This window comes from Protopterus annectens, chromosome 5.part0 (assembly GCF_019279795.1).
Source record: "Protopterus annectens isolate FY-2018-M chromosome 5.part0, PAN1.0, whole genome shotgun sequence".
In the NCBI taxonomy this organism is placed as follows: domain Eukaryota; kingdom Metazoa; phylum Chordata; order Ceratodontiformes; family Protopteridae; genus Protopterus; species Protopterus annectens.
In genome coordinates this window covers 742,888,195-742,960,283 of record NC_056735.1, presented here as the reverse complement: position 1 = coordinate 742,960,283, position 72,089 = coordinate 742,888,195, and positions in this window count along the sequence as shown.

Sequence of the window (72,089 nt, the reverse complement as noted above, 5' to 3'; positions counted from 1 at the left end):
TGAAGATTCAAAGGGAACGTAAAAAAAAGAAAAAAAAACTCTAAAAACTATTTTATGCAGGGGAGCTTCACCTCCCTGTACCGCCCCCACACACCCCAACTTTAATTTACCAGTAAAAACAAAATCCTCCAACGCTGTGGTGAACTGCCTTGAAAAGAAGAAAGACAAAAAGCAAAATCAGTGAGTTCACCTAAGCTGGCATCCTTGAATTCAATGAAAATAGGATCCACAAATAAATGGTATTCCAAAATCTCGATCTCCGTTTAATAAAAGCAAACAAACAAAAAAACAAAAATAACAAGGCCAGATAAAAGTCCCTTAATGTCCATACGATAAGCGCTTTTGATAAAAATCTTCTTCAGATCGTAATGAAAATGGGACTAACATTCATTTTAAATGGATTGACTCCAAATAGCCATCCAATCCACATACACAAGAAAATCACTTTCAACCAATCCATTAAAGCACTGTTTCACCTTATTTGCATATACAGAGCCAAACGCTTCCGTTTCTCGCCTTTTCGGATGCAATTCCATAATATGCAAGTCAAGCTACACTCACATCCAATCAAAAGTGTGAAAATTAAAATAACAAACTTGAATGGATAGCAAGCAAACAGATGGTAATGAATTGTCATATCTGTTTGCATCCAAGTATCTTAAAAGTTCTGCCCTTCATATAAACTTCTCAAAGGGATTAAAAACCTTTAATGAACCATCCATTCCACATATACAAGGGAGATACTTTGAACCAAATCATTGAAGCACTGTTCCACCTCATTTGCATATACGGAATCAGACGCTTCCGTTTCCCACCTTTTCAGAAACAATTTCATAGTATGCAAATCGAGCAACATTCGCATCCAATCAGATCCGAGAATTAAAATAACAAACTTGAATGGATGGCAGACAGACAGGATATGATGAACTATCATGTCTGTTTACATCCAAATGTCAAGAAAGCTTTTCCCTTTATAAAGACTTCTCAAAAGGGATTATATTTTTTAGTGAAGCAGGCATGGTTAATCAACAAATCTTGAAAAACAGTTAATCCATAGGCTTTAGAAAATACCGTAAACTGTTCGTCATTCCGTTTTTTCACCTAGTGCAAGCCTTTGTTACTTTCATAATTCCGTAAACACCATTTCAATAAAAAACAGAAAATAGTGCTGGGCATTGACCATAACCACATAAACATCCTTGATAGTATGCAGAGTATCTATAAATAACTATATGCAGGCAAAGTTTCTGAAATAGATAACAACTGTCGTTGCAGTAATTATAGGTAAGAGAGCTGCTATGATGTTAATACCACAGTTGTGTGAAAATAGAAGGGCGTAATAAAAGACTTTCCTTTAGTATTAACTTGATAATATCTGTATTCTTCATTTAATATCAAAATTGCCCAGCTGATCTTAAGACTGGTCCACAAATGAAGAAAACAAATGTTAAGCGACTACCATCAATGTCCTTCAACGTAAACCTGCTTATGTTTACCTATATTTAGGCAAAGAATCATCAAGAAGAGGAGGAGAAAGGGAACTGGAGTGTGGTCACACAATGGAACGACTTTTCTTCCCTTAATAATTTTATTGTATGATAACAGTAACTCAGTTTCCATTCAGGGTAATGCAGGATTTACCCACAGATGGCTTTATTGATTATTCATGCTTTAACCTCATGATCAAACCATACCAAATGTAGATAAATCTCACCCAACGATGAGTTATTGCTAAATTACTGTCAGAAAAAAGTTAAATTGATCCTACTTGTATTGTGACTAAGCTGGTTATAAATTGTGCGTGTACTTAATATCACTGCTTTGCATTTATTTTAGATCTATACTCTGCATGCATGTGTGTGTTTGTGTGTGTGTGTGTGTGTGTGTGTGTGTGTGTGTGTGTGTGTGTGTGTGTGTGTGTGTGTGTGTGTGTGTGTGTGTGTGTGTGTGTGTGTGTGTGTGTGTGTGTGTGTGTGTGTGTGTGTGTGTGTGTGTGTGTGTGTGTGTGTGTGTGTGTGTGTGTGTGTGTGTGTTCTACTAGCTGTTATATGTACCATTAATTGACCTCAAAAACACCACCTGTCATCATGAGTCCTGGCCTACTTTAAACTCACCATTAGCTAGATTGTTAGCACTTGATTTTCTGAAGCATTGCAGGAAATGAATCTTATTTACTGTCAACCCTCTCCTTTCAACATGTACTGATTCCACCTTCAAGGGGTGCAGATATTTATCTAAATTATAGGCTTGTATATTAATTCACCAACCGTCAATAAAGAGCACTATTACATTAACACAACACCATGACATCAGTCTTATATATACTAAGGAGTGAAGACACCCTTACCTAAGCTTCTTGGACCACCTGGACTTAAGGTCCAATAAGCTTGCAACACACCCCAGAAATGACTTAATCATTGATGAATCAATTGCAAGACACACAGATACAGTCCTCAGCAGGATGTCAAAAGATAGGATGACAGCTGCCTGTCTGATGCAAGGATTAGAGATGACACTAGATTCATTAGGTGCTTTCACTGCTCCCGATGTGAGCATGACCTTGTGGTTGCCTATTAAGGGCATAAAAGATCTTAGACATTAGGGATGTGTAGAGGAACTTTGCCTCTAATAATGCATTCAAATAAAAGCAAAGTCCAGGCATTGAACAGGATTCTGTCTTCATCAAGAAAGATATCTAAGCTCAAGGATAACACAATTGGCTTTGATAACTGGCTAGTAAATTGGTGTCATTCTGGTGGATCCAGATTATATCTGCATGATATGAAATTGATAACAGACCCCCCCCCCTCTTCTCCTATTTTGGCAGGGATGGCCTGCACCTCTCTCACCTCAGTTTTTGCATAGTATCTAAAATGGTTGCTACCAGAATAGTGCCTGTTTCAGGCAGAATTCATGTGATGGACATCCCAACATAGTAAATTCAAATCCAGGTAATATTGAGGTAGCACAGCTTGTGGCTTCCCTTACCCTTAAGGATATCAGCCTTTGTGTAATTCCAGAAATTACACAAACATGGTTCCAGATTGTAGTGACACCACTTTCTCTATTCCAGATTGCAATTCCTATCATGCATTTTGACCAGTTGGCGACTACGGGGAAACATTCAGTATCCATTTTTATTCATCATCACATTGTCTCTAACTAGATTCTGCATGATAAAAATCTGAAATTGGTTAAAGTCCTATCTTTACCCAATAAAAAAAATATTTACTACATTGTAACTCTGTATGATCCCTTCAGAGCATGCAGAATAGTTAAACTGGATAAAAAAAGTTAAACACCAAACAAAAGGCCCTTCTTATGAGTGACTTCAGCTATGCAAAGGAAATGGAAAATGTTGACTGCCAAATGAACAAATATATCTAGAGATTTCTGTACTTAATAAATAACAGAGTACTTGATCAACACCCCCCAGACCATCAGAGGTCTTAAACTTCTAGCTTTTGCCCTAAAAATTATTTCCTTAATTGCACCATCCCCACTTGTTATCTTGTTCATATTCAAATCTGACTATCATGCTGTGTCCTTCTCCTTGAAAATCTGCTTTGGTGGTCCATAATATCTACCTATCACTGTTTATCACAAGTAGTATAGATCTCCAGAACCTGTGTACCTGAGGTTGCTACCAACTCCTCCGAATTTTACTTCCTCTTGGAGAGTTGTATTAAAGCATCTATATCTGTCCAGTGATGGCAGTTTAAAAACTATACCCATATAGCAGAAAATCCACATCAACAAACTCCATATGAAAAATCTCCTGTTCATGAATAGAAGATGCCCACTTCATTAATACAAAAGGGATTTAAACCAAGTAAGTAAATCCCTCAAACTTACCATTAGGAAATGCAAGGCTAACAATGAACTTAAAGTTGCAACTAATTCAACTGGCAACCACAAGGCCATCTTCACCTATATTGGGAAACTTAGAAGTAACCATCAATTTTGTAATTTTCTGAACTCTAATGATAACTCCTTCTTTGACCCCAAGGACATTGCTAATATTTTTATGGACACATTCTTTTCCAACTGCAGACAAACCTCCCTCTCCTCTGACCCCACATTCTAGCTCATGTTTCCATCCCAAGACTAATTCTGCACAAAATAAATTTGGCACTTTCTGAAACTGAAAATAAAATACCTATTCCAAGGGTCCTGATTTCTGAATGTATGCTGAAAAGTGCTAGGACCCTCATAGAAAAATCCCTTCATCAGCTCAACCCGAGTCTTTCCTCTGGCTACAGCCCCAAGATATAGAGAGTAGCTGCTTGGTGCCCTTTCTGCAGACCCTATGAATTACAGGCCTATACCACTAGAATTATTTGAAAGAATATGAGGAGATTACAACTGAACTAATAAGAATGATATAAGTGGTCATGTATTCCTGTATATATACCAGTTCAACTTTGTAAAAATGATTCAGGCTTCCTCAGCCTCTTGCAATCCTTTGAAAGGATTGCTGAGACCATTGATAAGGGACATACAATCCATCTTTTTTATCTAAACTTATCAAAGCCTTTCATGCTATTCATCATGCTGGGATTATATTGACAAATTCTCCCAGCTCCACATTAATCAGTATGCAGACCATTGGAAAAGTAATTAGTTATCTGTTAAAGCCCATACTATTAAGTTCAAGGATATTTGTTCTAGAACAAAAAAAAACTACCACTAGTGTACAGCAAGCTTCTCCCTGGCTTCCCTCCTTTTTGATATATACTTCTCTGACATGAAAGCTGATAACAGTGGATTATGGCTGACCAGATTTGCTGATGATTACAAACCAGGTACAGTTATGAAGCCCCATTCTCATACTCACACTCTCTAGCAAAGGCTATGGCATCACATACTTGCTGCATTAATAATAGGCTTACTCGCAATGCCAAGAAATGCAACATTTTTTTTTTGGTAAAACTAGCATCACTACCATTCACCATATAGATAACATTCTAATTAAATCTGACACAGTCATCAAGGTACCTGTGTTGATAACAAACTCTGCTTTAACTGCCATGTGTCTGTGGTGGTTAGAAAATTATTTTTCCTTTTATGGCTTATCTGTCATGTTATCTCATCAACATTGAAATAATTTATAATTCATCTTTATTTCTCCCTTGTTAGGTCCACCATTGGATATCATAATCTTCTCAGCATAAGTCAGTAAACATCTTAACCAACTCAACTGACTGTGGTGTTCCCTCAGCAAAAAGCTTTCAAGTCTCAGACCCAATAGCTAATCTGATAGACTAAAAGGCTCATCAATCCACGCAGCAGTATGGGGCGATCTCGGTTTAGCCTTCCATCTAAGAATAAACCAGCACTCTTTGAACTCCTTCATTTAAATTGAACCATTGTTAAAACAAGCATTCACTCTAGATACCTAAACCTATACTGACACATAAAAATGCTGCATGGTACAACAGTTAACTAACCCAATTCTAGAATAGGTTGTCATGACAAATTAAGCAGAGTACTTCCCTGACAGCCTCTAAAGGCAGTTTGGATAGCTGTAGGGCTGACTGCAAATTTTCAACTGGGATATGCTGGCAAAATCTACTAAGCGGGGGTGGGGGGCTATTAGTCTCTGATCAGTATTGGATGATGTGGCAGAGCTTCTCAGTTGTCTTCTTGACCATAAGCTTAGTAGGAAACCTAGAAACGTATTTTAGATGTCTTATTTTATTCATAATGTAAGATGTCCTTGTCAATACATGTACACTTGCTATACCAGGTGTTTCGGAGGTCTATATGAACTGATATAGTGCAACATTTATGCATTTTATTTTTATTTTTAATCATTGAATTCTAAAATATATTTATTTTTAGCTTTTTATCTAATATAAGGGAGTTAGAAATAATGTTAATTGTAATGGATTTCAGTACAGTAAAACCTAATCCTTAAAAATAATAGTGAATACAGAAGGCCAATTGACATGAAATTGCATTATGAAAACAGTTTGAGTATGATGCTGAATGAAATGGAGCATTGTTAAAAACTATTTGATTTGTGCTGCTCTGTGAAAACAAAAGCAATGTATCCATTTACATTTCAACATACTGGAAACACCCAGATTTCCAGATATATATATATATTTTTGTTTCCCCTTCTGCCATTGTTCTGGCCCCAGTGCCCATGTCCAAGGCAGCTCTACCAGCCAACCTCTATAACCACCTGGACTTACTCCTGTGTGTGCTGGGGCTCCTAAGGGTGTCCTAGGGGCTCAGCCATATCTGCATCTATCCTTTGTTTTTTTCAGGAATGCCATAACCACTCCCCCTCCCTCACAGTGACATGGTTACATTCGAGGATGGGCATGCAATAGGGATGTTTAGGCATATCTCCCTGCCTTCACAGAAGCTCTGCCAAATCCATCCCTGCCTCCTCTTTGGACCATGCCTTCTCTCAATGATGTGTCCATCCTCCACCAGAAATCATCAGAGGAGACAAATATGTCACTCCTCTCCCACCAGGATAGGCACACTCATAGTTCCATGTTGCTCCATCAGTTGCCTGAGCTGCTAATCAAACCCTGGGTCATAGTCAGGGCATTATCTCTCTACATCACCAGAGTGGCCAGATTAACAGATAATTGACCAGAAGATTAAAATTGAACATCCTGTGTATAAACTATCTTTTCTGGTACTAGTAATGAATGGAGACTAGTCTACCATCAGACTCTTTTAAAGACATATTGCCTAGCTGCACTTATCTGATGGTGAAGGACCTTGAATAAACAGGTAAGGGAATAGGTAAGTGCACTTATATATTATAGATAGAAAGTCACAGTCTCTCAACTGAATACATTCAAAAACTTAGAGCACAGTTCTTCATAGGCAATACTATATCTGTTGTAGCACCATTGACTTAGTTGCATCATGAGTTGTTATTCTTTGTAACTTGTTGAATATTCTAGACACACAGTGACATCAAATGTTCTAAGTTCCTCTTCATTTCCTCTTGGGCATATAGCCTCCATACCCACCAGTTTTGTAACAGCTCACTTTTGTAACCCTGGTGACTAAGCAGACAAAACATTCTTGCTGAATAGACACAATCACAGACTAAGAAGTGTAGACCTGTGGTACAATGTTAGACTGGTCAAGGATCCATCATCCATATAGGTCCATGAGTCAAGCTCACTATCTCATTTGCCAGTCCTTCTGGCATAGAGATTATAGCTATGACAATGACTCAGGTTTCTATAGCTCAAATTGTGGAGACCATAAGGCTACCTCTAGATGCATAAAGTTTGTTCCTTGAGTCAGCATTAAAGGCATGCATTGCAAGGTGTCACGGGGAGTGTGGATTTGCCATTGCATTAACATGCATTGCACTTTGGCATGCAGTAACATAATTTGAATTAGAAGCAAAATGTAAAACAACCTTATTGACTATGGTTGGCAGTCTGCTGGTGTTTGATTCTGGCCTCCTACTATTCTGGCTGTATGTGAGGCTCCGTTGAAAGGCTAGTCCCCCTAGGAAGGAAGGACTACTATCCTAGGCTTTCACTATGCTTTACAGTAGAATGTATAGGACAATGAATGAGACAACAAAGAATGAGGAAATACATAGTCAGGCTGTTAAGATTCCCATTTCCTATATCACTGGAAATGTAGCAGGGTAAAAGCAATAGTTACAGTCATCCTATCATTCTATTATGCTCAGCATTCACGCTTACACACTTACAAAGTCACCACCCAACCCAAAAGGATGATGACCAATGACTTTCCATCACTCCCATTCTAGCCTGCCACTCCAGCAATCAGGTCTTAATTTTGAACCCCGATCACTGGAGGATCAAAGAGACTCTCTACAACAGTTGACCTGTTCAGTAGCCTTGCAGTTTTTTGCTTATATCACATTACCCATAGTACTAAGTATTCCAGGAAAACAAAATTAGTGCAGTAATCTGTGGCAAGTCCTATTTTTACAATACTGAGCAGAGCAGCAGGAAAGTACTGAAGTGATACAGTTAAGATATACTGTAAGAATTATACAAGTCACTTTTTCTCAATCCACTTACTATATACTGTCTGAGCCACACCACTTGCAACAGATTAAAGTATTAAAAAGGTACACACGTATGAATCACTAAACAGCATATTAAACAGCTTACTAACTGTAGCATGACCTCAGGAGTATACAGGAAGCATGCACTATTGCCCTGGGTGTGGGCATACAGCCTCCATACCCATGAATATGCTTTACACTGAACACTCTACTAAGTGTAGTCCTTTGTCTAATGTCCCAAACTCCTTTCTCACTGCTCTCTTGGGGTTTCAGTGTTTCTGGCGCTCACTTGTACACACTAAATGTACTTTGAATAATCTCTTACATACATACGCACACACACACACACACACACACACACACACACACACACACACACACACACACGCACAGTTACACTGGGTTAATTGATCTTACCAGAGCCTTTCGCATGGTTGAGCACTCTATGTTAATTACACACCTAACAGACATTGGTATTCATCCTGAAGCCACTCTATAGTTCAAGGACTTCCTGGCCAACACATCCTTTAATGTAAAGATAGGCACACCCTTTTCTGACTCCACCTACACATATTTAGATGTTTCTCAAAGTTCTGTTCTAGTTCTAATACTATTCTCAATTTTTACAATAAACTTTGTCTGCCCAACCCTGCCCTCAACTCCTATTATATGCTGATCACATGGTTATCTGTAGAGCCAATCCCTTCCATAAAACCATTCAAACACAACTTCAAGATGATATTCTGGTTCTAAACAGGGTGCTTGTCAACAAAAGACTTCTTCTAAATGCTAAGAAACCCCCTCTGGTACAAAGAAGACCATCTACTTCCCCTTCTTCTCTTGACATCTTTAATATCAATAACTATCTTAGTGAAACTATAACCTCTTTTAGGTATCTTGGAATTTAGCTAAGACAGTCTTTCAACTATCAGGAACATATTTAAAAACTGAGATACAAAAACAATTACCTGTTATTCTTGGTCAAGGTAGTCTCACATTGCCTAGGGGCTCCTGCCTAGTTGCCCATCTCAAAAATGGCCTGCCTTTATTTTCCACCAATTCAAACAAAAATACAACTGTCATGCAAACACTATCAAATAAAATTTGCCATTTCCTTACAAATCCCCATTGGAATGAACACTACTGCCTCACTTTAGCCAAAATAATATGGCTCACTGTACAAGTCAGAGCCAGCCTTCAGCCCGGTTCCCTACTTTTCAAACTATTGCATCAAGACACCCTATCTCCTCTTGCAATGAAACTATTGCAGCCAGTTCAAACTACAACATCAGAAGCCTATCTGCTGGCAGGACTTCAATCCAAGCTCCTGCCACAAAACTGTATTGTGCAGACTATAGCTTCGCTGTTCCTGTCCCTAAACTGTGGCACTCTCTTCCATGCAATCTCACCTACCATGCAAGCTACTCCAAGTTTTGGGCAGAATTAAAGCAGTTCCTGATTGGTCAACACAAAGGGAAATTCAAGGAAATTGGTGACATTGCTTAAATATAAATTTTCTCTAGGAGTTAACACTTCTTTCTTTCTGATTACACCCTACTCTATACTGTTTTGTTAAATCTATACCTTCCTATTTATGTACTTATCAGTTCACAGACACAGTTTGTCTTCAGGAGCACAGTGTTAGACATCAGTAACACCATCAGGTAAAACCCTGTGCAATGTGCAACTATCAATCTTCCTATATAGTTCAATTTCTTTGTCTGTTTTACCATTCCTCTGCATTTCATTAATATCTATACATATCTGTCCTGTTAAGCTCCTGTTTTAATGTATTGTTTATTGCTTTTTGATGTTACAATATATTTTATATTATGCTTCTATTGATAGCTGTTGCTTGTTGCTTTTCATTGTTATCATGTGGCAATAACCTAGGCTAAGTTTGCAAATGGTCCTTCTGTGATCAGTGCTCTACCCCAGTAAATGAAATGTAAAAAGTAAAATAAAAATAGAGCTGGATGTCAACAGCTATTCACAATTTAGTAATAAATGCCCTCATCAATTAATAAGTATGGAAAGAGATGATCAGCCATAAGCATTGGAAAGCTGAATAAATAAAAATATTCTACTTGAAAATCAATGAGCTGGGCAGTACGTTTAATAGTTAAATATTCAGAAAAATATAAACTTGCATAGAGAAAATAGAACATAATCACTTTGAGCAAACAATCCCCAAGAAATAAAACATATATCTACAGATAAAACTAATCCTAGCTATTTCTTATTTAAAGGAATTACTGAGCCCATGCTAGACTGGTTGAATTTCCAGAAGACATCACAAGCAGAGAATTAAGTGCAGAAACAAACTGTACACCATAAGCTCCAGGGAACTCTCCCTATCTGACTGTACATTCAGCTAAATGGCTTGCTTATGTCTCTTTCACAAATTCCATAGATGCAGTTTAGTAGTTTTACATTCATTTTCTAATGATTTTGTTATCCTACTATGTCCTGAGAAATTCACAAATTGCTTTTCTACAGCTTTTCGCTTCCTAGCCTATGTATCTTGTAATCACAAGGCAGAACAATTACAATTGTTGTTTCACATGTATGCTATACATTTCATATCGTATGATTTATTGATTTATTGATTGTATTTCCTGAGCAGATCGTAGTTAGACACCTCAAATACATTTTGTACATTGTATAGAAAAAAAAGTCACTAGTCGTCACATTCTCTCATGCCATTGAATGGCACAGATTGCAGCATACCTTTTGACTGTCTAGATTTTGGCAGAATGTCACTGATTTTGCCTCATATTTTTACATTTCTCTCATAAAATTATTGATTGTCTGGTAAATCACTACGGATTACAGTAGGTCAGTAAAGCCAAGCATTAGTTTTGTGCTTCTCAATGTTGAGAAATGCATGTTAATGCAAAACTTATTCCAGTAACCTTTTCTAAGTGATTTAGCGTAATTTTCAAAAACTGTCCTTGAATTTTGGTCTTTACCCCCCCCCCATTATATTTGCATTTATTCAGAATTATTGAGCAAATACATTGAGTAGTGTACATATGTGTTGTAGATTTTATCGCATATTTTGTTTGCCTGTTACAGTTTTTATATGAATTATATGCTGCTCACAGATCTGAAAGAACAGTTTGAAAACTGTTTGCCATATTCCAACTAAAATTTAAATTTTAAACCCAGTATCTCATGCAACTTTTATTACCCACGTGTAAAATGTGCCTCACTCTTTTTAACTCAGCCTAAAGACTACCACATACAAAGAAAAATAAATTGTCATCTACTTTTTCTGCTAAAGATTTTCCTTGATTTATCATCACAAAAGCTTTGACTTTTCATAAATAAAATCTAATAATTATCACATCATGTAGGTGGAAGAAGTACCTTCATATCAGAATTCTGTAACATTAACAAAACTAAGTGATTCTAGCTGCAGAGAGAATAAAAAAGTTAAACTTAGGTACTGTTTATAATCAGTTGTTCTAGGTGGTTGACAGTTTCACATGACCAGCTTCATATTACACTGATTTAAAAAATGGAAAACAAGTGTGGCATGGAACTAAAATTCTGATTCTTAATAAAGGCTCTAGATATATTACTTTTAAAAAAAATGTTTAACAGCATATTAAAAAGTTGCGCAACATGGTTACAAATAAAAATCAAAAGATGTCATTGCAAAAGACAAAATGACATTCATGCCAGAAATAGTCAAAATAATAGAAAAATAGAAAATGTACTGTCACTGCAACAATGGATAGATACTACCTTAGTGAGTGTTTTTTCACCATGGTACATGCTATGTCAAAATGAAAGTGACTTGAAGAGGTAAAAAGACTGAATCTAAAATGAAAATCATGTGAAATTAGTAGTTATCTTTAGGTCATTTGGGAGTGTAACAAATCAGAATATAGTAATATCTGCTTAGGGTGATGCAAGTGGCATTTGTATTCCAGGAAATATAAACATATAATCCTTCGTTTGGACAGGATGTGAAACCAAGGTCCCATTTACCTGAACTGGTGGATGCTCAGGAGGGTGTAAAAGATCCAATGGGTCATATCAAAAAGAGCAGGGGTTATGTATATATACATAATAAATTATCAAATCCCTTCCATTCTATTTAAATGTATACAATATTTACAGAATTTATATTCACAATATTTACAATATTTTATATTTTCTACATCTTTCATTCTATCCGCAGCCTTTTCTCCATAACCATCTTTTTATTTCAACCAACACATTTTCATCACTCCTATTTTTATTATACAGCAATTTGTCAAATCTTCTTTTCCATAGCACCCATACTATTACAATTAATGCCCTTTTCCATCCATCAACTTCACTTTTTTCATATTTCTCATAGAATATTGTATCTATGTTTATGTTTCAAAAACCTTTCTATTTATACTCATTTTGACATTTCTTCATTTTGGTCATTATATTTTCCATCCTTCATAGTTTTATATTACATACTTTTTACAGGCAGCTTATATAATAATAATCTCCACAAAAAATCTACAGCTTCATAAAATTCTTCAAATCTTTCCCTACTATTTCTTTTATAATTTCATCCATATGATCCATCCATGGATGTGTTAAATAATATTTATCCATTATAACTTACCCAGTGAATACCTCAAAATTGCAGCGGAATCTATAGCCTTCCCAGTATCAATCCTTATAAATAGATCCATTCTCGAAAACAAGGTCTGTCAACTGTGGAAAATTTCCCATGTAATCTCACATAAAGGGTGACCTTCCACAGAACTGACAAACTATCGGCCAATTGCTATTCTTTCACCTCTTTCTAAGCTACTCAAAAGGTGTATTCATCTCCAGGTCATGAAATTCTCACTGACAAATAACCTTCTCCAAAACACTCAGCATGGGTTTTGCCCATCACATAGTACCACTACAGCTCTCTTATCCGTCACTAATACCATAAACCATCACAGGAATAACAACTTTGTATCTGCCATCTTTCTAGACTTATAAAAAAACAAAAGTAAGCACAGTGTAAAATATAACTAAAAAAAAAAGTCCAAAACATACACTGTGAAGCAGGAGGAAACACTTTCAGTCAGCCAAACTCTTCAGTCCAAGCTGTTTTTATTCTTCCAACATACAAAGACATAGATTGAGTGCTTTCATCCCTAAACTGGGGACTTCATCAGAATCTAACTGCACTCCATAGTACAACCTTTAAATATTGTTAAAAATGAGTGATGTCATCACCCTTCACAATCCTTTAAAGATACAACTACTTAATGCTCAAATTAAATGCACTACAAACACCTTTTAACACAAAAACATCTTTCTAGACTTATCAAAATCTTTTGATATGGTCTCCCATTCCAAACTAATAGATGTACCAACTGAACTATCCTTCTCACCATCTGCCAAAGCATGGTTTCATAACTATTTATCTCGCCGTCAACAATCTGTTCTATGGCAAGGTGACCTATCTCCATGCCTTCCTTTATCCATTGGTGTCCCTCAAGGATCTAACTTGAGCCCTCTAATTTTCTCCCTCTTTACTAATAATCTGCACACAGCTACTCCACATGGTTCTATAATGCAGTATGCAGATGATTCAACACTTATCTGTCCTGCCACATCTCTATCAACCCTTCATTCTCAAACACAGGAATCTTTCACTTCTGTTGAAACATGGTTAGCCAATGCCCATCTAATCCTGAACCCAAACAAAACTAAATTATTACTCTTCCAACCTAACAAGACATCTATCACATGCCAAACATTTAACATAATAGCCAAAGGCAATACTGTGATCTCCCCAACAACCCATACAAAGCTTCTTGGAGTGGAAATAGACAATACCCTAAAATTTGACTTGCATGTCTCCCTAACTATAAAAAAGTGTATAAGAAATGTGGAAGTCTGTATAGGCACAAAAGGTTACTGACCACAATGGCCAAAATTACATTTGCACAAACCCATCTCCTCTCCACTCTACTATATGCCTCTCCAATTTTAACTAATCTAAGGAAAACTGACTTATCTAAGCTAGAAGCATGTTATAATAAAATTGCTAAGTTTTCATCAGACTGTCCATAAAGAACACATAATTGTACAGCTTTAGGGATTCCAGACTGGCTTCAGCTTCCCAACATTATTCTTTACCACCAACTCTCTCTAACTCACAAAATTATAACACAACCAACTAGATCCCCTGCACTACAAAATCTCATCCTTCCTTACAGTTCCAGCAGACCACTTTGTTCTAACAACAAGAACTTACTCACCATCTCCAAGGCCAACAACATTGCAGGAGAATCTTTATTTTCCCCCTATATATCTTGTATATGGAACTCCCTTCCTAACTCCATTCTCTCTATCTCATTCACCAACCACTTTAAGCCATCACTTAAACCTTATCTAAAAAATAAGTGTCCATGTTCCTGTACTAACCCCTCATGAGTGCTCTGATACATCATAGTATACTCAAAACATAGCCAACATCTCCCCTGGTGTTTAATCCTTTGTTCCTACCGACCTCTCTTAACCTTATATCTTGACATAAGTCATACCTACAAGTAGTACTAGCTATGTTCAAAGCATAAGTTTTGTTGTCAAGATGTAACAAATTTGTATGTTCTTTTGTATACTACATTTTGTTTACTTTACACTTTTTGATTATTGTAATGTGTGCATGAAAATTTAGTGTTACTCATGTAGCTTTTCTCCCCAGGCCTCTGCTGAAAAGGACCTGTGTCCAGACAGACTTTCCTGGTAAACAAATGTTAAATAAATAAAAATAAATAAATAAATAAATCCATTATCATGTCATACCAAAACGAAAATAGAATGTGGTGGAACCAGAAAATTAGCCCAAATAAATAATAAGACGTCAAAGGCTGAGAGTATACTCACTTTAATCATAAAACAACAATAAAAATAGGTTAGATATTGCTGATGGTATGTGTGCAACTTGAGTGGATGCTGTCATATTGTAAGCTGTTTATAAAATATTACAAATGAAAAAGTTACTATGTTTCCTGTTACTTATAAAACCCAGTTTAATACCTAGAACCTAAAGAATACTACTGATATAAACATAGACTGTGCAGAAGAGTTTGCCATTTACACTTCTTTAATAACCCCTATGCTTCCAGTGATGTGAACATTTGTTTGAAATGTGAGGACATCATTTTATTTCACCCATTACAATCTATAACTTCTTTTATTAATAACATTACCTTCACTTGCTTTTTATTATTTTGGTTTCCCCTATCACTTTAACCCAAATGATCCCCTTTATTTGTTGTATTATTTTGTAAAGATGCTATAATCACTATACCCCAGTGTTATTGACTTCAAATTTGCAATATTTTTGTTAACTTTCTTCCATATAAATGTAGTTACCTGGCACATACATTCATCTGCTATCATTTCCTCTATTTTCAGTATTTTCACAAATACTTAATTTTTCCCTTATCCCCTTATAATATTCATAAATCAACCCATCTAAACCTGGTGTTGAGTTATCCTTCACTTTTTTATAATGTCTTCCAATTCTTTCATTTCAATTTTTTTCTTCTTGATTACATTTTGCTCCATCCAGTTTTTTTCTTTACTTTCCACCTTCTTTCAACTTCCTTCTTAGATACTGTTTCTACCATTTTTTTACCACATGCATAATTTCTTCTTATTTGAATTTTACTTCTCCATTCTAATCTACCATTCCATCAATCCTACCTTCCCTTCTTTTTACTTCCTTTCCTAAAAAAGGTGAAATATCTTCCTTATTTCCCTTTAAAAATATTCTGCAAGTATAACATTGTCTTACATTTCATTTTTTCTTATATATATTTTTCTGTTTCTTTTACTTTTTTACTTTCTTTTTCCTTTGTCAAAATTTTTCAATGTATTTCATATTTCATTTTATTTCTTCTTTTTACTTTTCTCTATACTCCTCAAAAAGGTATTTTATATGTCTCTTTAAACAGTGCCGACCACTGTGTCCAGCTTTCATAAAATACTCTCATTGTCATGTGCACTTTCCATAGTCTGCTATCTTTTCATTTCATTTATTTCATTTTACTTAAATCCACAGTTAATTATTGCATTCCTTTTCCTTCTTTTATTATTTTTTCATTATCACTTAATACAGCTCATATTGCTCTATGATCTCAAAAATCTATTTCTTCTACCCCACCTGCCACTTTGTTTGTGTCACTGGAATACATAACATAATCTAGCTCTGTTTTAAAAAATCCCCTTGTTTTCATTCACTCCCTACTTTTTCTCTCTTCTCATCTTTCCATATCACATCACTTCTATTATGACCTTCTCAACATGTGTTATTTTTCCTTTTTCTTTTATCTTACACTTGATGTTCCCAGTTATTACTATTGACATGTTTGCTATCACACATGTTTTTTACTTCTTCAAACTTTTTTCTTTCTAACATGTTTGTATACACACATATTACTATTAGACTTGCATAATTTCTGTGTTTCCTCAAGTCATATATATATCATCACCCTTCCTAGTATCACAGTTATTACATCTAACATTTTGTCTCGTCTACTCCTTTTAACACCTCTAACCCAAAACAAATTTTATATCCTAAACCAAAAGCACAAGGGTGAACAGACAGTCCAAAAACACAAAAAAATACATCGGCCACTAAAGAAAATAAAATAGGACGACCAAAATCTTAGCAACAAACAATTTTATTCTGCTTTCATCCTCTTTGTATTTTAGGTTAAAGGAGAATTGGGTTTTAATGTTTTTAAGGAAGTTTAATTGTTTGTTTAATTGTTCCACTATGTATATATAAGAATGATGGGGGAATGTTGATAGAGTATTCTGAGGAAGTCTGTTGACGAAAGCAGAATAAAACTGTTTGACGCTAAGCTTTTGGTCATCTTATTTTATTTTCTTCAGTGGCCTGTGGGATTTTATATCCTACTGACCATATCATTTCTTTTACCTATCTTAATTTCTCTCCCTTTTTCTTGTTTAAGACATCTTATATGAAGCAAACATAAGACATCCATATTATTCCTTTTGCACCATTCAACAACCAGTAACATCTCACTTAATGTTATACTGTTCACATTTAGTCCCAAAATACTTTAATCACCCCTTTCCTTTTCTGCATATTCCCCTTCTATTATTTTTTCATTTCTTTGATCCTTTTCACCCCCCAATAGAGTCAACTTCTTTCTGCTTTTGTTGTTCTTCAGTTTCTGAGTCTCCATCTCCATCTGTCTCTTCTTCACTTGCTAACCCATCTTACTTATTTTCTGTTTATATATGAATCTCTTCTACCATTAGATCTTCCCCTTATTCTTTTCCTTCACTTTGAGTTATATTTTTTCATCTTCTTCCTTACTTACATCAGTCATTTTACTTTTTTCTGAATATTTTTCTACATATAGTCTTTTCTCCTTCTCAGTTTGTTTTGTATGTATGTGTTCTTTTTCGAGCATTGGTCATTCAACCAAAAATGCCAAGATTCACCAATTTCCTACAAAATGGTCTACAGTTTCTGTCAATATGGCCTTAATCCCTACATTGCCCAATCTTCCTTTTTTATATTTCTAAACCAAATACATTTCTGAACCAATTGTGTTTCATCCCTTCAATAAAATCCATATGATTTGAACTATGCTATAATTTTCCATCATGCATATCCTGTGTAACCGATACTTACCAACCCCTATCCATAGATTTCTGATATCATACATTTTTATCTTATGCACGTTACCATATGCTGCGAGAAAAAAGTTTTAAGTTCAAATTTCTACTGTCTGAAGTTCTCAACTGCACAATCAGTTTTCTTTTTAACTGCAAGCCAAATTTCTGAAAAATAATGTCTGTCTAATTTTATATATTATTTATGTTTTTTCTATTTCACCCATAAATTTTTCTGTACTTGAAAAAGTCTCAAAACTTACTTCACAAGAATCCCCTGATCTCAAATGTATCAAAGCACTTATGACTTTTAAAGTATATCCTAATGGCAACATGATATTCTCTATATTGTCATGCCTGTAAATAGTAGCGCTGGTTTTGTTAATAGGTTCATAGGTTCATAGAAGATTACTAGGCTAATGGCTTAGGAGCCCTTATAATCCTACCGAATAGAACCCAGTTTTACCCAATATATGGTCCCTGGGGCAAGAGGTTGGCATTGATTTGTGTCTATACATTGGGTATCTTACAGATTGCCCCTGTCCATAGAGGACATAGACACTACCCCAGGTGTGAATTTGTGATTCCCCATTCATTGATCCAAATTACATTTGAAGAGGGCCAGGGAAGGGCTCTGCTTAATGTGAATAAGAAGCTTGTTTCCAAGAAGGGGCAATCTCTGAGGCAAATATCTGTCTCTCCAGCATGTTATGTTTGAGTTGCTGACTAAGTTTAGATCCTTATATCAAGTGACCCTTGTGTTGTTTGATTTGCAGATGTGTAACAGCTCCATCAGGGCTGAATTTTTGAGTGCCTTGTAGGTCAGGCCAAAGCCACCCCTTAACAGTCGGTAGGAGATAGAGTAAAAGGATAGGGCTTTTAGTCTATCCACATAGTTCTTGTTGTTTACACACTTAATTTTCTTTCTGAGCTCCAGCTGCTGTAATTGCCTAGTCAAGTACATGACAAATGGTGCATTGTACTCAGTTATTAATCTAATGATGCTGGATACAGCAGGGTTATAATTTCATTGGATCTGGATGCCATACCTTTACTTAAAAGTTGTGCCACATAAAAGGACTTCCTCACCACTGTGGATACATGGTGTTCAAAGTTCTGGCTACTATCTATCTGTGTATCTAGATCTTTCACCTCTGAGTCTACTCTTAGAGCTGTGATATTGATACCATAATATGCAGGGGTATTTGACTTGCCAAAGGATATAATAATGCATATTTTTGCTTTTAGTTTTAGGCCATAGTTCTGGCACCAATCATTTGTCTGATCTAGACCCTCCTGAAGGATATCTACATCACTGGAGGATTCAGTAATTGCTACTAGCTTGCAGTCATCATCAGACTTTGTTATGCAGAGGCCTTCCACATTAGCCTTGACTTTAAAATGGTATATTCCAAACAGGAGTGGTCCCAGCACTGACCCCCATGGCACACTACTAGTTAATGGCCTCTTGCTGGATCTGGATTCACCCACTTTAACCACACGCCCTGACAGTGAGACAATTGCTTATCCATCTGGGGATGTAGGAATTTTTGACCTGTTTTGTGAGTTTATTTACAATACCTGAGTGGGGAATTGTGTCAAATGTCTTGGCCAAGTCAAAGTAAGTGGTATGTACAGTTTGCTTCTTATTCGTAAACACACTGCTGGCAAACACCTCTCTCTATGCTGTATACTGATTCTTGTTCTTTGCTTAACAGCACTTGGATATGTTTTCTTTTTTTTTTTTACTTCAACTAATTCTTCCACCTTACCCAGTTAGTTACAGAAGCATATTCTTAAGGCTGATTACTCCATCAGCCAAACATACATCTGGACTTTCAGCCTCTGTGAACTGCTTGTCTGTCAAATTATCAGCTTTACTATCAGACTGTTTCTGCGAACTCAATACATCACAGGCCTTCAGCTCACCTCCTAAGCTTCATTTGCTTCTCATTCCTTCATTAAGTTCACCAATATGTCTGCATCCAAATCACCACTCTCCAGCTCCATAACTAGGATTTCATCTCGATGGGATTCTCTCCAAAATTTCCCCAGTAGGAATATTTACTCCTTCTTCCATCTTGGTATACCACAACCACTAATGACAGCTCTCTGGCACCTAGTGGTTAAAAAGAATAAGGGGAAGTTCCCTGGTGTCCTGGCCAAATTTCTCCTATTTAGTACAAGTACCACTTGAGGTCTCTTCTGAAAGAGGACATTTGGCTTAGTGGGACTAAGCCAGTCAAAAAGTGTAAATAAAGTACAAACAATAGAATAAATAAACAAACAAATTAATAAATGTCCCTTTTTCAGATTTTGGGATGCAACTGTCCACAAAGTTTCTGGGAAAGGTGCATCTGAAAGCACAGACATTCCATTTTTCATAGAACTCAAAAAATTATTGAAAAGAAGGCTATAGAAACTATGCCAACCATGCTTAAATTTTCTCTTTAGTGCTTTAAGAGATATTTCCCAGTATTTTGATATTTGCATTTCCATCTGTTTAACTCCTCTCTCATTGTGCTCACTCTGTACAAAACTAAAAAGACGGCAATTGCCTCAGAAGTGGATCCTGTTTAATTTGAAAGAAAACGCCCTGACAAGCATCAGTACATATTCAAAGCATACCGTATATAATGTCACTTCACAGCCCATAGCATGGCAGTGAAGATGAAAAATCGCAGTTTTTTTTTATTTCACTATGATGGAAGTCAATGAAAAAGTTTGGAGTTTTGATGCTGTACGAGCACTAGCACAAAACGGATTAACTTTACATGCTCGAAATTCTGAAATATTGAATTTCAGAATCTCGAGCCCATAAAGTGGAAATCCTAAAAGATCGAAATCCCAGAAGCGTAAAATTCAAAATCTTGCATTTCTGAGATGTTGAATTAGTGGTTCTGGTGTTGCCACTGTGTTATGGATTCAGGTAAGTGATTCTGTTTTAAGGGTTTTGGCTAGGGGCTGTTGTGTGTGTTAATGTGTTTTGTTACTGTGATATGTGTGTGTGTGTGTGCGAGGGGAATGTAGCTTGTGTGGTGGTGTTTCGTATGTTTGTGTATGTAGTGCGACCTTGGAGTTAGTATATTTAAGAAGGGGGGTGTGGGGGGCACAGCCCCCACATGGGGGGTGCAGGGGGGGTTGCCCACCTGCTTGTATGTAAGATAGGGGTTATGTGTTTGTGTGTGGGGAGGAAGGTGTGTGTATGTGTATATGTGTGGTGTGTGTGTGTAATATAGAAGTCGCGATTTTGAATTTCGCGCTTCTGGGTTTTCAATCTTTTAAGATTTCAGCTTTATATTTCAGAATTTCGAGCATGTAAAGTGAATCCCACAAAACACATAGGACTAAATTCAATAAACCTTACACAGCATACTAAAATCATGTGTGTGTCATGATGTGATGCGTACAGTAGTGAGCCAATTTTGTACTCAGTAAGTGGCTTTACACTGTCCCCAGAGATCATAAAACTCCATGTAGTCTTCGCTCAGAGCCTACACGGACTGTACCCGCTACCGTTACTTTGCTCATTGCATGGCCTATATTAATGAGTTACAGGACTTCTGAGCAAGGTTTCACAGCTTGCGGCAGTGTTGCTTGTCGTGAAACTTGCAAGCAAATGCAGATAGCAATTCCATGTAAGTCAAAGCACCAACAGTCCGCACATTTGCACGAAATGCAACAATGACCACCAGGGCTACACAGATAGCACTCATTCTGCACAACATTTCTCCACAAAGGCCAACATAATACAAGGATACTTAACAGAAATAGGGACATAAAATGTCACATACACGTTACAATGAAACAGAAACATACCTGTGAAGAAAATGAAAACACTATCATCTGTGTTTTCATGACTGACAGGAGATTTGTGTCTATTCTCAGATTAACTTGTATAGTATACCAGCGTGTCTAATTGTGAAAATGTAAATAAGTTTTTAAAATGTTGAGTATCTCCCTGCCTATACAAAATGTTGAAAGAATCTGTCAGTTTTGATACACTTCTAATTGCCCATTTTTGTGAGGGAAATTCTAAAATACAAACTGTTTGTGGAGAATCAGCTGAACAGTGAGTCATGTCATTAGCATGTTCCTAGTTGCTAGGTGATTATTTGAACAGCTGATTGACAGGGAAAAAACTTTTTGAAACAGCTGACTGTTATTTTTTAAATAAGACAGTTGAGAATGTTGAGCTGAGCAGTTAGTAAAGAGCAGCAGTTGGTTGAGAGTCACAGTCAGCTGTAGTGCTGTGCAGAAGATACCCGGAAAAGGACTAATCAGAAATGTAAGCCTGCTTTTGCCTTGCTATTATGTTTTAGATTAGTTGAGGGACAGTATTCTCTAGTTAGACTGGGAAAGTTTAGTTATTTAGATAAGAGTTTTTCTAAGATGATGGACTTCTCTCCTATAGTTTAATTTTACATTTCTGGTGATTGAATTCTGGTGTTTATTGAAAGTTATTGATTTACATTCTTGTAATCATTTTACTTATTATTAAATGTTTTTCATTACTTTACACTGTGGCTGGACAATCAGACTTTTTTTAAAAGATTAGAAAGTGCTTATACCTGTTTATTACTCCCCAGGTCACCTCAGATGCCTGGCTGCTTCAAGTCATACCTATCATTTAATTTGATATTTAATTTTTAACAATTGATTACCCTTTGAAGGGCATGTAGACCTGTCTAACACTGGTGGTAGTGTTACCATTTGTATTGGTGAGAGAACACAGCTGGAAATCTATGTCAGGCTTCCCATAAGTGTTTAAGTGTGTGAGATTTAAATTTATTTTGAGAGTGAGTGATTCGGAGGTCTTAAACTGAAACACATTGCTCTGAAGTGTATGATAAGAGATTACATTTCAGCTGGACAGAGGCATATAGTCCAATCCCAGGAAATACAGCATGTTCCTGTTGTGCACTTAAGGGAAATTGTGGGATTTTACTCTTGTGTGCTCTGTACTGTGGTGTTTTCTGTGACACTCCAACACTGGAGTCAGTGGTGAGGATTGAGGTTCTTTAATTATTGACTTAGGTTTTAAGTGGGGGATGGCACATTTATTGTTGGCAGTCAGGTGGGACATTAGCCAGATGTCACATTTATTGTTACCAGTCCAGTGGGATATTAGCCAGACATCTCAATACTTGCCATCGCTTTTGAGTGAGATCAAAGGCATGCATACTGGGGGACAATGGTCTGAAAATATGTACAGATATGTAATATCGCACTTCTACACCTAGAAAGTTGATTGAATAAATAATTTTTACATTAGCATGAGCTGTCTGAATAGCATATATGTGCACCTCAATTCGAACCCAGTACCATCTGTCCTCAAAAAGGAATGAATTAAAGCATTAATAGGTGGAGCTACAGAGTCAGTTAAGTATTTTATACAATCAATAGTAACTGTCACAGTTTACCAAGGATTTCACTTTGTACTTTGCAGTGCTTGCCCCCCCCTCCCCATAGCACCACTGTTCTATCTTCCCCATTTCTTTTTTATAAAGCATTATTGCTCAATGGTGCATATTATGCACCATTGCTAAGCAGCGGTGAATGACACTTGTATATAAATGTATGTCAATATATCATAGATACCTGTAAAAGTACTACATACACCTGTATTAGAACCCAATACCATCTGGCCCAAACAACTAAGAATATATCAATATATTAATGTGCATTAACATGATGTCACAAAGTCAGTTTTGCAGTACTGGCTAACAAAGTTCGCAGATGACTGCAAACTGGCCATTATTGAATCCCCAAATGATGTGGATATTCTACAAAAGGGCCTTACAGAAACAGATGCTTGGTGCCAGACCCATGGTCTCAAGCTCAATGCCAAGAAATATATTGTTATTCCCTTTGGGAAAAAACATATACCTATGAATTACCACAGAGGTGGCAGTACACTAAACACAGAAAGTGTGATAAGAGACTTAGGAACACAGGTGGACAGTGGTCTCACCTTCGATAACCACATCGCCACAACAGTCAGGAAATCCTTCTATGTGGCACACCTCATTAGATAATTAGGAAAAACAAAACCAAACAAGACTAAGAAGGAATAAACTTATACTACTGAAAATATTGAATGATTGGGTGATCCGCGTCTATTCATTGTTTTTTTTGTTTTTGTTTTTAACAGTTCTAAAGTTTTCAGTGGTGTAAGTTTATTTCTTCCTAGTCTTATTCGGTTTTGTTTTTCCTAATTATCTTCCTCCAAATGCACCAGTGGATAGCACACTAAGTATGGAACCAGGGTCTAGTAGACAGTCTTTAGCAAATAGCAGTTCTGGCACAGCGTCTATTCATTGTTTTTTGTTTTTAACAGTTCAGACGTTTTCAGAGTATAATTTTATTTCTTCCTAGTCTTATTCGGTTTTGTTTTTCCTAATTATCTTCCTCCGAACACACCAAGGGATAGCACACTAAGTATGGAACCAGGGTCTAGTAGACAGTCTTTAGCAAATAGCAGTTCTGGCACATCGTCTATTCATTGTTTTTTGTTTTTAACAGTTCAGACGTTTTCAGAGTATAATTTTATTTCTTCCTAGTCTTATTCGGTTTTGTTTTTCCTAATTATCTTCCTCCGAAAGCACCAAGGGATAGCACACTAAGTATGGAACCAGGCTCTATTAGACAGTCTTTAGCAAATAATAGTTCTGGCTCAGTGTCTATTTATTGTTTTTTTGTTTCTGTTTTTAACAGTTCTGAAGTTTTCAGTAGTATAAGTTTATTTCTTCTAAGTCTTATTCGGTTTTGTTTTTCCTAATTAGCTTCCTCCGAACGCACCAATGGATAGCATACTAAGTATGAAACCAGGCTCTAGTAGCCAGTCTTTAACAAATAACAGTTCTGGCTCAGCATCTATTCATTGTTTTTTTGTATTTGTCTTTAACAGTTTGGAAGTTTTCAGTAGTATAAGTTTATTTCTTCCTAGTCTTATTCGGTTTTGTTTTTCCTAATTATCTTCCTCCGAATGCACCAATGGATAGCACACTAAGTATGGAACCAGGCTCTAGTAGCCAGTCTTTAGCAAATAACAGTTCTGGCTCAATGTCTATTCATTAGTTTTTTGTTTTTGTTTTTAACAGTTCGGAAATTTTCAGTAGTATAAGTTTATTTCTTCCTAGACTTATTCAATTTTTTATTTCTGTCTATACTTAATGCTGAAATTACAGTCCTTATAAAATAAATCCCACTTAATTTCACAATGTCACTATACATTTTATCCTTCTCCTCACTTAAAACCAGACCCATCAGAATTAAATATTTCTCAACTAACTTTAAAACTTTTTGTATAATATTCTGCTATTAGCCATGATAAAAAAATTATCAGTATACTTTAAAGATAAAGGTAAATTTACTTCTTCTTGAAAAACTGTTCTTGCTTCACTTTTTTTAATTTTGAATCATAACAGTTGCTTTTATGATTTCATAAGAAAGTGCTCAATGGTCATCCCTGACATATCCCTTTAAACATTTTATATTATCCTGTACCTACCAATTCAACAAAACTTTTATCCACATTTTCTCATATGCTTGATTAGATAAAATTATTTTTATTTCATCAATTGCTCATGATGGATATTGTCAAACTATATTTTCTGGATTGTTATAGCATATATTATTAATTCCTTCATAAATATCAGGACATCCTTCACGCTCTTACCCTAAATATTAACAATCCCTTATTCTCAAATACTGAAAAATCTATGAAGTGTCTTGTGAAAAATGTTCATAAACTCTGAACTGTGCAGACATATGTGTGTCTAAACTTTCATAAATAGCTGATAGTCCATATGGTATAAGGTCACTGGTCTTTAATTAGTAAGTTTAAATCTTTGATCTTTTTTTTCACAAAAATGTATTAGCCTCTGACAAATATTCACATCATTCAACCCATTATCTGTCCATTCATTAAACATTTCAACCCCCAAAAAAATCTTTTCCTTTTTCTTCATATATTTTGTAAAAGCTTCCCTAACCCATCAAATCCTAGTACAATAGTTACTCCCCATTATTATATCACTTTCTATAATTTTTCCCTGTTTATTTTTCTTGTGATATTTGAATATTTTCATTGTTTATTCTATTTACTCCCACACAATTGTGTCTTTTACTTGTGTCACCATGCACGTATCTTTAAACTTACTAGTATAATTCATAAGATGCATTCCTTATCTTGCACAAATTCATTACCTTCCTGTATGTCCCAGATCACAAAGTTAACTGGGAGCATGTACTGGCTACCCTCACTAAAGCAAAGACCACAGCCTCAATGGACCCTGTTAACATCCCAAAATGCCTTGCAAACAGTCTAAAATATGACTCCTGAAGTTATTATTTAACTGTAGTCTTAAAACAGGCATTGTGCCAAGTGCACGGAAGAATGCGACAGTCATTCCTTTTCATAATGGAGGATCATAAACAGATCCTGCAAACTACAGACCCATTAGTCTGACTAGTCTTGTTTGTAAAGGTGTACAAGGAATTTTCATGGAAATTATCAATAAGGACATAGCAGACCTCCAGACACTGGATCTATCCCAGTTTGGCTTTGTCAAAGGAAGGTCATACTTGATGTATCTGGTAGACTTCTTTTAAAAGGTCACTGAGGCAATGGATGTGGGGAAAATGGTGTATACTGCCGACCTAGATCTGGCTAAAGCATTTAATACAATATCCCACTCAGGTATTGTCAACAAACTTATGGAACTAGGCATAAATACCTTTATAACATGCTGCATAGTTAGCTAGATCATTGGTAGGACACACAAGGTTAAAACTGGTGAGGCCACCTACACAAAGAGGCTGGTCACCAGTGGAGTCTCCCAGGCCTCTGTGCTAGGCCTACTTCTCTTTGGCATGTACTTCTCGGATGTCAAAGCCAATGTCATAGACCTATGCCTAACCAAGTCTGCAAATGATTGCAAACTGAGAGTAGTCACTGAATGCCCCCAAGAAGAGAACACCATTCAGGAAGGTCTAACACAGACAAAATCTTAGTGCCAAAGCCATGGCTTAAAACTCGTTCACAAGGAATGCATTATAATGCATTTCCGGAAGTCAGCCACCTCCAGGTAACTGTGACATCAATAAAACACCCCGAAAAGTTGATTCACTAGTCACGGATCTGGGATCTTATGTAGACAGTAACCTAGCTTTTGACCAACATGTGTCTAATGTAGTACAAAAATCCTTTTATGTTGCTCAACGTATATGCAAGGGAATGGCATCTAGGTTTAGAGAGGTTATTATATTACCTCACTTGGCCCTCATCAGACTCATCATAGAGTATAAACCCCCCTTTTGTATGTACCTAACCAGACACATGCAACAGCTGAAATGTCCACAAAGGTTACTTACAAAAAGAATACAAGGATTAAACACAATGTCCTACACAGATCACCTCAAAGTCTTGTCTCTTTACTTGATGTAGTACAGACTTCTGGGAAGTGATCTTTGCCTGGCATACAAAGGCAACGCTGGACCTGTTTTGATGAATCTTTTGCACATCTGCAAAACAAACAGCATCAGAACTAGTACATTAAAATTAAAATTTGCTTGTGACATAAATAGGACATGTTGGAGATACAGATATGTTTCTCCGAGAATTCCCATTCTCTAGAACAGGCTCCCCATCCATGTGAAGCAGAGTTCTCTATTCCTCTTTAAGCACAACTTGGACCAATGGATGGGTAATCAGAAATTCCCATAGAGGTAGTCAGTAAATCAACCCCTATAAAAATCAAATTTGTGGGTGATATTTGAGTTGCACAGCTAGGCTTATAAAGGCCCTAGCTGTCATTAGCCTAGTATACCCTTATTAACCTATGAACCAAACTTCATTGTTCCTCCTTCTACATCAATGAAATACTCTGATAAAATGAAAAATATCTCTGTTTTTAAGTTACCTCCTTGATAAGTAAATCCTTTGTCTTCTCACACTTTTTTAATATGCATTATATATCAAAACTTTGCCTACACTTATATCACTAAATTATTTATTTTCCTACCTCTCACATCACAATTTAAATTTACCACATTCTTTTCATGCTCACTAGCATAAAAGTTTTAACATCCTCAGAAATACTATTCACAGTTTAATATCTAGATATATGCATAAACTATAATTATCTGAAAAATAGCTATATTTGTTCTAACTTTACCACTTATATTTAATTCCAAAATTTTGTTTCATTAACCATAGAAAAGTAAATTAATTGAACGGAGGACAAGACACAAGGTCCTAGCAACAAGACTATTTACATAACAAAGTGTATAGTGAGTTTATAAGCCACTTAAAGCATTTGTCAACACACTGCTCAGCTGTGGAGAAGCTCTAGAATTCTGAAAAGAGACATGGTAATACCGCTATAGTTGGGAGGTCTAAAACTTGAAAATTAAAGTCTCCTAAACTTGACCAGTACCCAAGAAAGTAAAGGAAACAGAGTGAGAGAGTTAGAGAAGAGCTGGCTTAGAACCAAACTGCAGAATAAGAAATCACATGAATTTCTGTCAAAAAAATCATATCAGCCCCACCAGGTACAGTTTTTTTAATTGAGCTATGCTGGAAGTTTGTAAAGGAAATCCACTGTATAATGGTTTACTTTGAATTTAGTAAGCATTCTGCACTGAGTCATACACATGAGGCTGAAGGCTGACAGGTAGTTGTTGAATAAATCAAGAGAAGACAAGAACTAAAAAGCAGGGAGTGGATGCTTGTGTCTTCAAATGCTGTAGTACACAGATGTTATGAAACTGGTTTGCTTTATATATGTTTATTTCACCATCCACAGTTCAAGATTTCCTTCAGAAGCAAGACAGCAGTATGTGTAAGGAATAAGTGATGTTACATACATTTTTCTCTAAAGGAAAGGTGGGAGTACAAGCACATCTCCTTCCAAATTCTCCAGATGCCATCATATAACTGGCCCTGTGGTGCAGAGGAATAGACTACAATTCAAGTGTCTGATATTCACTGTAAAACTCCACTGCCAATCATGAGTGGACAGGTGATCCGCTGTGGTGACCCCTAACCAGGAAAAGCCGAAAGAAGAAGAAGTTTGCCATGGGATGAGCCAGGTATGAAGGGAGAGGTGAAGAGATGTGGCACACTCCCTTCTCCCAGGAGAGGGGAAGGTTACATGCGCTTAGAGACCACACAAGGAAAAATTTTTTCCCTTGTAGTGACCAGTGAAATCTCTTCCTGTGCTTCATGGGAGGGGAGCGAGGCTGCTTGCAGGAGAAATCCCTTGAGGAAATATAGGACAACTAGCATGGATATCCGACTGCATGGCACCCTTGCTCTGCTTGGGTGTACAAAGGGAAGTAGGCCATCTGAGGCAAAAACTTGAGCCACCACTGATGACTGCCTGAATGACAGTCTCTTCCCAGTTTACTCATGCCCTGGTGATGGGGAGAGGACTGATGATTGACAGACAGCAGAGGAAAAAGTGTAAAAAAATTACTTACACTTAAAACCAGTCACTATCTTTGTAATATCGACGCGTGTGTGTGTGTGTGTGTGTGTGTGTGTGTGTGTGTGTGTGTGTGTGTGTGTGTGTGTGTGTGTGTGTGTTTGTGTATATATATATATATATATATATATATATATATATATATATATATATATATATAGAGAGAGAGAGAGAGAGAGAGATAGTACATATTGTATTTACCAAAAATAATTAGCCGATTACCTTCTTGGTTTATTCACTAATATATCCTACAACTTATACTCTGCTCATTTAATATTTTAGAAATGCTGCTTGAGTTAATAGCATTCATTTTCACTAATTCAGGAAATGTATTCTGGATGCGACAATGATTTTATTTACTATGTTTCAGATTCTGCAAAAGGAATGTTATACATTTAATTGTATTTGACTACTGCAGTTTTTCACTGACAATGTGTGTGTGTGTGTGTGTGTGTGTGTGTGTGTGTGTGTGTGTGTGTGTGTGTGTGTGTGTGTGTGTGTGTGTGTGTGTGTGTGTGTGTGTGTGTGTGGTAGTACCAATATCGAGTATGCCTTTTGTCACCCGTATATGATCAACCAAGCAGTTCATTAATTGGTATGCAAGACTGCACAAATGCATGAGTTGGGAAATTTACCCATATCTAGTGTTTGTGCCATCTCAGAGTTAGTATATATAATTAGCAGGGGGTTATGGGGTCTGTTTCTTGGTGCATGGGTATTCCTGTGTCACCTTCTGTGTTTTAATTTTCAAGGAATCGTCTTTTGAGCATTTTTACTTATAAGTGATATACCCATATATGTATATGTATGTGTATGTATATGTATGTGTGTATATATATATATATATATATATATATATATATATATATATATATATATATATATATATATATATATATATATATATAGATATAGATAGAGAGAGAGAGAGAGACAGATATAGATATATAGCTATTGACAGATATTTTTCTTGCTACATATCTATGTGTTTTGCCTACTGGCTCAGGTCCTGATTGAAGAGAGTATATATCCAACTCACCACCTAGTTAACAGACTTGAAAAAAGAAATAAGTACAGGGCAATATTGCACAGCATGAAACCTTGTTTTTTTTATTTTTGAAAAAGTGAGTCATTTCCCCACCCCATAAAGACTTTTCAGTTGTTGGGTGTATACTGCATGTTTGTTGCTTGTGAGCCCACATGAATGGTGGTATTCCATATTTTCCACATGATTTACGATTTCACCTCCATCTGCTCTGTTTCAGTTTTCTCCTCAAAATCTTAAAAATCTTAATTCACAGCTGGGGAAATTCCACAATGCAGCATTCCCCACCCATATCTTGTTTTATTTAAATGTAGTACGTATCCATAAATTACACATGCTTCTATTCTTCAGGAATAGTGAGCAGTGACACTCCTAACAACACATCTATGAGACGAGTTGGACACCACCACCAGCAGTAATTAGTACTGTGCTTTGAAACTGAGTAGCATATCATGCCACATACAGAATCATATAACTATCTTACTCTGTAGCTTGCTTATGGCAGTTTTTGAAGAGCAATATGGCTCATGCCTTTTGAAGTTAACCATGTAGCATAAAGCTTTACTATTAATATAACATTCAATACAGAGAAGCAGCAAGCATCAGTGATTTGCTGTTGTCTGCACTGTGACAGAAAATGTGAATGTAAATGAGGAATAACAAAATAAGAACATCAAGTCTGATTAATGCAAATTACAGCTGAGTAAACCATCATTAATAACCACCTGACGTCAGCTGGTGTTAGATGTATCTGTGGTCTTAAACAGCACACTAAGTAGAATTTAGGCAGTAGGATTCCTTATCCACATCCTCACTATTGTTTTTTTTTGCACGGGGTGGAGGGTGGGGGTAAGCCTTCACATCCTCTGGACGTCTGTCTGGGATATGTATTAAATGAGCTTTCTTGGTACTGTGAGTCTGAGAAAAAATATAAAGAGAGGTACAGTTTGTATTTTTCTTTGATTTAATCTTTTTTGGGAACTGTTTTTTTTTTTTACCTTTTTATTTTTTACTTTTGCCCCTATTGCCACGATGACCATCAGTTAATGGACAGACCTCTCCTTCACTCAGCAATGCAGAACAGGGTCATTAACTTGAAGATTTATTTAGTGAAGGGAGTTATCTACCTTCAGAAGAATGGGAGAAGAAATCAATGTGTGCTGTCCCAGTTTCAGCCACTTGTAACCTTAGGGAATTTTTTATGCTACATTTCACTTGAGGATTGGACATGCATTGGCATAAGCAAGTACATCTGGGTATTACTGCCCATTCTGTACTGGTATCTGGCCCCAACAGTGCACACATGTACTTGTAAAACATGGGTGTGTCCCTCTGGCCTCTGGGGAAGAGCAGCATAGTCTTAAAAAACTCACAGCCTCTTCAGAGATCGGTGATCTGACAATTAGCCATCCAAACATACTGCTCTGGCTGTTTGTCCTTCTTCCTGGATGGTTAGTCAGTCTGAGGTCATTAGTTCCACAAGCTGTCACCCTGGCTCTGCACTAATGAACCATGTAATATGATTTAGGATTTAGGGATGTTCTAGTGTAATTATAGTTTTGAGGCTTTTGTTCTGATGAAAACTTTGTGAATGGTCAAAAGCACTTAACCTTGTGTGTTTTTGTGTTATTAAATTGATTTAGACATCCGTGTGGTGTCCTTTTCATTCCAGCATAGTGATTTTATTATTTTGATTTTTTTATTTTTCACCATTTTGAGGCAACTGAGTGGTCCTTTTCAGGTCTATATCAGAATAACGAAAGCACATATGTGCAACTACATAAAAGTCGACACATAATACGCAAAACCTTTAAATAGCGAATGACTACATAATCAAATCTTTTCCTAGTGAAAAAATTCATGTAGCCGCTTGGAAAAAAAAAAATTAAAAACCATTATCAGGTAGGGTGCATCGCCCACCACACCCTCCACACCCCCACTAACTAAATATACCAAATCCAAGATTGCACTACAGCGAAGGAAAGGGCAACTCTGTGTAGTTGGCCAACTACCTCCTTGCCCTGTGACATATTCATCAAATCTCTTAAATGAGGTTCAATGAATATGTGTCACTCTTTAGGTATTCGCTCAGAAGCCGTTTTGTGCTTCTGATATAGACCTGTTCTTTTCTCACTGTTTTATGTTAGCTTGATAGTTTGTACTGTGTTTTCCCAGTATAATGTAGGAGTGAAGCAGACCTGAGATAGTTTGTTTATTTTTGTTAGTACAATGCAAGCAATCTAAAAATATTTTTAACATCTAGGTATGTGTTTTTTTAAGGTCTAAGGTGAGGATAAGTTTGTGCGTGCATGTGTGTGCATGAGAATGCGAGTGAATGCATGCACGCATACACATACACACACACACACACACACACACACACACACACACACACACACACACACACACACACACACACTCATACTTTCCCCATCCTCAGTACCCCATGTCCATGCCAGGTCTAGGCGACATTCACCTACCCCCCTGACTTAATCCAGTTTTGCTGGGGCCAATTGTGGGTCTTAATGGCATCCTGTGGGCTCAGCCAACTGTGCTTCCACCTGGTATTTTTTTATTTATATGCCCTGTTTGGACCGTGCCTTCAATCACCTTCAAACTCCCTCCCTGCCACATCCAAGCCACTAATCAAACCCGGGTCAGCTGGGCTGTAGTGAAGTCCTTATCCTTATGCTTCACCAGAGTGGCTATATATATATGGTAATTTTTTCACATTGACTACTGTTGGTATGACACCCTGCCCCATGATTATTAAGTACAGAACTGTCAGTAAGCAAACTGTAAGAATCAGTGAATATAAGATGAAATCCACAACATGCTGAATAAGTGTGTTCTCCAAAAATGCTACATTCCATGAAACAGCTATGATTTTCCAATACTGATACAGTCCAATTTTGGGATTTATCAATATTTCCCTCAGAAAAAATGGAAGCTCATTGCTGTGGTGATAGCTACACTTCAGGCTTCAAGATTTTTCCCCTGATTTATTGATTACATCAAATTTAATCAAATATGTTTCCTGGGACAGGGTGAAAAAAAATTTCTATGTCTTTTTCACATAAATCCTTCAGTGCTGTGCATTCATAAGGTCATGGCTTTCTGCAGTTCCAGAATGGACTCCAAGGCTGTGTTTGACTGTGGACCAGATTCCAAAATAGTTGCACTAAGTCTGCCCTGATTTCAAAAGACTTGTTCTCAGTGTAATTGACTTACTTTACTGTAAGGCCTGTCTATAAACAGGCTTACAATGGGGCCCAGATTCTAAAACCCCTGCTCTTAGCCTCCTTTTAGTGCAAGTGGTCACTTACACTGAGAGAGTAAGTATTTTGGAATTGGGTCCTGTATCTTCTGAGACACTCCCCAAACCCCACAGTCAATCCAAAGCTTCTGCACATTCACTTTAGTTAGTTCATTAACTTAACTGTTTTTGGTAGGCTGGTATAAGATACTTTCCATCCACTACCGAGGCCATGTGGCAATGCCGAAATATACTCGTTAAGAAAAACACAAAGCAATGCAAAACAATGTAATGCAGTATAGTATAAAGACATACAGCAGCCTGTCTGCAAGACATGGTTATAGCAACCATTTCCAAGTAAGTCATCATCACCATCGTTATCAACCCCCTTTTTCCCAATTTCTGCATGGGGTTGGGGCGTTGTCACTTGTCACTATTTCTCTATATTTAATGCCACTTTTTAACCTTCTTTGACACTCATGCCTGACTGTCACAGTTCTTTTCTTACACAATCAATCCACCTCTTTGCAGAATGCCCTCAATTCCTCTCCCCTTCTTCCTGTCTGTCTCACATTTTCAAGTAATTAGTAACACTTAAAAGTTTTAAGAAGAATATATAAATATTTGCAAAGAGTATATACATTTTAACAATAATGCAGATGTACTGGGAAATTATTAACTAACATAACAAGGCATGTAATAAAGGAGAGATATATACACGTATACAAAACATGGTTACTGAACAATTCTGATAAAGGATGGCATTATATGAGGATGAATATTAAAGAACAGGAAAGAGCTAACCATAATATCTGAAGCATGTGCATCTGTATTCTTTAGAAAAATTAATCTTGAATTTTTTTTTGTAAAGTTGTAAAGTCGGAGAGATTATCGAAAAAAGTGATTTTATTGGGTACCCTGTTCCAGGAAGTGGGGACATGAGAGAACTGGTCTATATATAGTCTGAATGATGAATTTCATTGTAGGATATAAGAAGATTCTTGCACTGTGAGTTTGTTGGCAGGTTTCGGCAGTATCTGTCATTTAGTAGTTTGAATGTGAGTGTGCTAGGAAGAGATGGTCCTAGTATATAGGAGCCATCTGTTCTGATAAATATGATTATCCCCTGTCACTTATTACCTGGGAAAGTCCCTATATGGATACTTGTGCCTATGAAAAAATATGAAAAATGGCAATTGCCCTGATATTTTCAGACCAAAAATATTTCTCATTTTTCTTCTACTTGCATAAAACAATTATTTTACATCTGAAACACTTAAATGTGATGCAAAACAAAATAAATAACACAAACTATATAAAATAAACTTTTATTTTGATAACAAATTAAAGTTCAGTCATTTATTATGGTTGCAAATATGGTTTGTCCTGCAAAATTACATTTCCATAAAAATGTCCTACTTTTAGGATCTGAAAAGATGGTAAACCTACTTCTGAGTGGAAGTACAGTGATGTTCATTTGTACTAGTTAGATAAATAAACCTGAGCATCTTGTTTTCAGTAGTTTGAATCACAATAATATTACAGCTTGATTGTGGCACATAATAGGCAAAGTATTTTTCAGTCTAGGGAAAAGTACCTTGAAGGCAATAACTCATAGTGCTTCGATTGCCAGTGAGTATGAAATACTGTAGACTAATTTTAATTGCTTTTGAATATTACAGGTGATTATAGCTAGAGGAAGGAGCGAGTAATATTTAAACCGATTCCTAGATGTTTCATTTTGTTGTAAAATTAAGTGATTCAGTGAAGAGGTCTATGGCTGGACTTAGCCCAATTAGATGTGTTGGGTCAAATATGGCCCAGCTCCAACAGGAGGCCCCATATTAGGCTTTGACAGAGTAATTATGCTTTACATGGTCCAGAGATTCGCCTGAAAAAGACTACAGCAAAATGCAAAGGGATTTCTTACTCATAGTCTTGCTCCAGTAGCTGATAAAAATGTTATTAGTGGAGTACACTACATATCTTTTCATGCACTGTAGTAGTTACTGGTCCAATATTATTAAAGGCAACCTCACACCTCTTGAATGTCTCGCAGTGTTAGCTACTCACACTTCCTTAGCTGTCTCTTACACTTGCTGAGTGCTCAACAGGGTTTTCAGCCCAAAGCTAGTTAGATTACCCATCTGGTTTTGTGTACCATTCCAGTTACTGTCTCAGAAGCTAATAAGACCAGGTTTAATTTGAAGACTGCTGGAGAGGTACTGTCTTTTCTTTGGCTTTCTTGCTGACATGGAGTTTATGGATAGTTTCTAATTAATCCAGTTACAAGAAATAACTGTGGAACAATCAGTAATGGGCAACATGCACACAAACTCAAGTAAGCATAAATAAACAAAAAAAATAGCTTCTGTGATGTGCGGCGATGTCTGATGCCTAAGAGTAGTGACAGAATGTTGCCGATTCAGCAGTATGGCAGAGAAATGCTTTCTACAGTTAAGGATAGAAGCAGAATAATCCCAGAGAAGTGAAATATGAGATGTGTGTCCTGAGCGGTGGGAGGCAGATAAAAAATTATTCAGTTAACTGAAAATAGGAAAATGTAACAGCACCAGTTTGATTCGTAAATGTACTGCAATAGTATATTTTCAGAGTCACATACAAAATAGACAGGGAAGCGGAATGTTAAAGCTAGAAAATCGTTGGACTAATCTGTGGATGCATTTTTTGGACAAACTGTTTGGGTTTTACACCTTCTTCCTACATCTATGTGGGTTTCCATGAGTCATTCTTATTTCCTCCCTGCTCCCAAAGCATGATGATTGCTTAGTGGCTACTCTAAATTTCCCCTGCATGTAATCCTTAGTGCTGCCCTTATGACCTGTGACGTGTCTGGAAGGGATCTCATGTATAGATGCACTTACCCTCTTTAACAAATAATTAAGTAATAGACTTTGAGAAATAGTTTATTAGTAGGGTGGGATATGAGCAATGCCACGTTAAGGATATGCCAGAGATATTTGCTATTATTGCTGCAAATTCTGGGGAAGTTCAATGGTTTTATGTGCTTTTGTGTAAACACATTGACTGCCTCAATGTATGAGAATTAACTGGGAAAGGAACTCCAACCATGTAGAGCAAGTACAGGAGATAATTGGAAGCCCATGAAGGAAGAAAGGGCAATATACAGTGAAAATGTATAATGGAGGTTAGAAAATGTTTGTGCTTTCTCTTTGGTCTCTTAGTCTTCCCACAACCATTAAGCATAACTTCACTGATACATTTGTTTAGTACTTCTTGGCATACAAGGAAACTGGTCATATCAGGCGACAGATGGAGACAGTGATGAGCCAGAAGATTTTACCAGGGTTCATGGCATCTTTATAACATGGTCTGCACAGTGCTATCTGCAGCAACTTCCAAAAATACCAGAGTATGCACAGTATTTAACTTACAAAGATAAGTAACCAGAAACAGTTCGTCATGTGATAACCCCTAAGCTAAACAATAACAACACATGCTGGTTATAGACCATACAGTTTAATAGAATTGAGCACATTTGTTCCTTCAGATAATCAGAACTTCCTCAGAATACACAAGACATCACTTCCTTCCCTTTTATACAATACAGTTTCAATCGATTTTAATATTATTAAAATTTTTACTTGGGGGCAAGTAAACCAATACCATTTATAAACTTTTAATATTTTCACTTCTTTAGATGACATAATGTGTAGGATAAGACATCACCCTAATGCAATAATTCAGGGGGGTATACCCTGTCACTTTGGTGACTGAAGAGTCACTCTCACCATGTATATACTATCAACACTTCTTCAGCTGTGTCTACATTTGTAACAGGAAACATTTTTTTCTTTTTTCACACATAGCACACTTCCTGAATTGAGCAGTGCTTCTATTAGTTTACTGTCAATCCACAAAATACAGTTTTGAATATGTACTGGAATGTTATTAACAAAAGCAGTAATTTAATTGCACATCAACTTTGTTTCATTGCAAATGCCTACATCAAACTGCATTGATTCAAAATTTAATGGACAAATTCTTACCTATATGTCCTCCTTCAGAGCGTTACAAAATTTTGTTTTTTTTCTAGCTCATTTTAAGTCGCTACTCATTTATTTGTGGTCTAAGTTTGTGCTGTAATTCTGAATGGGTAAATATTTTCTTTAACACTCTAAACTCCTTTCAGAAGGCTCTTACTGTCTCCTCCATTTGAGTGGCTCTTTGGTGTTTGGGAACAGCTCATTTGTCACCACTTACTTTTAACAAAGTTTAGAAATGTTTTTATTACTGCAGTGCCCCCTGACCACACCATCAGTGAAGGGGAGAGAAAAAGACTAAATAAAATCATCCATTGTGACTTTCACCACAAATAAAAGTACTGGATTTCATCATATTCAAACCATTTCCTTGTTAAAGGCACTATGTGGAGCTCTGGGAATGGACTGGTTTATGAGTATACATTCATGTAAACCATTTTGGGGATTAGTGCAACAGCTATAACTCCTGAGTGGACTAGGATTTAATTGTTTAATTTTTGTAATAATTATCCTGTAATGGTCGTAAACTGAAATATACCATTGGGGATGACTACAAATCATGTTTGGTGTGCTCCACTTGCTTTAGATTTACATTGTGACGTAATGCCCCAAATAAAACACAGAATAATTGTTGAATGAATTAAGTTGTAAAGTGGTGCTTTCAGTTTGAATCTGCAACTCACTGCTGCCACTTAAACAAATTGATAAGCAGGTAAAGTGCCCTGGGATGTAGCCATCAGTCTGCACAGCACGTGAAATTCCAATATTCCAATACAGGGAGAGACTGAAATGCTAAACCATCCTCTGGTGAATGCCATTGTCCTTGCTGGGGACAGTGAGATTAGTGACATGAAAGATCCATTCTTCAGGCCATTCTTAAGGTGATTTATAGCAATGTCAGCCAGAGTAGAGACTGTATATGGAACAAGCAGGGGCAGGATGAGTATGTTTACTGAATCTTTGGAAACTGCCAGTCTGAAGATGGACAGGGCATTACTTGTATATTCAGAGGAAATCATACTATTGTAGACAGATACAAAATAGGTTAAAAGTTTAACAACTTCAAATGAAGCCAAGATTGAGAAACTATAGCTTAGTCTAATAGACTTTGATTTTAGAGTCCTCCAAAAAAATGTTAATTTCTGTTTTTTTGAAGAAAAGAAGAATGGAAATGCTTTGTGTTTATTCAGTGGCTTTTGGGTCTTTAAGCAAGCTTGGAGAAATCTGAATTTTAATTGAAAGAGACGTACACATGCACAATGAACTGAGACTGTCCAGCTGTATGAATTGTTTAATACTGGATATGAAATCTGAATTGCTTGTATGCACATTATTTGACTGCTATTGCAAAGCTGTGTCTGTGGCAAAAAGAGGTAACCTACTATGGCTGTGTTGTGTAAGTGCAGTAGTCTAATTTATTTAAATCCAGAGCTGTTTAATTGCTTAACCTGCATGTCCATTGTTTAACTTTTTTTTTTGCCTTTAGCAACACGTTATTGCACAAAAATGGCTCACTGCTCAAAGAAAAAGTGTAAAATTAAATTTCAGTCACCTTATAAAGACAAACATGCTTAGTGGCATTGCACTGCAGTCAACACCATGGATGGTGACAACTGCATAAATTAATCCTTTTAGCTGACTGTCTTTGTAACAGAAGGTGTAAATATAGTGAGCAAAAAAAGGGAGAACAGAAGTAAAGCAGAGTTCAAGTCCCACAGTAGATATTTTTAGTGAGGGGGTGTCATATTGAGTACTTACACCAGTAATATGTGCTTGTTTTTGCCGTTTTCATTTGTGTGTTGCCTACCTGAGTGCAAATATGGTTCACTGCTTAAAGAAAATAGTGAACATTTTAATTTGGTTCACCTTTTTCCACACAAACAGGCTCAGTGATAATGTGGCAATCAACACTGTGGACAGTACTGAGGGGAGAAAATACACCTGCTGTCTAGCTTTCCCTGTGGCACCAGGTGTAAGTGCAGTGAATTTACAGCCACAACACAGGTGAGCTAGGGTTCAAATCCAGCAAACTCTACATTTTAGTAAGGGTGTCACACTGTCCTTGCTCCCAAAACTTTGATTATAAAGGTAATATTACATACCAATAGCTATATGGAGTATGTTACCTGAGAGAAAGGTATCATTACTGCTTGCATACACATACTTTTGCATGTATCATAGCTCATTAATGACTGACATATGAACCCCGGTTGATTATGTGTGTAACTGGTTTAGCATGACAATGATTATGTAATAAAAATGCAGATGCATATCTCTGATTGACACAGTAGTTTACTGACAGTCATCTAGACCCCTCCCATAACCCAGTTATAACTGAAAAAAGAATGTATTGTGAGATATGCATCATAACTCCAAACTCTATTACTAAAGTCATGCAAGTCTATCCATGTAAAATATACTGTCAGACATTAGTTCTGCATCACAGCTGAGAATGCATGGGTCAGGACTTTTTAATGTCACACACATATAGGCCTAATTGAAGTATAGCACTAGTCACTCTTTAAGCTGTGTATCTTTAATGACCATGGTGACCACTTCTTCTGTAGCAAAGAGGAGTAATCGCCTCTGTAGAAATGTATGCATTCCCTTTTCCATAGGATTGAATCCCACCTTAAACAAATTACTGTTAACTGTGTGTAAGCTCTATCAAAATACGTGCCAAGTCATCCCATTGATGCCTCCAAAGTTAATGCTTAAAAGCCAAGCTACTGAGCATTTCAGTGTTGACCATAGGACAAAGTGTGACCAGATATAGCATCATGCATGCCAAAGATCACTGCCAATTTCATATCATCATTGCTGCTTCATAAACTCCCTTCCTCTTTCTTTGGCAATGTCTTTCTTTGCTTACCATCACACAAATGTGGTTGGCATGGTTGTCCATATTTGTTCACTGGTCTTAAAACATGAGATCACAATTTGGCATCAAGCGATTGCTACTGTTGTTGGAAGACCTCTGCAGACATGGCAGGTGATGAGGATGATGGTGCCAAATTTGGGAAACAGAGGAGGGGTGTGGAGGAGTCCAGAATCTTTATTGCACTCCTTGTCAAGTGCTAAAGCTGGAGGATGCTGCAAGTGGTTGATAATGAGTCTTAGTACACGGCTGAGGCTTGAAACAGCATAGCCAAGGCTGTCTCCAGTACAGGTCACCATTACAGAGACCTTAAGAGGAGCAACCAGGCATAACTTGACTAGTGGCTGGAGTAGTTTCGAACTACAAACACCCCACAGTTGTGTAAGTATACAGATCAAGCAATTTAAAACTATATGGAATGTTGAAGAGAGCAAAGACTGGTATCCATAATGCTTTCATGTCTTTTCTTCTCTCATTCTCTATTTTATGGCTGCAGAGGAAATCATGGTGAACAGGGAGGGACATGGTGAGAGATTGATGGGACTCAGAAAGGCAAGGGGTATGTCTGCAGCACAACTGACCCTGCTTGTATTGATTATTGTTATTCCATAGATCAGTAGCAACTTCAGCATACATACCTTAACTGTAACAGCAGGCATACCTGCTTTTTCCTGTAGCTGTTGATGATTGTATTAGCCAAATGTAGTAGTGCATTCAGATTATGTGGGTTCAGTACCCACAAACAACCTATAGATTCACATTCAACAAGTATTTTTTTACAGTTGCAATGCAGTAATATTGGCTTTAATGCTATGTTATTAACTCACTCTGTAGTATCTTTGAAAGCATGTAATCCAAGGATTACTTTTAACAATTCACAATCATTTTTGGAAGTGTAAAAGCTCTGTGGCTAGGATAATAATCAATGTCTATTTATTGTAATAAAAAGTGAATGTGACATATCATGGCTCTAATCAACTATTTTCTTTTTTGTCTCACCTCACCCCTTACCTCTGTTTTTTTTATTTTGGGTTGCATGGAATCACACTGTTCTGATGTCATACCTATCTGCCAAGAAAATAAATGCATTTCAGCACAAGGAGGTTGGCCAATTGCTGCAGCTTGGCCTACCAATCCTCCACCAGCTCACTCACCAACACCCAGCAACTCTGGGATGCAACCTGGCAGTACTGCCTCCACAAGCCCTGCACTACCTGCTCCAGCCTCATCAGGTAGCAGTGCCCTGCCTAGCGATGCAGTGGTACCCTTTGGGAGTACAGATGGAGGCGGTGATTATGTCACCCACCAGAAGCTGCCAGGAATGATATGAGATCTGATACACAGTGGCCATGGTGCCCACATCAGTCAAGTGGAGAAGGTGCTTCTAAAAATTGAAAAAAGGCTCCCTCATCAAACAGTCTTACAGGCACTGAGGAAGGGGACAGTGATGCCAGTTCTGAAAGTGAGGACTAGGTTCTCACTGTTCCCATGCTTGATGAGCATGTGCCTCTGATGACGCCTACTAACCCCTAATCATGTGTCCCTCAACCTTTTTGTATCCTTCACCATTCCTGTGTCTGTCTTGTATGTCCTGTTTGTCTCCAACTGCTTCCTCACCTACCCTACTTACCCAACCCTCACATTCCTAGGTCACTTCCTTAAAATTCCTCTCTTTTTGAAAAAAAAAAATAGGCACCTGTCCACAAAAACAAATGTCCCATACATAGGTCTCCACTTCACATATAGTTTCATAGTTTCATAGTATAGTACTAGGCTATCTGCCCTGGGGCATTTGTAAGCCTAGCCATAGTGATGTGGCTTTTGCCACCCCATGAAATGGTACAAAAATGTACAGAATAAATCTAGAATACTGTGCCTCTGTCTAGTAGTGACACAATGAAGGTCCCCTTATATAATAGAATTAGTTTACTGTGCCCCTGTCTAGCAGTGACACAGATGTGACCCCTGGGGTAAACTTACGATCTCCCATCCACTCATCAAAATTTCTCTTGAAGAGAGTCAGTGAGGGGCTCTGCCTAATATGAACTGGGATCCTGTTCCAAAGCATGGGAAGCCTCTGGGTTATGAATCTATCCCTCCAGCATGTCCTATTCATTCTTGTGCCGAGGTTTAAGTCTTTAGCTCTCGTGGTCCTGATGGATTTGGATTTTTTGAGGTGGAGCATGTCCATCAGATCCTGATTGGACATGGCCTTGTACATCAGGCAGAGATCACCTCTGAGCAGGCGGTATGCTACTGAATAGAGCTGAAGTTTCTTTAGTCTGGCAGAATAAGACATATGTTGGAGACCCTTGATCCTTTTGGTGAGGTACTTTTGTGGTCTCTCCAGCTGTTGCAAATGCCGGGTGAGGTACATACCAAATGGGGCATTGTACTCAATCATGGGTCTGATGAGGGAGGAATATAGGGGTACAATGACATCCTTGGATCTGGATGTGAATCCCTTCATGATGAGGTGTGCAAGGTAGAATGTTTTTCTAACCACTTTGGCAACGTGGGTGTCAAATGAGAGGTCGCTGTCTACTTGGGTCCCTAGGTCTCTGATTACTTTTTCCATACTCAGTGGGTTGCTGTCTATGTGATAATTTGTGGGTACTTTGTTTTTCCAAAAGGGATGACTATACATTTTTGGCATTTAGTTTAAGGCCGTGACTACGGCACCAGTTGTCCATTTCAGTGAGGCCTTTTTGTAGGATGTGTGTGTCTGCTGGTGTATCGACTATGGCGCCTAGTTTGAAGTCATCTGCGAACTTTGTCAGCCATAGCCCTCCCATGTTTGCTTTAACATCTGAGAAATAAATGCCGAACAAGAGGGGTCCCAGGACAGATCCCTGTGGGACACCACTTGTGACTGGCTTTGAGTCTGACATTGCTCCAGCGATTTTAACTTTATGGGTTCTGTCCTTTAGCCAGTTTGCAACCCATCTAGTGACATAAGGGTTTACTTTTAAGCTGTTTAGCTTATCTATGATGCCTGAGTGGGGTATTGTGTCGAAGGTCTTAGCCAAGTCCAGGTATGCTGTATGGACTACTTTGCCCTCATCAATGGCTCTAGTGACTGTTTCGAAAAAGTCAACCAGGTTTAAAAGGCAGGATCTGCCCTTTACAAAGCCAAACTGGGTGGGGTCAAGTGTCTGTAGGTCCCCTATGTCTCTGTTTATGAGTTCCATAATGATTCTTTCCATAGCTTTGCAGACCAGGCTAGTTAAGCTTATGGGGCGGTAGTTTCCAGGGTCTGTAGAGGCACCCCCCCTTGTGGAGTGGGACCACTGTTGCTGTACACCAGTGTTCAGGTACATATCCCGCAGTAAGGCTAAGGTTAAATAGCATTTTTATGTGTGGGTTTAGCTCCTCTTGGAGTTCACGTAACACGCACCCGGGATACCGTCAGGTCCCATTGATGCTGTGTTTTTTGCTTTGTTTAGGGCGGTTCTCACTTGGACATCTGAGATGACAGGGAGATTACATTCAGCTGGGATAAGTATTTCTTCTTTTGGGGTGAAGGAGGGGAGAAATTTGCACTGAACCTGTCAGCCAGAATGTTAGCAATATCTGTGGGTTCAGTGTATTTTTTGTTGTTGTGAACCAACTATGAGCATATCTGAGGGTTTCTGCCCAGGTTTCTAACATAGCTGAAGAAGGCTTTGTGGTTATCTTTAGTGTCCTTAGTGATTTTTCTCTCAAAGTTTGCCTTGGATGTTTTTATGAGAGAACGTAGTTTTCTGCTAATGTTGATCAGAGATGTCTTCCCTTCATGGGATTTCGCTCTGACGTGCAGTAGCTTCCTTCTTTTGTTATACAATTTGGTTATGGCTGAGGTCCACCAGACAGGACGCTTACATTTGGTGGAGAGGGACTTGTATTTGTTTGGGATTGCATGATCCATGCATTCTTGGAGATGTCCATAGAAAGCATTTGTGAAGGATTCAGCATTGTGGGATGTGGTATCCACTGGCACAGTGGGCTTAAAGGATACCATCTCAGTCTTAAGAAGAGTGAAGTCTGCTTTTGAGAAGTTTTTCACTGTGGTCTTTTGTGCTGGGGTGGAGGTGGGATATGTATATCCAGGGTGATTAGTTTGTGGTCAGATCTCACTAGTGAGGGTATACTTCCGTGTGGAGCATTTTGTCCTCATGTTTGTGATGATCAGGTCTAGTATATTATCTCCCTAGTGGGAGAGGTGACTAGTTGTTCCAGTGCATTTGAATTTATGAATTCCAGGAACCTTTGGGATAGGGTATTAGGGCTAGAATAATGTACCCAATCTATGTTTGGGTAGTTGAAGTCTCCCAGTATGATGGTATTTTGTGATACATTCATATCCTCCAATGTCTTCAGGAAGGCTGAGTGGGGTTCTTGAGATTGGGAGGGTGGTCTATAACATGCTACCAGTTGTATAGCAGTTTTGCCTATGGTTAGTTGCACCTGTATGGTCTCTGATGCTTCATGTGTTGCTACTAACCTGGAGATGTGGGTGTCCTTTATGAATATGGATACCCCCCCTCCCTTTGTGGTTTGGCCTGGGTTTTGGGGCCAAAAAGCATGATACGAGCTGTAGCCTGGTAGCACTGGGGTGCTCTCAGGAGCCTTGAACCAGGTTTCAGTTACTGCACAGACGTCAATGTTCTCCATGCTGAGGAGTGCATCAAGTTCCTGCATCTTGAGATTTAGACTTCTGGCGTTGAGCAGCATTACCCTTAGTTTTTTTCCATTTTTGTTTTCTAAGGAGGTGGGTTTGTCTTTTGAGCCTTGCCTAAAAAAGGCACTATGGGGGTGGCAAGAGCCTTAGCCAATATCTGGAAGCCCAGTGGTGACAGGTGTAAGCCATCCCTTGCGAAGAAGTGTGGCTTGTCCAACATATCCTCCCAGGCAGACAGACATTGGATCCCCTTAGAATGACTCCAGTACTTGAGCCAATTGTTAAAGCTGATCATCTTGTCTTTGTATTGTGGTATCATTCTTGGTGAGGGCAAGATGCTGCTCAGGGTCAGGGTCATACCAGTCTGGGCTACATAATCGGAGAGCTCCTCTATGTCTCTTTTCATGTAGTCCAGGGAGGTACGTCTCAGGTCATTCACACCAGCATGGACAATGATGGAGTCATATTTGTACTTGCTTTGGAGTGACCTGACTGCGTCTGTTATGTGGCGGATCCTAGCTCCCGATAGACAGCTCACTGTCACCTTCACCTTGTTCAGCCTGGTCAGTGGGACATCAATGTGTCTGACTATGGAGTCACCTATTACTAGTGTATCAGGCAAGGTGTTTGGCCTTAAGGGCTGCGATTGGTCGACACACTGATTTATTGAAGTATGCTTTGCATGTGTTTTGTTTTGAGGTGGTGGATTTTTGGATGTCTGCTTTGGGAGCCTCTGTTGTTTTGGTAAGTTTTTTATTAGAGCCTCCGAGTATGTCTTTGTGTTTTTATGTGTTTGGTTTGCAGTTGTGGTAGGTCTATGTGGGACTGGGATTGTTGTGTGTGTGGTTGCCATCTCCTCCTGTCTGGTCATGCCAGCCCTGAGTTGAGAGAGTTCAGCCTCCAGTTTGGCTATATAGTTGCATCTCTCACATGTATTTGTGTTTGTTGGGAGGAGGAGAGGGTTGTCTGTGTACATGAGACAATTGTAGCATTGTCTCAAGATACCCAGATTGACCAGCTGAACTTTAGACGATGCCAGTAATCTACCACTCGACATGCTAGAACAGTATAAGGGAGTGGTATACCTTTAAGGGAAGTGGATATTCACAGGGGTGGTAAGTAGATGTAGTGCTTTACTTAGTACGAGAGTGCTTACTTAGTAGAGAAGTATTGAGAACAAGTGCTAGGCTTATAATACAGTGAGTAGTCTGGTTATACTAAGAGCAGAGCTTCCTTAAGGGAAAATTTGAAGAGCAGACTTGGCAGAGCCAGAAAAAGTTTAATCTTGTTTAACCGCTGCATGCTTATATGCACAACCACGCAAAGCCGTGCAAACGCGGATTTTAAACAGTGAACTACAAAAGAGCTAGAAATGGTCCCAAACAACCAATTACTACAGCTTCTTGTGCTGAGGTCACTTCCCCCAAGGACAGGTAGGCTGCTCAAGGCTCCCCACTCCCACTGGGGAGCAAAGAAACTTCCTTCTATCCAAGTAAGGTAATGGACAACACAGGAACTACACCACAGCCCAGAATACAGCAATGCCTGTAAACTGGTCTAAACTAGTCAAGGAAGGTGGGAAAACAAGGATTACTTTTTTGTTTTTTTGGTAGAAACACACAGAAAATGCAGAAACAGGGATAAATTAGTTACACAGGCTAGCACACTTTAGTGGGCAGCCTCTACAGTTAAATTAAACAGACAAACACAAACAAGCAAACTTTCGATCAAATTCGACTAAAATGTAACTTTAAGTGCAGATTTTAAAATAATGCAGCAATTAGTTAAAAAACAGTTCAAGGTAAGCTACAGAAGCGATTTCAAGTGAAAAAAAGCAAAGATACTTAAATCCAGAAGGTAGTCTCTTTTTTGAGATCCCTGCTGCTAGGACCACTCTGTAAACCCACGTGGAGCTTGTCTGAGCAGTATAGCCAGAAAAAACGCCGAGAGGCGGATGTTAAACAGTGAACTACAAAAGAGCTAGAAATGGTCCCAAACAACCAATTACTACAGCTTCTTGTGCTGAGGCCACTTCCCCCAAGGACAGGTAGGCTGCTCAAGGCTCCCCACTCCCACTGGTGAGCAAAGAAACTTCCTTCTATCCAAGTAAGGTAATGGACAACACAGGAACTACACCACAGCCCAGAATACAGCAATGCCTGTAAACTGGTCTAAACTAGTCGAGGAAGGCGGTAAAACAAGGATTATTTTTTTGTTTTTTTTGTTTTTTTGGTACATTGACACATTTGATTTGGTCCAATTGGCTATACAACATAATTGCATTGTTGTTACCCTTCTGTGTTGTTATGACAAGCCACATTCATCAAATTTTGTCGACCTGTGTACATTACTGTAGTGAAGAAGTGGATATCTAAGGTTTTCTCCCAGTATTCTCCTGCAAATGCCTGTATTGTTTCCCCATTTGTTCTTTCCTCTGCTTCTCACCCCATTTCACTTCTTTCTTATTAACCCCATTTTACAAATGGAGTAAAAAAAATAGAATCACATACAGCACATATGACCAGAAAGTGCCCATGAAAAAGCCTTTACTTTTTGTTCTCTGCATTTGCACCAAGTTTGGCATTGAGCACCAACACTGAGCAGTGGTGAATGGTTGTTCACATCCTATGACAAAGCCTGGTGAGTTTTTGCCATCAGCTGCACTGGTCCAGTTTTCTCCACACAATACTCCTTAAACCCATTGCACTGCAGGATCAAAGAGTTAAAGCAGCATAAAGGCAATACTTTGAAACAGTTACTCTGGAAGTTCTTAGACTTCTGGATCAAAGTGCAGCTTCCTATGTGGAGTGTTGACATAAATTACTTGACTAAGGATTGCTTTTGTCCATAGCATCAAGGGTTCAAGTCCAAATGCATCTTACATCATTTATTAATGTGATGTTATATGTCTATAATATGTTTAATCACTCACATCTTACAATTTGACACAGTTGTGAGTTCTCATGGAGATATATTGAATACTGGCCCAAAAAGAGTATTTGAAGTGACATCCATCTGCACAATTATGAGATATTTATAACCTTCTTCTGCTTGTCATAAGCCTGCTGTCCCTTTCCTAACCTTTCTTTTCCCCTATATCAGTTCCTTCATGCTACAGAACATGACATGTTAAAAATGAGAACATGCCAAAAACATGACAAGAAGTGCTACAAACATTGTTATGTGTAGGTCTATCTCTCCTTGTATTTACCCCTTCAGTCCCACCCCTCATTAAGTGTGTGTGTCTATTAGGCTGTTGCATATAAAGGTCATCTTATGGTTTCTGCATATTGTCATGACTCTGCTGATGGATAATACCAACACGTTACCTTGATTCAGTAGGTCATTAGTGTTCCTGTAGTGTGCAAGGTTTCAAAATCTGCTGTAGGATTCCCTTTCTGTCATGTTCAGGTGATGATCAGATGTATAAACATAAGTTTGCATCTTGTCAAGGCTTATAACCCAACAGTGGGGGATGTTCTTAAGGACTGTTTTCAGAGGTCTCTTCCCTGTGTATCTGTTGTCTACCCATCTGTCTACCCTTTCCCCTATATAAGTATGATACAGCTGTCAAAAATTAATTCCCACATGGCACCATTATATTTCAGATACCCCACATCTTCTTCAAACAGATGTATATGGATGTACTGATTATTGTCACTCTATATCTCCTATGTCCTTATCTCATGTAATTCATACTATAGAGCAGGTCATATTCTAATTGAGAAGACATGTCATACCAACACACCATTAGGATGTTCATGAATGTGCCAGGACAGTACCCCCTACGTCCTCTATGGCTTTGTGTCTGTCATCACCTCCTCTGACTCATCAGAATATACTGTAGCATCGTTAGTAGATGATGGATGAAATATTCATCTAATATGATGTTGAAATTGTTCTTATTGTGAAGAAGCATACTGCACATATTTTTCAAGATATCCAACCCTACAAAGATAGTTAGCATATCTGCTGAGTCATACTAATTGTTTCAAAATACGTACCACCTCTTGTCATTTGTGGCAAGATGTACATACACAATTAACTTGTGATTTACAGTGAGGCCTGCAAAACAGCTACTAGCCATAGAAGTTTATTGAGCTAGGAATTACTGATACAATTTGCGGAACACACACTTTACTATAGTTGTTGATAGTCACATTTGCAGTCCTGATCACATTTATTTAGCTAATGATATCCAGACACCATTTGTAAAACAAGAGAATTATTGGGATTTGAACTATGGCTCACCTGTGCTCTGACTAAAAGTGCACTGTTCTTACACCCTATGCCAAAGAGAAAGCTAGGTAACAGGTGCATTTTCCACACTCAGTAATGTCCAGAGTGCTGATGGCCATACATCATCACTGAGCCTATTTGCACAAAGGAAAGTGTACTAAATTAAAATGTTCACTGTTTTCCCTAAGCAAAGAACTGTGTTTGTTCTGCATTTAACATCATGCAAATGGGGAAGGCAAGCCCAAAAGTTATTTATGTAATAAAACCGTGACCCCAACATTTGAAAGATAGACTACAGCATGCACATCATAGTAGCTGCCAGCAATTTCTTCCATAATATATGCCTGCTAGCCTGACACATGAAACATTAACAACAAACAGATGTATTTTGCAGTTAACCCCAATCAGGTCAGTTACTGCATGTCCCTATTTGCACACAGTTTGGCAATGAGCACAAGTGGATACTGCTGTTTCACAAGTCCAAGTTGAATTCCTGAAATTCGAATCATGCATGTGCTAATACTTTGCCATCATCTGCGCAAACTGGCTTCTCTGCAATGAGCTTTGTGAAGAGATGTATAGCATGTCTTAACTTTGGTTACTAGACTGTAATCCTCCATTACATGGAAATGTATTCATAGACACAAGAGAAGGGCAATGACATGTGTGCTTGACTGAACACATACTTTCTGATATTCATGTGTCTCCTGCAGCAGTGCACTTGCAAATGATATAGCAGGACTTGGGAGGGGTCTATATTACAACGTTGAACTAAAACAAGTTTGAATATTGTAATATTGAACCCTAAAGTCCAAAAGTTGAAAATAGCGAAGCCACGGCACATTGACTTTTTTCCTGGGGAAAAAAAAATTGGTGGGCCATTTTAAGGACTTTGCTATTTCCTCCACTGTGATGCGATCTCAGAGTTGGTATATTTAGGTAGGGGGGTGTGAGGGGCCCAGCCCCCCACATTGGGGGTGTGGGGGGCCCAGCCTCCCATGTTGGGGGGTGTGGGGGGCCCAGCCCCCCCCTTAGTTTAAGTTTAGGGTTAATTTTTTTTTTGTCACAGAACAGTGATTGTTTTCCCCTGGGAATCACTGTTCTGTGTTTTCAGTTTTGTTGGGTTTTGGACTTTAGGGTTCAATATTACAATGATCAAACTTTTGTTAGTTCGACGTTGTGATATAGACTCAGACTTGGGCCATTGTCAAACAGACTCCGGATTTACATCACGTAACTGCATTGCTATATTTGGTATGGGTTTATAGTCACAGTGAACACTGGACATGCATGATCATATTCCACTGATATTGTCAGTAACTTGTATTAATGTGGATATACCTTCATCCAAATATGAAGACACATAACTCCATCATTGCACTACTGGTGTATTCCATGTGTATGTGTGTGTGTGTGTGTGTGTGTGTGTGTGTGTGTGTGTGTGTGTGTGTGTGTGTGTGTGTGTGCGTGTGTGTGTTTGTCTCATCTACACAATATCCTGAAAAACAGGTACATGTCTGTCTCACTTCTGCACTATGCATTCATGACAGCTTGTTTGACCTAGGTTGCCAGAATGTGTTTATGAGTAATTTTGCAAATTGCACTCACACAAGCATATCACAAATCCTGGCTTTTCAACCAAGTCTCATAACAGTATATGTTACCTGCAATACTATGATGATGTCATCCTTTATAACATGCATTCTGACACTGTTAAAGTTAGACTTCTGCGGTGGTGCTAGCATTAAGTATGGTCTTTTCTAGCCTGATAACTAGACAGCTAGGGATTCTAATCTCACAGCAGTCAGTGTGTGTGTGTGTGTGTGTGTGTGTGTGTGTGTGTGTGTGTGTGTGTGTGTGTGTGTGTGTGTGTGCATATTAGCATTAGATCAAGTCCTGCTGCCCTCACTCAAGAAGTATTAAGAAGATACTTCTATATTGCTACATGACACCACAGCAATTTCAAACAGCCCTCCCAATATCCTCTTCTCAGCATACTCTGATGATGTCATCCTCTATAAAGTACACTCTGACAGAGTGTAAGTTAGACTTCTGCAGTGGTACTAGTCTTACATTGTATGGAATCTAGCTTGTATACCTAGATTGGTATGGTGCTCAAATATGACCTCATTCAGCTGGTGTGGGTTGCTGATATATCGTAGCCATTGTATGATGTTTTGAATCTGTTCTCATTTGTCTCCCACCTAGGAGAACCTTTTACATAACCTACTGAATCCAACATCCCCTTTTTTCCTTCTGTACATAGGTAGTATAGCATAGCTCATAGCTCATAGGTAAATACGAAGCAATTAGTTTGTAGACTATTACAAGCCTAGCCAATCACCAGAGGTCAGAATCAAACTTTGTAACTTGAATCTGTAAGATGTGGACCTTAACCATTACACCAACCCTGCCCTGAAAGGTGATAATCAAACCCTGTACCTGGTGTTTGTGAGATGAACAATTAACCATTATACCAACCTGTCCACATAACATCCTTTCTGTGAAACACTGAGGATGTCATCATCTCAATGATGCATACAGATATCTTGAAGCACAGCCCCTATATGACCCTCTACAAGCCATCTCCAGACCACTGGATGAGTGATTGCTAATTCACTCATGGGGTGGTGCCCATGTCCTATATGGACAGAGGCAATCTGTAATAAAATCAAACATATATGCAAATAGTCCTACTATCTTCTCTCACTTAGAGATAGTGATTGTGGTTAAATGGAATAATAATGGCTAGGCTTTCATGGAATGTTGGCTGTTATGACCATATGAACATTGCATATGTTGATAATGTTGTCACCCAAATGTGCTATGTTAAGGTGTGGATATACTGTAGTCCTACAACAGTGTATTCCAATATGGAATTTGAGCTACTGTATTGATGCCTGCTGCTGCCTTTTGTTACATATTGCTTCCATAACAGCTGTTGTTATATGTCTCCTGAGGACTGGGGACATGGGATGATGCTATGTATATTGTTGCCTTACTAAGGCATGTGTTCTGATAGTGGAGTATATCCACATTCTACACATCTCTCATTCAACCATCATAGTAAGAGTTGCAATACTGCACAGATGTGCATGTGTATACCAAGCATCTGGAAATGTTATCTGACATACAGCAATATTATGTCATACTGATTACATGGGCACATAATCCTGAGTTCATCAACATGTTGTAATACTGTTGTATAAACTAATGCAATTTTGAGATTCAATTCCAACCTTGGCAAATTCATTGTATTGTGCTGCTTTTCCCAAGGATTATACATATGTTCCCCAGTAGCACTGTGGGACTATCAGCATTCATGTCATTAACTGTTATGCATGAACATCATCCATCTCAGTTGTCATGTGTCCACACCCGCACATTTCCACTAATAAACATATAGGCATATGATATACAACTGACATAATGACATGAAATAGTTAGATATGTATGACTGTGTTAACAGTCCTACTGTGCCACATGTCATTCATACCCAAGGTTTTATTTGGAGGTGAAGTACAGCTTGAAGTCCAGTTTTAGCAAAGATACAGCTATAGTGCAACTGTACTGCATCATGGATGTACCACTATATCACATCAGCATTACCACTTGATAGTTTGCATGAACACATATGGATGCATTTTAGGATTTCATGACAGTATAACATTTTCACTGGCAATGTCAGGGGGGCAGTGATCGTGTGACACATGTGTTGAGATGTGATATGTACTTATACATTGTGCTCCATGTATTGTTTGGTATGTGTACAATATTACAGCAACAGCTCCCTTGATCATTGACATTTGACATTGCACTGCTATAATTCTGTGCACGTGGACATAGTTGTTGCATTGCCATCAGTCTCACATACTGCTGTGCCATTCATTACCATGGATCACTTTTTAACAAACACATTGATTGCAGATGCTTCAGACAATATCCATTGCTATTACATGTGGCAGATGCATGCAATAGCCAGCTGTGTGTAGGGAATCCACTCATAATAGTGTGGTGTTTGTATGGGCTATTATCTGTATGGCAGTTACCTACATCAGGCAAGATTCTTTAGTCAAGTGTATCACATTTGGCACAGTTAGCTCCCACATCTGGTAGGCCATAAAAAAATATTCTCTGAGATGCATACCCATTAGGATTTGACAGTGTGGGCTTCCTTTCAAGGTTTTCTACTAGATGCATGTGTAATATATCTTTCTGTGTTGCACCCAGTAAATACACAGCTGAATGACAGCAGTGATGACATGAGTTTGATTATTGCAGGGGGGATTGTGGTTTATGTGTTATGCAAAGTACTTAACTAATCAGAATTGCCCCTGATTTCAAACATAGCTTTAACACTGTCCCTCTTAACTCCTCCAAAAAGTGGTCACTTTTTGGGAGGGGGTGGTAAATTTCCCTTATAAAATACTGGCGATCATTGCAGTCATACCTGTCTCTTGCTGCAGAACATATATATTACAGTCACATATTCTATCAATGCTGCAGATTAATGGTCATAATATTTTAAAAGTGTCCATGATTGTGCCTGTTTCTTTTTACATTTGTCTAGGAGTCTTATTTCCCTGATTGGCTGACAGCTATAGTGACATGTCATTCATATTCAAGCAAGTCATTTTGCATATCTTCAGAGTATGCATGCACCTGCATTGTTAATACCATCCTTGATAAGTGCCCTCTCCAGTGAGCATGTCAGTGATGTTTATATCATAACAACAACAACAACAACAATTTTGTTGGTTAATATGGCTTTGGAGGCACATTTTTTGGTTTATTATGGCTTCGGAGGCACAGGGGGTGCAGTCACAGCAATCTCTGTTTTCACCACCATTTGATGAATCAGTGGAAAGGATTTTAGCTCAGCTTGAAAAAATGTCCCAGAGATTGGACCGCATTGAGCATGCCCAGATGATGTCAGCTCCGAATGGAGGACGAAGTCAGGAAGTACTGGCTGCTGCATCTAATTGGGAAGGTGAGAGCCCCATTCAAAGCCTCTTGGGTGTTGAAAATGCGAATTTCAACACAAGAAATCAAAGAACGGAGAACAGAGACATGCCAGGAAATGTCCTGAATGGAGGAGGTTTGAATATTGTGGTTGGAGTGAATGAAAACCGTTCAGATCAACATTTACATATCAGCATTAGTACTACCATTGTAGGGCAAAACGCTTGAAGGGACACAATAAGGAATACGACAAATGTTCCTATTAATGTGAATGAATGGTTGGGGCAGAATTTGGCCTTTTCTACAGGCAGAAATGTAAGTGTATCTTTGTATAACATCCGTATAACATTAATTTGCAAAAGCTGGATCATTTGTTGTTAAAAATAAAGTACAGTTGGACAATGCTTATTTCAGGGAATGTCTGCAATTGAGACTTGTACCAAAGGGATTGCATATGTGGCGCTTCCCTACTGGTATTGTGGCTAATTCTGTCTTTCATAAAGAGCTTCTTTCAATGTTTGACCGCCATGGCTCCAAATACATGGAGCTTGTGGTCAAACATAATGACATTTTATTAACTGAATTGATCAGAGAAGCGACTGAATTGGACACTAAGGTTACTCAAGATATTGCACATGAGGACAATCTGTTTGATTATAATCGTATCTTTAGAAGTGTTGAACAGGAAATGGTGCCCATTAAAACTAGAAAAAAATGAAGAAAATTGAGACGGACAGGGCACAATATGATGCAAATATGGCTTACCCCCCCCCACCACCACCCAGGTCGCAAACTTGGAATATTGATATTGATTTTAACAGAAATTCTTCACCCTCAAACAATCATGAGTCTTTTTTAGACCAGGAAAATTTTCCTCCTTTAAGGAGATCGGAGAGACTGAGGGACAGAAACAATCACAACAATCAGATCAATCAGGGCCAAGGGACTTTTTCTGTGAATGGAGGATGGGGGTGGTCAGTCGAATTACCAGAGGGGAGGGGGGACGTCAGAGATGGAATTAGTTCCAATGGGACATGTTTTTGACAATTGTACTGTGTTTAAGAATTCTAGTGGTGATTTTAATGTTTTTAACTACTCTGCTATGAATATTGATGTCAACATTTGTGATTTACTAGCGAAAGGTTTGACTTTTGTTCCTTTTAAGAATTATGATTTAGCACGGACATTGGTTGATTTAAAACAGTTTATCAGAAAACTAAATCTTAATGTTTTATTTAAGACTGTGGAATCTGTCAGCAATCCATTGCATATATCTAGCATTTATAACCCACCTGTTCACCCCTCCATTTTGGTGTTTGAACAATTATGTGAAATTGAAGTATGAAATATTCGGAGAAAAGCATGCCAAACAAATTTAAGTGATGGTGAGACTGAAAGTTTACTCAGTTTGTAAAATAGCAAAGGTTAGGGTGTTAAAACCCGACAAGGGTGGAGGGATAGTGATTACGGATGTATGCGATTACAATGCAAGAATGAGGAAGATTTTGGATGGGGTTGCATATAAAAAGATATCTTTGAATGAACTTAATGGAAGTTGCAAGATTAGAAATGAATTAAATTACTTGTTTATAGATGGTTCCATCTCTATTGATGAGAATAATTTTTTATCGGCAGCCCATCCAAGGATTCCTTGTATATTTGGTTTGCCCAAAATCCATAAAAATATTTCTGACCCTCCCATGTGCCCTATTGTGAATGGTAGAGGGTCTATTACTTATCCCCTTTCTAGGTTTTTGGATATTAGATTAAAATCTTTTGTGTCTGAGGAAACAAAACTTTGTAAGGATTCAGGGGATTTTCTACACAGGGTTAATAATATGGAGTTCTTGGATACGGGTTTATTTATTACTATTGATGTCAAAGACTTATATATGTTTATTCCCCCATGTAACTGGGGTCGAGTGGTTTTGTGAATTTTTATTGGAAAAAGGTGTGCCTCAGTCTAACATTAGTGTACATGAACAACTACTCAATCTAGTCCTAAAGAATAATTGCATTTATTTTGAAAATGAATATTTCATCCAGGATGTGGGCATAGCAATGGGCTCCCCTTGTGGGGGACTTTACGCTAATATTGTTATGTTACAGTGGGAGAAGAAGTTTCTTTTTAATTCCCCTTTTTATAACCACTGTAAAATTTATATAAGATTTTTGGATGATATATTTATATTCTGGGATGGACCTGAGCAACTGATTGTTGAATTTCTGAATTACATGAATAATTCAACTGATTTTTTGAAATTCACACATGCAATTGGATTTGATGAGATTACTTATCTTGATGTTAGGTTACGAAAAGATTACATATTAAGGAAATATGTTTCTGAAATTTACTGCAAAGAGACCTACTCGAACAGCTTTTTACATTTTGATACTTCCCACCCATATAGGTAGAAGAGAAGGGTGGTGAAGGGACAATTTGTGAGGGCAGCCCGTATGGTTTCACAGTTTGAGTCATTTCTCTCTGAATGTGAACTTTTGAAAAATATGTTCTTGAAAAGGCATTATCCCTTTAAATTAGTGAACAATCTTATGTTGGAAGTTATCAACAAGAGGGAGACAGGCTTTTTTTGTGCAATCCTGACTTGTAATAATGAAATGATAGCTTCCAGTGGCATGAACAACAGTAGTGTGGACACATTGTTGCCAAATGGGAACCATGAAATGCTTAGTATGAGTACACATAATGGAAATAATGGACCCAACTTTCAATCAGCTTTCATTACAACTTACAGTTTGGAAAGCAAAGAAATTGTGGATATTTTACTAAAGAATTGGGTTATTTTGTCCTCATGTGGTGAAGTTAAGCAATGTGTTGGAGATAAGCCTTTAATTGTTTACAGGAAGGGTCAATCCCTCAAGAACATATTTGAAAATGGTAGTAACGAACAGTGTAGAGGTTCCATGAAAAAGTGTGGTTTATGCAATTGCTGCAATTATATTTTTGAAGGTTCTGCCTTCATAATTAATGGCGTCAAGGTATGTTTAAGGAAAAATTGTAATTGTCAAACGGAAAGGGTGGTTTGCTGTGATTTTTGTTGTAAATGCCCTTGTTTTTATATTGGGAAAAGTGAGAGAAAATTAAGGAGTCACATGTATGAACATTTAAGGGACATAAGATTAAAAAAGGAATCTAACTCTTTGGCTAAACATTGTGCTGAGTGTGTCGGTCACGGTTTTAAATTTGCAGTGATTGAACCTTTTGAGCACAACCCAAGACGTGGTCCTTGGCCATTGCATGTTGAAAAAAGTGAAGCTTTGTGGCAGCTTAGAACTAACGCTATGCAATGGCCAGGTTTAAATGAGGCCTTTTCTATTATCTGCTTTCTAAAATTGAGAACATTGGAGAGATCAAAAATTGTTTTTTTTATTATAACACATTTTTTATAGTAACATAACATTGGTTGCAATTTTGTATGACACACTAGTAGTGATTTTATAAAACATGTATTTACGAAATTTTTTGTGCATATCTGTTTATATTTATATATTAGTACAATGTTTATGAATACTATTGTATATGTTTTAATTGCGTAATTTTGCACATTTTGAATTATTCATAGTGTATATATTTTTGATAATTCTGATGATTTTTATATGATTAGTTATTTATAAAATTACTTTTACATATAGTTTTATTCATATTTTAACATATAGTAATAATTACACCACTATGTATTTTTTAACACACAATTTTTTGTCTATTTTTCCCTGTTCTGATTGTATGTCCCCCGTGAGGTGGTTTTTACACAGGATTTTACACATATACATTATGTTTTAACATTTCATTATATATGTGTGTAATTTAATGTTATATTTAACAATACATAATGCATTTATATTGTGCACTATACATTCATATCAATTATTTAATTAGGACATTTGAACTTTTAAATTTTAACTGCAGAACATTATAGTTTATTTGTTTTATTAGCAATAATGTATTTAGTGATAGTTTTTTAAGTAGACAGCCTAAGGAGTACATCTTACATTTATATGTATGTATGTATATAGTTTTTTTTAAAAAAAGTTGTATTGCTTTAATTTAAGGGGTTGTTCTTGAACAACAATACCGGAAAAGTGTAGTGTCCCGGAAATCACAGACGCACAGGTGAAAACAGCCCTTTTAAAAGCAAAAAGCACAGCATCAATGGGGCCAGATGGTATCCCAGGCTGTGTCTTGCACGAACTACAGAATGAACTTACCCCCCACCTAAACACACTGTTCAACCTCAGCCTCTCCACAGGCTACGTGTCCATAGAATGGCACACAGCAATAATTATTCCACTCCACAAAGGAGGGACCAGAACTGACCCTGGTAACTATCGCCCCATAAGCCTGACCAGCCTGGTCTGCAAGGCTATGGAGCGCATCATCATGGAACTCATTAACAAAGACATTGGGAACCTCCAAACACTTGATCTGACTCAGTTCAGCTTTGTTAAGGGCAGATCATGCCTACTAAACCTGGTTGACTTCTTTGAGACAGTCACCAAGGCCATAGAGGAGGGGAAGGTGGTTCACACAGCCTACCTTGACCTTGCCAAGGCTTTTGACACCATTCCCCACTCAGGAATTATAGAAAAACTCACCAGCCTGAACATAAACCCCTACGTCACGAGATGGGTTGCCAACTGGCTTACAGACAGAATTCATACGGTAAGAATAGTGGGCTCCAGGTCCGACTCTAAACCAGTCACAAGTGGTGTCCCACAAGACTCGGTCCTGGGACCCCTACTGTTCAGCATATACTTCTCAGAAGTACAGGCAAACACAGGAGGACTATGGCTAACCAACTTTGCCGATGACTGCAAACTGGGAGCTATAACTGACTCTCCGGCTGACACAGACATTCTCCAAAAGGGCCTTACTGAGACGGACACCTAGTGTCAAAGTCATGGTCTCCAGCTAAATGCCAAAAAATGCATAGTCATCCCATTTGGGAAAAACAAAACACCTGTGAATTACCACATAGGTGGCAGCCCCCTTAATACAGAAGAGGTAATAAGAGATCTGGGGACCTAGGTAGATAGTAATCTCTGCTTTGACAATCATATTGCCAAAGTAGTTAGGAAATCCTTCTATGTAGCCCATCTAACTACTAAAGGGTTCACATCTAGAAATAAAGTGGTTATAGTGTCCCTCTATTCGTCACTCATCAGACCCGTCATAGAGTACAATGCCCCATTTGGGATCTACCTCACAAGACACTTCCAACAGCTGGAAAGACCACAAAAGTACCTCACCAAGAGGATTACTGGCCTCAAACATATGTTCTATGCAGCCTGACTGGAAAAACTCTGGCTGTATTCAGTGGCATATCACTTATTCAGAGGTGATCTCTGCCTGGCTTACAAAGCTATGTCCAACTCAGAATTAATGAACATGCTCCACCTAAAGAAATCCAAGTCACTGTGAGACACTCGCTCTAGTGAGCTAAACCTCACCACAACATTAAATAGAACATGCTGGAGGGATAGATTCCTGTCACAGAGACTCCCCATGCTTTTGAACAAAATTCCTAACTACATTTGGAAGAACCCCTCACTAACACTCTTCTAGAGAAACCTTGACGAGTGGATGGGTAGCAGAAAATACACCCCTGGGATCACTTCTTTGGCTCATCTTGACAGAGGCTCAGTTAATTAATCAATGGGGTGGTGAAAGCTGACACACTCTGGCTAGGCTCATAAATGCCCTTGAGCAGATAGCCTAGTACCTACCTATGAACCTATGAATGCTTTGTGAGCTGATGTTTTATTAATTTATTCATGTATTCATTTGAAGCACATTTTGATTGGTCTAATTTGTGGGCGTAGTTATTTAAAATGGTTTCAGTTTGTTTTTTTAAATTTAACTTGATAAAGTCTCTAGATCCACAGTGGTGCAACTGTAGCATTGTTGCCTCACAGCAAGAGGTTCTCCCGTTCAATTCTTAGCTGGAGTGTGGGGAGTGCCTTCTGTGTGGAGTCTGCATGCCCTCCCTGTGGTCGAGTGGCATTCCAAAAGACATGCATGAACAGGTGTGCCTTAGCTGAAGGTTGGGTGTCGAGCTGGCAATTTGGCACTGTAAAAACCTACTGCCAATCATTAGTGGACCAGAGTTCTGCTGTGGCAACCCCTAACCGGGAAAAGACAAAAGACAAACAAAAAACAACTTGATAAAGTCTCCTAATTTGGAGATGAAAGCACTTTTTTTTTTTCACCACCTCAATAAAGAGTGTCATTTATTCAGTAAAGCCTGGACAGTTCTTTGGTTGTGTTTTACATCCTCCTGGCCTGCCATTTTTGTATTTATGTTTATATTATAACCATTCACCTCCATTGACATATAACCTTGTGTGGGCATCACATACATACTTTTGTGTGTGTTTATCTCATAATATAATTGCTCAGCAGGTGTAAACAGTAGTACGTACTGTGCTATCTATATATGTACATAGCTAGTGAGTTGTCTTGGACGTGTAGATAAATTGACATATCCCATCTTGAAGACATCTTTATATTTATCATGCCCTCTTCCTCTTTATTCATTCCTATCATTCATGTCAGCGCATGTTTTCATCAGCACACTTTCCTTTCCCATTGTATCTTTCCTTGTAGTTGCCCTTGACATTTACCATTCCCCTCCATTATTTCATTCACAAATAATTGTTTCAGTGTACATTGTATTCAGTACACTTTTCTTTTCTGTGTTGTTACTGCTGTTATTGGAGTATTTTCAACCCTGGTAGTTACTGTGGCTGTCCGGCAATCTCACGGAGCAGGTTTGCCAGTAGGCAAACTTGAATGCTTCTTTCTGCATTCATGCTGCTTTGCATGGTTTTCCTGGCTGGTAACACGGTTGCTGACCATGAAACCTTGCTTGTATTCATGTAAGTGCAATGAGCAGCATGGATATGCAATTACTGTTGCTGTTCATCCCACTAACATGTAAACTCACTGTATGCTTCACATAAAGCCTACATAGAGTTTATTGAATCCCCAGGACACCCCCCCCCACACATACTCCCACACACACACACACACACACACACACACACACACACACACATATATATATATATATATATATATATATATATATATATAATACATATCTGTTGTTAGTGGCAAGAAGTAGATACCAGTAACTTGGCTTTCTGACAGGGACGTTTATCAGGTTATGAGGCATATCAAAATAGTGCAGCATTTTTTTTATGTGAATGATAACTTAGTACAGAATTTACTAAGTAATAGTATGGATTATGAAATTATAAATCCTTGATTAGGGTGTGTTCATTTTACAGACCTCTAAGTTTAAGAGCTGATGAGAACAGGTAGTTTAATAAGATTACTATCTCAAATTTTCAGAAAAATTATGAGTTTATTGTCAGTGATTTTAATGGCCTCCCCACACACATATTTGTTGGAATTGGTCTACCAGTGACACAGGGTAATTGCAGTGATTTTAATGGACCCCACACACATTTGTTGGAATTGGTCTACCAGTGACACGGGGTAATTGCAATGATTTTAATGGCCCCCCCCACACACATTTATTGGGATTGGTCTACCAGTGACACGGGGTAATTGCAGTGATTTTAATGGCCCACACACACACACATTTGGTGGGATTGTTCTACCCGTGACACGGGGTAATTGATGATCTAGTAAAATCTAGTATGAAGCATGTGTACACATAGATACTGGAAAAACCTACCAGAGGTAATATATTGGATATTGCTTGTTCCACTTTAGATAAAACCATTTCCTTGTACAGTTAAAACTGAATTACTGGAGTCAGATCACTATAGTGTTATATGGAAATATTTAATAACTGCATTTATCTCCCATCAGAGGAAAGAAAACAATATAGAACTGACAGCCTAATGATTAAGAAATAAGCAACTGGAACTGGGAGAAAGTCTTTTACATATATACATGAACTTATTGAAAATTATATTCCTTTATAATCCTTTAAAACACCTTGATAGGACAGGGAGTTAGAAAAGGCTAACAAAAGGAGTAGGTACCTTTGGAATATGTTTAGTCAGTATCATAACAATTGTCACAAGGACAGGTACAAACAGACTAGAACTAAATTTAGGAGACATATAAGGCAGATTGAATGGGAATATTGTAGGAAACTTGCTTAACATACTGTGTATAATAAGAAAGCATTATTAAAGCACTTGAATTTGTGTAAATGTAATACCCTTACTTACAATATCATGTGGAATAAGTTAACCAACAGAAGATTAATTACAGATTACATGCAAGCAAAACAGTCACTGTGTAAAACTAACTAGAGTGAGGTGTTCATCAGAAAAAATGCAGATGGAATGTGGAATGTTTTGAAAGAGAAGTTGTTTGAGTGCAAAAAAATAAAAAAAAAAAGTTTAACATCAGGATCTAGGTATGCAACTTCGGGGAATATATTTCCATAATAATAAGATACTTGATTAAGGTAAGAGACAAAAAAATATAAGAAATGGAAGAGAGTTTGAACTACAACTTTGAAAATTGAAATAAACAAGCTGGATAAACATATTAAGCATAGTACGAGACGAGATAAAAAAAAATTTGATGAAAATTTATATAAAGATATTGAGCACAATAGAAAATCTTGTTATAAATATACAAGTTGTGGAACGAGTAAAGACATACAAATTGATAAACTGTGTAAATTCTAAAATGTATTCTCAGACACAACAGATTATAGCTATATTTACAAAATGTTATGCAAAACTGTTTGGCTCCACAAAGGGGGGGGGGTTATAAATTGCCCTAGTGACATCCAGGTAACTGTAAAAACTGGAATCAGATTAGATTATATTGAAAAAGAACTGTGCAAACTGGATACAAACAAAGCACAGGGAGGAGACAGAATCAGTAATAATGAATGCTGAGAATGTCAGCAAGAAAGAGTTCCATTGTATCTATTATTTACAAGGTCGTATAAATATGGGGAGATTCCTCAAGATTGGAGACATGCACTCATTAAACCTGTTATTAAGGGAAAGGGGAGTAGGACAAACCCAGAGTCATATAGACCCTTAAGTCTACTTTTATGCTGTGGAAAAATAATGGAAAAGGTAATATTGGATGCATTATTGCAGAACTGGATAGGCTGGAACTTGAAATCATGTATCAGCATGCGTTTGTTGAAAACAGATCTAGTGCCACCTGTAACATGATGTTCTATAGCAATATAATAACAACTATGAATGAAATAACTTGTGCTGTGGTATAATTTATACAGATTTAACGTCAGTATTTGACAGGGTCATACACAAAACACTGATCAATAAATTAGAATAACTAAGTATTGATGTACTCTTGATAAGATAGATAGCTGCATGGCTTACAAATGGGACATGGCAAGCATCTCACAGCAACCGAACAGGTGAAATTATTGGTTCCAGTCGGGGTGTCCCACAGGGCTCTTTCCTAAGCCCTCACTTGTTTAGATTGTATCTTTGAGACATAACTTTTTTATCTGAGGCATTCTATAATCTATAGGCAGATTACCATAAATTGGGACAACTCATTACATGTGTTACAGATGAGGCTGTCTGCAAAAGAACTTGGCTAAATTGACCATTTGGGCACAGGAGAATAATATGCTGGTAAATACATCAAAAAGTAAACGTATGAGATTTGTAAGACACACATTGAAAGGTGAATATTTAATACAGCACACAATGATTGAAACTGTAGACTCATTTAAGGACCTGGGTATATGGGTAGAACCATCTTTGAGTTTTTCTAATTATATCAACCAATTGGTTAATGATAGCTATAGAACTATAAGTTGTATAAAAAGATTTAAAAGGTCTAGGAAATCAGAAATTATGACATCATTGTTTATTAGTTACATTAGACCCAAACTTGAGTATGGAATAACAATATGGAAACCTTATAAGAAAACAAACATGAGTAAACTGGAAAGAGTGCAGCAGAAATATACCAAGGATCCACAGATGTGAAAATTTAAGTTATTATGAAAGACTAAAATACTTGAACTTGTATAGTGTCTCTGATATCTAAGAGGAGATCTTGTTCAGGTATATAGGGCATTTAGAGACAACTACCTCTGGGAATGTTTGGGGTTATCAACAAGTACTAGAGAATCATCAGATAATCTATGTAGAAGATTCTATAGGAATGAGAAGTGTACTAATTGGTTCTCTGGCAGACTAGCTGATACATGGAACAGACTACCAAATTACATTAAAGCAAGTACTAGTTTAGATATTTTTAAGAACTGCCTGGACACGTATTATGGGAACAAGTGTTTCGGTATATTTATTTATTTATTTTATTTTACATTTGTTGACCAGGTTTGTCTAACTGAGCTGAGTAGCACTTTTTCAGCGGAGACCCGTGGAGAAAAGCTCCACAATATTACAATAAGTTTAACAGATGTAGTAGACAAAAAGCCTCAGTATTTTACAATTTACATATGAATAGAAGCAATAGACAATAACAAAACAAATTTTATTTTTCTTTAACAAACAAGCAAAGAATTTCAAAATATCAGTTGATATTGACATAATTTTTGAATCAGGAGAGAAATTAAGGATAGACAAATAGAGTGATAGTTTATAGCGGTTACAGTTTATAAGATTATAATATCAGGTCATTGCCCAGATTAGGAAGCTAAAGAAAGCTTACAGATAAAATAAAAGAAGAGGACTATAAAGGGCAGGTAGTAGACTGTCTTTGTTTATTAGCAGGCTACAAGGGCATTAATGCCCATGCTTGTAATATTTCTATGCATGTAGGTATGTATGTATGCATAAGGTACTTAGATTGGATCACCAGCTAGGTACCAGAAATAATTATTATATTCTGGAAATGTTCTTTGCCTCTTAGGATTACAAAGTTAGAGACTATTATTCAGTTTAAATAGGGTTTGGGTGGTTTGAAGGTTGAAAGGGTGCTTGATCTTTGATCTAATGACGGCAAGCTATTAGAAGGCATTTTAAGGTTCTGAGTTTGAACACTGACCATTGAACTTATGTATATATGTACCTCATGAAACTTCTAAACAAACAAATAAAATAACATTAAAAAGGGAAAATAATAAAAACTGAATGGCTAGAAACACAAATTGACTTTATTACACAAAAATCCAACTGGTAAGCGTTTTCATTCCCTTCATAGAACTTCTTCAGACCAAGTTGTATAATGAACACACTTATTTACATACTTAATAACAATAACATGTGACCCAAAGCACTTAATGCCTTAACTCTTTCCTTTTAAGAACAACTTGAAAGTTTTCCCTATCATTTAAACCAGGGTATGCACATGCATTCAGCCTGATTTGCCAGCAATATTCTCTCCAGTCCAGTTCATCTTCTGCATCAAACCTATGATCAAAACCATTAACTTCAACGATTATTACAAATTTGAAGCATGCCTTATTGTTTTTCTAACAAATGTTTTTGCTTGACATGTTTTGCCAAGGCATTGCTTATGGTCACATGTTATTGTTATTAAGTATGTAAATAAGTATGTTCATTATACAACTTGGTCTGAAGAAGTTCAATGAAGGGAATGAAAGTGCTTACCAGTTGGATTTTTATGTAATAAAGTCAATTTGTGTTTTTAGCCATTTGTTTTTTATTATTTTGCCTTTTTACGGCTATTTTATTTGTTTGTTTGGAAGTTTTATGAGGTATTATTGGATTTTATAACTTCTACAAAAATATGGCTCCCCAACCTGAGTTAAATTTGAGTTTTTTGCTGATACCATCAGGATTTACTATACATGATATATGTAAGGATTCACTGTTGGACAATAGCAGAGGTTTGGTGGAAAAAGTGGCTTCCCAGTCTGAAAGGGTGAATCCTGTTAATATTCTAACTCTGAGATTGCACTACAGTGGGGAAAGTGACCATTTCCCGATCCCCATTATAGTGCAATCCGCCCCACAATGTTGAATGTGCAATGAGCGAATGTCAATGTGCATTCGCTCATTGCACATACAAACCTTTTTTCCGTTCGGCGTTTGCAAATCATGCAAAATGCCTTTTGCCCAGTTGCTGTTCACATGTGTGTAATACGCACAACTAAAGGTAAACCTATATATATATATATATATATATATATATATATATATATATATATATATATATATATATATATATATATATATATATATTTATGTATATACAAACACACTGCAATTAACTAGCTAAATACATCAATAATGGATAATTTCATAGCATTACTTCCTGAAAACTTTGGCAACATTGTTCAAGGAATGTTAATTATTCATTCTTCACCTGATAGTGCAGAAATGACACATGCAGGTGCAGTAAATTTAAAAGAAATTCAGAAAAAAAAGCATGTTCTGACAAGTACCTCGCAAACCATAGCATGTAAATTGTGAGAGTCACATATGCACTGTATTTTGATTTAGTACAAGCTTCCTCTGTTCTGTGGCAATTGCAAGTTTTGCATTCCTTCTCTATTGTGAAGGAAATGAATACATCGTCTGCTTCACAGCACTGATGGAGCCCTATGATAATTTAAATCTAAGATTTGTACAACTTCTTGATTACAAACCATAAAGGCAGATGACCTGTCAGATGGCATGTTACAACTCATTGCACAAGGATGTAGTCTGTTTAACTGATTTGCACCTTATAGATCACAGCACAAAATTATCTAAACTATACAGTGCAGGTTGCTGCTTACTCTTTATGATTTTAAATATTTCACATCTTGCAGACTAAATGTAAGCTAAAATTCATTAGCAGTCACTTGGAAACATTTCAAAGGTGGTAAAATTTCTGATGTAAGATATTTGCCTGCTGTTGTTCAGACACAGTTAACTGAAATGTTGCCTTAAATTCATACTACACTTATCCTGTTGGTTTCCTAATCCTTTCTGATGCTAAAAGTATTTTTTCAGTGTAAATATTTCAGTGTGAATAACTTACTGCTTAATGCAGAGGGTGCATAACATTTGCATTTAGCAAGTAAGCAATAATGCCCAACAGGGTGTGTGTTATTGTGGAAATAATGCCAGCCTAGGGGTGTTCTGAGGCCCAACGCTGCAGGTAGAGGGCTTCTACACCCCTGGAAGGGTATTTCCACAATAAGACTCACCCTGGAGGGCATTATTGTACTTCAAGAATGGGCTGTCTATAAAATTGTTGTGTTTTACTTACTTATTTATTTTCTTTTTATTACTATATTATGTTTTTTATATATTTTTGATGAAAAATAGTTCCTTCGCCTAAGGTTTCAAACTTGCTGTAGTATATGTTAAATGTGTTGGAGGAAGCATTTTACATCTAAAATATAACACCTTAAAAATATCCAGGTATTTACTTTACTTTTTGGTCCCTTACTCCTAAAACATTTGATGTGTTGCCAGTCATTGGTGATAGAAGTTACTAAATAATGACATACATTTGAGTTTCAGACTTGTATTTCCTTCAGAAAATTCAGGCTAACACAAATCCTTATATTTAAACAAGTCTGTAATTTTCCAATATGCCAGCACTCAAAATTAGAGCAAACAAGTATTAATGGTTAAAGTTGAATGATTAATTAAACAATATGCATGAAATTAAATTATTGTATAATATGAAAATTATTTAACAATATTTTATTTATTTATATGTGTAATATGTGTTAAAATATGTTTTAAAATATGTGAAACGGTATTTAAAGAATTAGGTTATGAGAGAAGATTTTAAGTTTCTAAGTTTTTAAGTTATTGTTTCTCTGTTTAATATATATTTTTATATTAGCATATGATGTTTATGATTGTATGTTTATTGTTATATATTCATAAAGTGATAAGGTAGTATATTGGTTATATATAAATGGTTAAAAATGTATAGAATTTATGAATTATGGGTTTAGGTAGTTGTATTACTTCAGCTAGAAATTAATTAGTTAATTATTTAGGTGTCGGGTCTATTTAAAGTAAGGGCGGGAACTTTAACAATGACTCTGATGATGTTTCTGCGGTAGGAAATGAAAGCACTAAGTCAGTTTTTTATGTCTGTTTGAATTTAGTCCGTTTTGTGTCTGTTGAATTTACAATAAATTGCTGGTATTTTATTCGAGTTTCATTACTGAGGAGATCTTATTGGGCTTGGAATACAACTGAAGTTTTGTGGTGTTACTGGTTTCCTTTTCTTCAGTCATTCCATTGGATTATTGGAAGTCTGTAATTTTATAAGAGCAATAATTCAAATTTGCTCCTATTTTTGAGCCTTTTTCCCCCTTTATTTTAGGTTTTATCCAGTTTTCTTCAGCTGAAAGGTCCAGAGGAATGCATATCTTTTTACCCCAGCTGCTAGTGGTCGATCTCACTCACTCTGTCTCTCACACACACACACACACACACACACACACACACACACACACACACACACACACACACACACTGCTTCAGAAAATACATGCTAATACAAATAATTCAAAATATGTTCCCATTTTGAGCCTTTGTCCCCTGTTTAATTTAGGCTTATCCAGATACCTTGATCTAAGAACATACCTGTACAGATTTTTGCACAATGTCCAGATTTTTGCCTCATATTTTTGGTCTGTTCCTCATAAAAATGTGTTTTTGATAAATCACTGGAATGATCTAAAGATTAAAGTCATTAAATAATGACATGAATTTGAGTTTCAGACATCATATCCTACAGAAAATCCATGTTAATATAAATCTTGTTATTCTAGCAACTTTCTAAGTTTCTAAGAGCAGTATTTAAACTGTGTCCTTATTTCTGAGTATTTGTCCCCCATTATGTCAAATTTTTATTCAAATGTCTTGTGCTAAGGGGTTGAGAGGTATGTCTAAGAGGTCAAGAGGTACACAAACCTCTTAACTGCTGCTGCTGCCAGGGTATCACTTGATCACTCTCACTCTCTCTCTCTCTCTCTCTCTCTCTCTCTCTCACACACACACACACACACACACACACACACACACACACACACACACACACACACACACACACACACACACACACACACACACACACACACACACACACAGTTTCTTCTGCCAGTAAAGATGTTAATTTTGTAAATATGTAAATTATGTGTTTTTTTTTAATATTGTGTTAAATAAAGAACCCCTACTCTTTCCAAGAGGTGCCATGAATTATTTTATATTCACCTGAGTACCCACCAGCTCAAGCAGATGAGACCTCAGTTTATTGTCACACTGAAGGATATCCTGCAGGACAGTAGTAACAAATCCTGCTCTTTAACTAGATGATGCATCAATTTTAAAATGTCTGGAGAACATATGAATGGATGGAGAGTTAACCACCTCACAGATTCATTATTAATGAAGACTGAAGGAGTAGCTGTTTATCTAATAGACTGGCCCCTAACCTCACCTTGTCAGTTTTATGCATTCACTACAACACTAGATAAGCTAAATACCTAGAATAATACCTGAGTTATATGTCTGCATCCATGGTATGTAAAACTTTCCCCCTTTATTTTCTTATGCATGAAAGGAAACTGGCTGTTAAATGGAATATAGAGATGTAGCTATTTTAGGGTAAACAGGGGTAGCTACCCTGGGTGCAAAGTGTTGTTGTGTCTTTTGGCTTTTCCCGGTCCGCTAATGATTGGCAGTAGATTTTTATGTGTCTAATTGCCAGCTCTGATGCACAACCTTCAATGAAGGTACACCCATTCACGCATGTCTCCACACAGAAGATGCTTTAGCTGAGAATCGAACAGGACAACGTTTTACTGTGAGGCGACAATGCTACTGAAGCACCACCATGGGCATGAAAAGCAGATCTCAATCAGTCACTAGTGCATTACCAGCTGGTATTGTGTTTGTGGTCAGAAATATGATGCTGTAACATTCTGTGTGTTTCTTATTACATTTAAAACAAGAGAAACGTTTTTTTTTTTATTTTTATTTATTCAATTATTTATTTATTTACTTATTGATCCTCAACTTAAAATTGAGGAGAGGTACCTGTTTGGAGCATGACACTAGAAACAGGAATAGTTATACCTCTGATGGAATGGTTCTGAGACCTTAAAATCTACGTTCAGCATAAACAAGTGATTTGTTTTTAATGATGCCTTTTTCATATGGAAATCTCCGTATAGCTCTTAATACAGCACTGTTTACAGTTCAGGAATCTTTCTTGATGAGGTGATTTCAACTCTGAGGACTCTTTTCAGTAAAAGATACTTAAGGTCTGATAAAGGAATTGGCTTTAAAGTAAGAAGACATTCATTCACACACAGGTAGTCTTGCATTTCTTGGCGGCCTGATGTGAAGTATCCTTAACACTGTTTTGCATCAAGTTAAATGGCTATCACCAGAAAAACAGGAATACAAACAGAAATGGCAGACAAAACAGAAGAATATGGCAGGCCTACATTAAACTAAGTAGACACATAATTAAGAACCTGAGGAAATGAATAAGGTAGAGGCACCATGATCTTGTTTAGTCAACAATGGGAAAATGAAGGCTACCTGAACAAATAATATTTCCTAATATTTGTTTTTTTAGCTTCCTTCAAAATAAACAAAACTTCAAAAGAGAAAATATGGTTGTTAGATATCAGTCTGAGATCTTCTAGGCAGGTATGATGATATGCTTTAGGTTTAGAAGAATCACTATTTTCTGATGCTGTAATGTACTTCAGCTGTCCAAAGCCAGGGAGAATGGAAAGGCCACTAGTGACTGAGTAAGTTGAGTGGATTAAGGCTATATCGGTAAAAGTCTGCTGTTTCTACCCTTGCTTGAGAAGGGATTTTGCATCAGATGGGCTGAAGGAAAGGCAGTTATTAAACTTGATTTCTACTGATTGAGAAGGCAGTCGGCAGCACAGTTGTCATCAAACTACCACAGAACAGAGAATAGTAATGCTGCAGATGAGAAATAAACAGGTGTAATTTTGGAGAACATCATCTGTGTGTTAGGCTTAGAACTTTTTTCCCTATTTGCCACTCATGAGACAGTGAGATCTCCCTGCTTGGCATGTTTATTGGAGTATTTTCCTAATTTTAGACGAAAATTGCTTGGATTGTGACATCTATTTGGATAGCTTGTTCTTAGATACTCATGGCCAATCTGCAAAGACTGCTGGTTTGTTGATATGGAACATCACTATAATGTCTGTGACAATATACATTGTCTCTAAATCAAGGACTCACTGAAAAACTCTTAACAGCTGCAAGAATGACTAGTATTTCCTTATAGCTCATGTAGTGTTTCCTTTGAGATGAACAATGTAAAGTCTGTACCTTCCTGTTTTGAACAAATAATCTCTAAGAGTCTAAACATAATAAAAATTGGTTTCTGGAATGAAAATAACTCTTGGCTGGTAGATATATGGTTTTACCACCAAAGTAACTCTTTCATTAAAGTAGAAATCGCAGTTGTGCAATCCAAGGGCTGAGCACTCTGATTTCACAGAGTACAGATGTACAATTTAACTTTCCTACTGTAGAGTCTGAGGGTGGGTACCATGATGATATAGAAAGTCATATACCCTAGACCTGTTGGTGTGGATTGTTTGCACTAAAATATATGAAAAAATGTGTCCATCATCGTTTTCTTCTTTCCTAAAGAATAGTAATCAGAAAGATCTGAATGTCCAGAATGATTACTTTAAATCTTCTTTTGTAATGGATTGGTTTCTCGTTTCTTGTAGTTGAGATTCCTAGGCTGATGAAGCATTCAAGATTCTGCTCTTCCCTGGCAATGCCTGAATCAGGCAGTCATCTAGTTGATATATTCTTGAAAGTTTTAGGTATGCAAGATAAGGTAGCAGGTATTTGGTAAATATAATTGGTGTTGATGAAAGACCAATCAG